The sequence below is a fragment of the Apodemus sylvaticus genome, chromosome 3 (genome assembly GCF_947179515.1).
Source record: "Apodemus sylvaticus chromosome 3, mApoSyl1.1, whole genome shotgun sequence".
In the NCBI taxonomy this organism is placed as follows: Eukaryota; Metazoa; Chordata; class Mammalia; order Rodentia; family Muridae; genus Apodemus; species Apodemus sylvaticus.
The window spans coordinates 56013367-56081216 of record NC_067474.1 but is presented as its reverse complement, the minus strand read 5'-3'; the positions used below and the strand labels follow the sequence as shown (position 1 = coordinate 56081216).

The following is a 67850-nucleotide window of genomic DNA, read 5'->3' as shown; positions in this document are numbered from 1 at the left end:
TGTGGTAGTAACACCGCAGCTAATAGTGGAAGGGGGGGACGTTGGACTTCACAAAACTTTTAAATTTTGCGCACTCCTATCAGGAAACCCACACAGAATGAGAGGATGCATTTGCACATTGTGTGTCTAAATTAAGGCCTATTGTCAGGGACATGTAAAGAACTCCTAATCATTAGCTGGGTGATTACGTGCTGAAAGGAGGTGAGATGTGTGGGGCCTGAGGGGCAGTGAGGAAGCAACCGTGCTCTGGGGACAGTGGCTGGAAGGACCAGGGAGAGATGAAGAGCAGTGTAGCTAGGAGCTAGAGACGCTCACAGTAATCACAGTAATACCATCTGATCCAACTCACAGGAAAAGGAGGGGGAGCGAGGGAAGCGAAAGTCTCAGACTGCATAAATAGGCAGCAAGCCAGTCGCAGCCCACACACAGACCCCAACTTGCGGCTGTCCATCTCACCTACAGCTCTGGTCTCATCCTCAACCCAACCACAACCATGGCGCAGATGCTGGCTCTGAGCCTCCTTAGCCTGGTCCTGGCTCTCTGCATCCCCTGGACCCAAGGTACCAAGAAGGGCGAGGCTTTAGCTAGGGAAGGGGGCCATAGAGACATCTTATAAGCTGCCGCTGGGTCTGTGCACCTACCTTGCAGGCAGTGATGGAGGGGGTCAGGACTGCTGCCTTAAGTACAGCCAGAAGAAGATTCCCTACAGTATTGTCCGAGGCTACAGGAAGCAAGAACCAAGCTTAGGCTGCCCCATCCCAGCAATCCTGTGAGTGTACCCGCCCGCCCTCCCGAAGGGCTGGGTACAGGCTGGTGGTTAAGTTGGGGATGTGTGGTGGGCCAGACTAAGAAAGCTTGCTGCCCTCCAACCCTCAGGTTCTTGCCCCGGAAGCAGTCTCAGCCTGAGCTATGCGCAAACCCTGCGGAAGGCTGGGTGCAGAAGCTGATGCGACGTCTGGACCAGCCTCCAGCCCCGGGGAAACAAGGCACAGGGTGCAGGAAGAACCGAGGAACCTCTAAGTCTGGAAAGAAAGGAAAGGGCTCCAAGGGCTGCAAGGGGTGAGGCCACCGAAGGGATGGGAGGGGAGCACAGTGGTGTCTCCCTCCACCTGCCTCTCACACTTCTCTTCTGCCCTCCTAGGACTGAACAGACACAGAATCCACGAGGGTAGCCCAGTGAGCCGCCTGGAGCCCGGGAGGTCCTCCACGAATTCAAGCCCAGTGCTTCACGGTCCAACAGGCAAAGAGGGAGCTAGAAAACAAAGACTCGGGGGACCCAGCGCAGCCACCTCGTGCTGGCCCTGTCACACCCCTGCCCTGCTTCAACCATCACATCTGCACGGCCATCCCTTTCTTCCATGGCGGAGCTGCCTTCCCTGGGATAGACCTAGAGAGTCAGAAGAAGGAGACAGCAGGACTGTCCCCTCTAGGAGGTCACTCAGGTCCCCAGACCTGAGCCTGCTCTCCATGGCACCCTCCCCTCGTCCTTGCACCTATGATTTATACCTAACTGAATAAAATGCTCGTCCAGCCTCAACCCGAATTCCTCAGTTCCTGGTGTGTGTGTGTGTATGTGTGTGTGTGTGCGTGTGCGTGTGTGAGTGTATGTGTATAGGTGTGTGTGTATATGTGTGTGTGTGTATATATATATGTGTGTGTGTGTGTGTGTGTGTGTGCATGTGTGTGTATATGTGTGCATCTGTGTATGTGCATGTATGTGTGTATATGTGTATGTATGTGTGTATGTGTGTATGTGCATGTATGTATGTGTGTGTATATGTGTGCATGTGTGTATGTGTGCATGTGTGTGCATGTGTATGTTGTATTCACATTTGAATGGGGACATGGAAAGGTCAGAGGAAGATACCAGGAGTCTTTCTCTATAGCTCCCAACTTTTTTTAAGACACCCCCTCATTTGAAGCTGGGGTCCACACTGCGATCAGCCGGGCAGCCAGCTGATGGATGCCCCTGTCTCCACCCTGTCATCCTGGGGTTGTGGGAACATGCAGCTGTGCTTGACATGGGTGTTTGGGGATTTGAACCCAGGTCCTTTTGATTTCACAGCAAGTGCTCTTATCCCCTGAGTCCTCCCCTCTAGTTTCTTCTTCTTAGAGAGGAGACCCTCCTATCCCCAGGCAGAGGCTAAGCAAAACCACTGATGAGCCATGACGCTGTGGGAAGGCAGGGGGCAGAGCCTGGAGGATGAGTGAGCCACGAGGGACACACGGCCTTCCCAGAGCCCAAGCTGGCCGCAGCCTTTCCTGCTTACATAGTCATCCCAGCATCTGCATGGCCCTCACTCCGCATGGGGCCGATGAGGACAAGGGGCCCTGCTAGTCTTTGTGCAATCAGGGGTGACCTTAGCCTACAAACTCAGATGCGAACAGCATATTACAAAATGCCATACATTATAAAGTGTCTCTCTGGGCCGGGCGGTGGTGACGCACGCCTGTAATCCCGGCACTCTGGGAGGCAGAAGCAGGCGGACTTCTGAGTTCGAGGCCAGCCTGGTCTACAGAGTGAGTTCCAGGACAGCCAGGGCTATGCAGAGAAACCCTGTCTCGAAAAAACCAAATCCAAAAAACTGAACAAAATAAATAAATAAAGTGTCTCTTTAATTTGTGTGATTCCTACTCCAAGGCCCTATACCAGAATGCTAGCAAAAAACTTGAGATTCTCACTCCTAAGGGAATCCCCCTCTCAGGCTGTACAGAGTTCCTGGACCACTGAGCCCAGGTGAGACCTCCCACCTGCACCCATCAACCCCACAGCCAGCCCATCTTGGGACGCAGCCAAGGAAACTCTGACCCCTGTGGCCCCCACGGGTCATGCCTCTTCAGATATGTGCCAAATTTGAGAGGTGGGAATTCTGACGGTAGAGCCACTGAACTTTGACCTTAGTGCCTCCCCAGACCCCTAAAGCTATATGCCTGTCACTTTCCTAGCTACCAGTGATTAGAGCCCGGTGTCCACAGTGGCTGGACCTACAGGACTTTCACCTCTGCAGTCTGGAGAAGCCCCTCCCTGGCCCGGCCTTCCAGGTTACTCCCTCTTCCCCAGGGTTACTTTAGAGTCAGACATTTACAAAAGGCAAAGGGGCCTTTCATATCTGGAACCCTTTATTCCCAGTCCTGCCCGAACTCAAGTCTGCTCTAAAGCAAGAGGAAAATCAGGCAGAAGCAACACCTCTCCGGGCCTGTTGGTCCAGTACTGTAATCCTACTTGGAAGGCTGAGACAGGAGGATGACACAGCCTGCCTGGCTGCAAGAGAAGTTCAAGGTTAGCCTAAAAAAGACAGCCCAACTTTTTAAAAGAATTCTTTTAAGTAAAAACCATGGCTGGGGATATAGCTGAGTTGTAGAATGCACATTTATAACGCGAGAAACCCTGGACTTCATATCCAGTAGCAAAGGAAAAAAAAGGAGGCGAGAAGAGGAGAAGTTCACTGACTGACTCGCCGTGGCTATGTGACTGGTGCCTGCCTCAAGCCCTGCTCTCCATTACCACACAATCCTTTTTATTCTTTTTTTCTTCAGGGAACAAGAGATCACTTTGTCTATTTCTTTAACAATTTTGTCCAGTTCTTCCTTATTCTCATAAAACATTTCTTTAATCACATAAACACACTCACAGCTTTTTAAAAAAGTGTAATGTTTGTTTTTTTCCTACAAAAAAGTGCCAGCATCTTGCTCTAAACAGTGTCATTCCCCCCACGACTTTTAACTCTTCAGACATTTCTTCTGGAGTCTACCTCACACGTGCAAATCCCTGTCACTATTGGTCAATGCACACTGAGTGTCATCAATAGATGTCTTGATATAAAAAACAAAGATTGAGCTCTCTTGCCACCTCCCCTGCCACCACCGCCTTCTGCGTGTAACGCCCACCATCCCTGAATCACACCTCGCTGTTTATATTCCTGCATTGTGCAGACGTCATTGTGCAGACGTCCGTTCACTGAGGAACAAGGAGTGGCGTGTACAGACTTCCTACCCCTCCTCCACCACTCAGTCTCCCCACTTTCATTACATCTTTTTAAGCTGTTTGGGGGACTGAACTCAGACCACGGACTTGCTAGCCAAGTGCTCTACGGCAATACCCTTCTAACCCCACTTCTGGCTTTTTGTTTTTCTTTTACTTATGATTTAAATTTGAGGCTGGAGAAATGACTAAAGGTTGAGAGCACTGATTGCTCTTCCAGAGGTCCTGAGTTCAATTCCCAGCAACCACATGGTTCAGTTCTCATGACCATCTATAATGTGATCTGATGCCCTCTTCTGGTGTGTGCAACAGTGTGTGTACTCATTAAAAAAAAAAAACATTTAAATTTGTTTTCATTTTAGTGTGTGCATTTGTGTACACACATGCAGTGCCCAAGGAGGCCAAAGGGGGACATTAGATCCCTGAGCTGAAATTACAGGCAGCCGAGTGCTTCTTACAGCCCTCCTCTGGCCTCTATGAGCCACCTGTACATGTGGGCCATAACTCACACAGACACACAGACACACGGACACACAGACACACAGAAACACAGACACACAGACACACAGACACACAGATACACACAGACACAAATGTATATATTAAAAAAAATCTTTTTTTTTTTTTTTTGAGACAGAGTGTTTCACGGTATAGCCCTGGCTGTCCTGGAACTCACTCTGTAGACCAGGCTGGCCTTGAACTCAGAAATCCAACTTCCTCTGCCTCCCAAGTGCTAGGATTAAAGGCGTGCGCCACCTCTGCTAGGCATAAATCTTTTAAAGATAAGTGTTACAGGATATTTGAACCTGTTTCTAGTTAGGGTGTGGCTCAGCCTTTAGCACACACCTTTAATCCCTCTGGCTGGAATACAGACACACCCTTAGTACACACTTTCAATCCCAAACAATGTACGTAAAGTTAGACTGTAGAAGGAAGCACCCATGTTTGAAAGTGATGTCTAATTGAGGGACAAAGTGGTGAATCTGAGAAAGCTCTCACAGAACCGGATATGCCCAACTCTCACAAGAAGAGAGAGGAAAGGGAAGCTATTAAGGGAGAGACAGACAGGAAGGAGAGAGTGCTGTGCAGGATACTGTAGGGTTCGTGGAGAGCAGTGCAGCAGAGCAGAGAGGGGAGCATCACAGAGGGAGGAGGAGGCAGGTTTACCGGAGAGTTTCACAGAGACAGACTGAAGAGAGAACAAACTAGACACAGGTGAGGACAGAGGAGCAAGAGAAGGAGAAGGAGCCAGAAGATTAGAACAGACGGCTAGAGTTAGTGTGAGGCCAGAGTACTTCAAGAGAGGTTGAGAGAGAAGCTAGACTGCATCCGTCAGCGTGGAGAGGAGTTTGAACCAGAACAGCAGAGTTGACCAGTCAGTTAGAGTTCAGAAAGAACTAGGAAGGGGTGAGCTTACTCAGCAGTAAGTCTAGAGGCTGAAAACCTTTAAGGCCTAGGTTAGCAGAGGGAGGCAATAGCCTCAGAGGACAGTTATTACCAGGAGAATAAAAGTTACTTTTACAGACAACACTAAACTTCTGGTTAGAAAAGGAAACACTTCAGCAAAGACCTGCTCACAAACCATGAAAGGAAATTATAAATCTAAAGGATTTCTCATGGCTTCTTCCTGTATACAACAATACTATTACTTCACTGAATATTATGCCAGTGGGCAACAGAAAACAAAAAAGGAAAACAATCTCTAAATTTACAGAATTGCTCTCTAAACATGAGGACATTGTAATCTCTTGGAATCTTGTGTTTTCTTTATAGCTCTGAAGTACTAAAGTACTTTATTTGTTGGTTTATTTATTTATTGTGTGTATACACACACACACACACACACACACATGCACTTGAGTATGAATTCCATGACATATATGTATGTCAAACCCAGGTCATCAACATTGACAGTAAAAACCTATCCCTAATGATCCATCCTGCTGGCCCATTTGTTGCTGTAAATTTTCTCTGAGTTTTTCCTATAACACAGGCCAGGGTTAAACTCACCACAAAGCCTCTGCTGACCTTGAGTTCGCTCCCACCCCACTGTTACAGTCTTCTGGGTGTTAGGATTATAGGTATGAGCCACCATACTTAGCTTTAGAAAACATCTAATGCTTTTTGTATTTTGTATTTTTTTTTAAATTCATATGTGTGTGTGTGTGTGTGCGCGCGCACGCGCGTGCCCGTGCGTGTGCACATGCAGGTGCAGGTGTATGAGCTTCAGCGCACACAGAGAGGGCAGAAACGGGACATCAAGTGTTCATTTTTTGTTTGGTTTTTTTAATCAATCTCCACCTATTCCTTTGAGGTAAGGTTTCTCCCTGTACCTGGCACTCATGTTTTCTTGACCAGGCTGGAAGCCAGCCCAACAATTTCCTGTCTCCCTTTCCCCTGGAGCTGGGTTCACAGATAGACATGAGCTTTGTTACCTGGGTACTAGGATATAGTGGCCCCAGAACTGAAACGCCCCAGAACTCTGTTGATACTGTTAATTTTTGCTTTAGATACATTGGTTGTAATAATAGCGTAACGACATAAATCAATTCAATATTAAGAGACTAAGCAGACACACCTCTTTTGAACCTTCCTTTGTGTCTTGACACTCCCTGCCAAGGGCGAGAGGAGGGACACACCACTGGCTCCGCCACCAGGGGGCAGCAGCATCGCCGCGGTCCACTAAAGACACCCTGGCTTGCGTGCTGCATCTTTGTGGAACTAACTTATTTTTATTATTTAAAGTGTATCGTGTTAGAAAAGATATTTATCATTGATATGTTCCCATTTAAGAATAGAACGAATTTCTTTTCCGCTCGTCGAGTTCAAGTCTTTCATCAGGCACAGAGCGGCATTTCGTCTCTCCGGAAACCCCTGGGGAATATAGAAACTTTTGCTTCCAGTGGGTTCGGCTGCTGCAAAGTAGTTTAGGACGCTGGAGGTGATGTGAACATCCTTCAGCCTTCAAGTCAAAATTAGTCATTTCCAGCCGTCAAAATTTGGTACCAGGGATTGGGGTACATCAGGGTGTTTGGGTTGGGATCATGGAGGTAAACACCTTCTATTTGCCGCCACCCTCTCTCCTAGTTGAAAACCGGTAGACCTCAAAGGCCTGGATGGGGGAATCTGGCACTAGGACTTTTGAGACAGGAGCCCACGCTGGGATGCAAGTCCCACCCCCTGCCTCATCCTCATCCAGTCCCTGGCGTTCAGAGAGCCCTTAGCGAGGAGCTGGGAGGCAACAGACGACTTTGGAGACTTAGCGATTCTGCGCAGCCTCCGAGCTAATCCGCCTGGACCTAGGTGTCTAAAGTCATCCTTTCCAGGCTCGGCGCGCCCCCTGCAGGCCTGGAGTAGAGACACTGGTTACATGAGTCCACGTAAACCACCCCACGCACATGCTAAGTAACATGCATGTCACAACTCCAGGACACGCACTCATTCAAACATCCAGCCTGGGTCCCCTCCCGTTCACTCCCTTGCATCCCTAGCTCCACAACAAACTTTATTGACTTCCCAGACTCAGGTAAGAGAGGAGAGTTCCTTATCCCAAATGCAAAGGCCCCCTCTTCCAATCCTCCCTGCTCTGGAACAAGGGTTTGGTCAGACTAGGATGCATGCAGACGAGGCATGCTCCTTGGTGAGTAGGGTCCCAGGCTGAGCTAAACCTCGCTGAGGTGTCCTAACCTGGGACAACTTTCCCAGGTCTTATCCTGCACCAGGAGCCTCCCAAAGGCAACTTGGCTTAGTCCGGTCTTCACACTGGGGAGACGGAGAACCAGTGACTGCTCAGTCCACCAGCATGGGTGCTTCTGCTGGCCATGAAGGAAGGGCTGGGGAATTCCTAGAGCGCTGCCATATTGGACGAAGGCTGAAGAAGCCGGGTTCTCTGGCCACAGGGAAACATGGCAGCAAGGAGACAAGTACCTCAGCAGTGCGGCGCACAGGCAAGCAGGCATATAACAAAAGCTTTCCCCAAGATCCTCCTCAGACCAATGGAGAAGCTGTCCTGCCCGCAGTTAGAGTGGATCTTTTCGGTTCAATAAGTCTAACCAAGAAAACCCTCATCGGTGTACATAGAGGCTTATCTCAAAGGAGAATCCACATCCAGTCAAGATGAACCATCACAGTGCCTGTGTCCTTTCTCACATAATAGTGGGCAGTTTCTTCCCACTCCCACTTGCCCCCTCCCCTTCCCTGATTCCTTTCCAATTGTATGTGTGCATTTGCACATGCGTATCTGGGTGTGTGTAACTTGTGCATGTGTGTGTGGAAGTCAGAGGTCAATAGTGGCTATCTTACACTAGACACCTTATATTACTTTAAATGTGTGTGTGTGTGTGTGTGTGTGTGTGTGTGTGTGTGCTCAAGAAAGGGGGAGGGGAGAAAGAGGGAGGAGGGAGATAGGGAGAGAGAGAGTCAGAGAGACAGAGTATGTATGTACTCAGGGAAGCTAGAAGAGGCTGTCAGATACCCTCGATCTGGAGTTGCAGACAGTTGTGAGCCAACTAATCTAAGGACCGGACTCCCGTCCTCTACAACAGCAGCAAACATTCATAATGACTGAGCCACCATCTTATTTTCTGAAACAGGGTCTCCCACTAACCCTGCACTTCACTGACTAAGTTAGACTGGCTAGCCGGCAAGCTCAAAGGATTCCCCTGTCTCTGCCTTCCCAGTGCTGGGGCTCCAGCGCTGTACCACCGTACCTGGCTTTTGTGTGGGTGCTGGGCATGCAAACATGTGTCTTCATGCTTGCACAGCAAGCACTCTCCCAACTGAATCATCTCCCTGGCTCCCCCTACCCCTGGCCTTTTAACTCTGGCAAGCCTCAAGACTTGGATCTTGGGACCTCTTCTTCCTACACGCCCTCTCCTGGTGATCTCATTGTCTCAAGTACCACCGTATGTGTCCAAATATGTATCTTCAGATAACATCTTCCCCCTGAACTCCAGATGCGTGCCAACTACCTACTTAACATTTCCATTTCTGTATCCAGGGTGCCGCTTCAATATAACCAATCAGCACTGAGCTCCAGGTTCCCCACAAACCCTTGTCTTTGCAACCCTCAAACCACGATCTCTTCTTGCCTCTGTTCTCTGAGGACTGGCGCCCTCTGCTGAGCCCCAGTCCCCTGGTTCTACATTCTTTCCAGAACGGAGCACGTCTCAGCAACTCCAAACACCACCTGTGTCCCCTGAATTACTACAATAGCCTTTAGCCACGACTCCCTGCTTCACATGACTTTGGTTTGGTCTGCATTTAACAGCTATACGGAATCTTTTAAACATTAAGTTAGATCATGTCAGGGCTCTGCCAGTCCCAAGAGCTCCTCAAGTCACTCGGTGAAGCAGAAACTGACAATGGCTGACAGCCATGCACTGTCGTTTCTTATTGTCTGTCTCCTGTGCTCTGCTCTTTTGGCCTCTAAGCTACACACTCTTGCTTCGTGGCCTTTGAATCTCTTGTTTTCTCTACCAAGAACATTTCTCCCAAACCTCTGTGTGGCTCGTTCCTTCTTCTTTTTCTTTCTCCCTTCCTTTCTTTGTGTCAACTCTGTTTTCATATCATTAAAGGCCCCTCTGACTGCCTGATTTAAAATAACACACACCGTGCACCCCCTACCACTTTTGCCTCTGGGAACATGGGGGCGGGGTCTCACCATGCATCCCTGGCTGCCCTGGAACTAGGTACTCCTGGCTCTTCTTACCGGGATTAGAGTGCTGGGGTTAAAGGCATGTGACACCATGCCCAGCCTCTTGCCTTCTTTTTTTTTTTTTAATAATTATTTTTATTTGAACGTCTGTATATATGTATGTGTGGGTGCATGCATGTGAAGTTACCTAGGGAAGCCAGAAGAGGGAGTCAGATCCCCTGGAGCTGGAGCTATAGGCAGTTGTATGCCCCCTGATTGTGTGTGTAGGGACCAGACCTCTGGTCCTCTGGGAGAACAGCAGGTGCTCTTAACTACTGGGCCATCCCTCCTGTCACCCGCTCCTGACTTCTCTGTTTTTCTTTGTGGCAGTTGTTGCCATCTGACTATAGATTTTGTTGTTTGCTTATCCTCTGTCTCCACCACTGGAATAGAAACTCTGCAGCATCAGGAAGGTTTCGCCTTGCTTGCTGCTGTTTCCCACTGTGAATGTGATGCTATGTGAATGCGATACAGAAGCCCTGTATACTATTTCTCCATTGCTGCATTCTTTCCTGCCAATTCTTGGGATCATTCCTGACAGGCCCTCAAGGCAGATGGTAATGACATAACTGAAAGTCCACCTCTACTTTGCACTACACTATTGTGTGACTAGGACCTTGGCAAGAGGCAAAGGCATACTCAAAAAGGCTTAGTAAAAAAGACTTATAGCTGCACCTTTTACAGAGGCCAGAACAGACAGCCACTGCACATAAGTTAGCATAGTTAAAAACTTTGGGTCTTCTCTGCTAGACAAAGTAGACACTACAGATGTACTGCCTGAAAGTGTTGCTGTTTGAAAGGATTTCACGCCTTCACCATCCTGAAGGCCACACCTACAGCTGTAGGCAGCCGCTTCCTTCAGGTGCCTGTATATCTTAGAGGCCCACCTGAAAATGAAGACCATTCATTTCTCCCTATTTTTTCAGCTCTGGAGAATGTCTCCATGCAGCTTGTGATCAGAGAAAGAAGCAAAACCTATCAAGCTAAAGGCTAAGCCACCTGCCTGTGCTTTCCCCCTTGACATCTGAAACAGCTAAGGTCTGTTCTCTTGCATGTGCAGGTCATGTGCACATCCAGCTAGGGGTGGTACTGTAGTGTAGATGACACCCTTAGGTCACATTGTCACTGGGGAACTATAGTCTGAGTTTCCTACCAGGGTCCTGAAGTAAAGAGCTGTTAGGTTTGACTTGATTTGTTTGGGTTTTGTTGGGTTTGTTTTTTGTTTTTTGTTTTTTGTTTTTTGCTTGTTTGTTTGTTTGTTTGCTTTATTTAAGTGTGTGATTGTGAGAGAGAGAGAGAGAGAGAGAGAGAGAGAGAGAGTATGTGCAGGTGCTTCAGAGGCCAGAAGAGGGCATCAGCTCCCCTAGAGCTTAGGTTACGGGTAGTTGTGAGCCTCCCTATGTGTTTACAGGGAACTGAACCCAGGTCCACTGCAACAGTAGCATGCACTCTTGACCAGGAAGCAATCTCTCCAGCCCCATTCAGGCTGCTGCCTCTGAAATCCATGAAACCAAGGACTGAGACAGCAGGGCTTTAGGTGTTAGTGAGAAGAACTGGACAAAGTCATATCTCTGGCCCTGGGAAGAGATGTGACATCCTGAGCTGACTAAAAGATTGTCAGTGGAAAACTATCCAAACAAAGCTCTAGAAACCCTAAATCTTTTAAGATGGCAAGAGGCTTTCTGGAAAAGAACAAGCAGGTCTTTCAGTCGTGTCCCTTAGGAAAGCTGGTTTATTATAGAGACCTTAGAAAGTAGTACAAAACCTGCCTACAACATAGATAGGAGCAACGGTCTCTGGCGACTACTCTACTTGGTAATAACCTCTGCTCATCAGCTATTCTCTGTGTCTCCTGGAATGTCCTTCAAGAGAGAGTGCACAGACGGGGAGAAGGGGAGGTTTCAACCTGAAATCCTGGTGTCAGGTCCCATCCTGTGTGTGTGTCACTGGTGATGTTTGGAGTCCTCTCTCTCCATGTAGAGAGATTATCTGTGTACTCATATATGCGAGCAACCAATCCCAGGATTGGTACCCACTTTGAGGATCTACTTCTGCAGTCTCTTCTGGTAAAGTTTACAGTATCCCTAGAGATTCTGACCGAAAATGGGTGGCACACTGTAAGGATATAGGAAAGTCAAATATTTCCCACTCTCCACTCACTACTCAGGGCTGGATGACCTCTGATTACCATATATGGAAGCTCTTCCTACCCCAGGCTGTTGGCTCTAGTGCTGGGTAGGTCTTGCAGCTGCAAACTGACAAAAGGGTCATGGGAACTCCTGCAAATGCAGACCATTGGTCAGAAGCACAAGCCACAACCAACCCGTGCCTGTAACGGGCATCTGAACCTAGAAGCAATCTTTGAGAACTGAGCCCTATAGCTGTAGAGAGGCCACAGGTGGTGGTGTCAGGGGCAGCAGGAGGCCACAGCTCAACACAGCCCCTTGTGGCCTGAAGAGTTCCCTTCCCCCACAGGAGCATCCACTCAGGCAAAACTGACATCTGAGTGTGTTGCAAGGAATTCCAGGGTGGCCAAGTGACACAAAATTGGAGTTTAGCAAAATTGGAGCTTAGCAAGTACTTAGGCAAAGGACAGAAATGGAAAAAGCAGGGGGTCTTTACATGGGGTACAGGTTTTCTCACCTAGGTTGAGCATAACTCCAGAGACTAGAGTCCCTGGCATTCAATAGCCTCCAAAGCTTCTAGATCGTTTGTCTCAAGAACTGAAGAAGAGGCTTCATGGGAAACAAATGGTGAGATTTTAGAAGGGAGGGTTGTCATAGAAGAGAGCTTAAGGGGAAGAAAGCAAGAGGCACTCCCATGCAGCAGAGGGTCCCCACTGAGGGCCTTTGTCTGAAGGGTAATAAGACTGTACTGAGTTGAGGCACAGGGAAGCGAGTTGATTGGTCCAGCTGGTCTACCTGTAGACTAACTGATGCCCCTTTACATCCCCAGGCTGGACTGGAGTTTTGGAAACAGCGTCAAAGCTAAGGAAATCTCTGATCATGAATAGAATCCAGGCGGCTACACCCATTAGGTCACTATGTAAGGAAAAGAAGGAGAATAGAAACCAGAGCACACACAGCAGCTAAACCTCTCTGTCATCTCTGGCCCCAGGCTAAGACAGAACTAAGGACATTTATTTCTGCCTGTGGCCAAGACAGAACTGGTTGTGGAGACATGAAGCAGAAATTACTCATTTTCCAGGTCTCCTGACAAGCTCCTTCCTCATCTGACCATCAGAGTAACAATAGCAAAGAACAGAACACGTCCCAAGGAACTTGAAAGTCACTCTTAGGTGTCTCTCCAATACGTGTGTACATGAGCATGCATGCGTACGCGCGCGCTTGTGTGTGTGTGTGTGTGTGTGTGTGTGAGTGTGTGTGTGTGTGTGTGTGTGTGTGAGTGTGTGTGTGTGTGTGTGTGTGTGTTCCTATGTGTTCATGCGTGGTCCTGATCACATTCTTTAAAAAAAAGATGTAATTTACAACAACATTCAAAGATTAAGCAAAGCTTAAAATTTAAGTAAGATTGTATGTACGAATTTATTTTCTCAAAGAACTTCACTGTGTAAATGCAAATGCCAGGTGATTCTATCAGGTGTACTTTAGGTGTTTAGACTTGGGGGTGAGAGACTAGAATTCAGGGTTACAAACGTTGTGACCAAGTTCATTTGTTGCCTTGACCCTCTCTTGTGCCGTCATCAGGGCAACACTCTCTCTGCAGGCAATCTCTGCTTTACCGGTTGTGCTGGTTCCTTCACTCAGCCAGCAGGCAGGCGAGCTGGACTGTGGGGCAAAGGGCTCCTTTCCCTGCTTTACATCCCTCAGTTTTCTCTCTTTCCACCCTGCCTCTCAGATGGCTGGATTAATTTCCTAGAACAACTCATAAAACTTAGGAAAACACATCTACTGTCTGTGATAAAGGATGGTACAAAGAGGTCATAGCTACTGTTGTGACGCTGTGAAGGGACACCATGACCAAGGCAACTCTTATAAAAGAAAGCACTCAGTTGAGGGCTTGATTAACGTCTCAGAGGTTTAATCCATCATCGTCTCGGTGGGGACCACGGCTGCATGCAGGCAGGCACAGGAGCAGTAGTCGGGAGCCACATCCTGACCCATAAGCAGAGAGAAACTGTGACATCAGGCCTGTCGGGCTTTTGGACCCTCAAAGCCCACTCCCAGGGACACACCTCCTCCAACAAGGCCACGCCTCCCAATCATTCTCAAGTAGTGCCACTCCCTGTTGCCTAAGCATTCAAAAGTATGAGTGAATGGGGAGGTCATTGTTATTCAACCCACCACAAAGGGCTTCAGCGGGAGGCTTGGGAAAGACCTTCACAGGTGTGTGAGGAGGAGCAGGGAGCTTCTGCTCCCTCTCCAGGAAGCCCACTGCCTCAGCTATCCAGAAACCTAATTTAGTCCTTTTGAAGTTTCACTATGTGGCCATAATTGAGGATAGGTTTACCAACTCACCCTGCCTCTGGTCTCTCTTGGGTGAAGGGGGCCTCCCAGACCTTTTATCCCTTCTCAGCAGCATAAAAGACTCATTACTACAGTTCAAGGATTTTAGTAACTATTTGCTGGTGGGAAGGGTGGACCAGAAAGAACAATTTTTAAAACTCTCTTGCTATTATTTATTTGTGTGTGTGTCTGCAGAGGTCAGAGAGGGTGAGATTCTCTGGAGCTGGAGTTACGGGTTGTCACCATGTGGGTGCTGAGAATCAAAATCAGGTCCTCTTCAAGAACAATACATGCTCTTAACCACCGAGTCATCTGTCCAGTGCCAAGTTTATATTTCAAAAGATGGTTCACAAAGCTACAAGTGATTTGCATACTGAGTTCAAGGCCAGCCTGGTCTACACTACATAGAGAAACTCTGCCTTAAAAAAAAAAAAAAGTAAACACAATAAAAGGAATTTTAATCAAACTTCCATTTGAGAAGTAGTGAAATCCGGATTTAAAAGTTTCAGTGGACTAATGCAGCACCCTTGGGTCTGACTGTGGTGGGAATCATTACTTCCCAGGCCACACAGCAGGTGGGTGGTGCTGATTCCCACCTCTTCTGTGTGCTACATACTCTGTACTGTGTGCTATGCCCAGTAGGTGGTTGGCGCAGCAGGGCAGGTGGGTAGTACTAGCTGTGCGGTAGTGTTCTCTGGGCCTCGTCCACTGTATGTGTAAAACAAGGATCACAATACAGCAAGCATGTGTCAGACAATGCCTGGGACCTATATGTAAGGTATGGCTGGCAGAGGGATGGATCCGGAGCTCAGAATACTATTGTGATTATTATTAACGGATGAAAACTGGTAAGTGTGAGAACTGTAGGGCCGGTTTAGTGGGTAAAAACACTCACTGTCAATCCTGGTGTCTTAGTTAGGGTTTCTCTGCTGTGAGCAGACACCATGACCAAGGCAACTCTTATAAGGATGGTATTTACTTGGGGCTGGCTTACAGGTTCAGAGGTTCAGTCCATTATCATCACGGTGGGAGCATCCAGCCATACATGGGCCTGGAGAAGCTGAGAGTTCCACGTCTTGTTCTGAAGGCTGCTAGCAGAAGACTAGCTTCTAGGCAGGTGGGACGAGGGTATTAAAGCCCATGCCCACAGTGGCACACCTACTAACAAGGCCACACCTCCTAATAGTGCCACTCCCTAGGACAAGCAAATACAAACCATCTCATCTGATGACTTGAGTTTGATCCCCAGGATCTCTACCATGGTAGGAGAGAACCAACGCCCTCAGAGTTAACCTCTGACCTCCACTCCTGTGCTGTGACACGTGGCCACCCCCTCCCGGGCACACGCCAGTGGCTTGAGAGATGGCTCTGACAGCGAAGGGCCTGGTACGAAGCATGAGGGTCTGGATTTGGATCCCCAGAAGCCACCTTAAAAAGTAGGCACAGGGTGGCACACACCTGAAATCTCTGTGCTTGGGGAAGCAGAGACAAAGGGGAGCACAATGCAGACAGCTGGTCACAGCTGGTCACAGCTGGTCACAGCTGGTCACAGCTGGTGTTGGGAAGCCAATGAGCTCCAGGTTCACTAAGAGACCCTGTCTCCAGAACTAAGGTGTAAAGTCACACGAGAGGCCCCTGATATCAGCCTGTGGCCTCTGCATGGTGTGCACACGAACATGGATGTTTCGTCCAACACACACTACACAGGACCCCAAGTGTGGGTACACGGGGCCGGGTGGGCACCCCATATATTAGCTGTTCTTTTGCAGTCTTCTGGTCTTTCTCACAAGTATGGGAAATTGCTTATTCCTTCCCGATATGTCAATTCCTTGAAATGTAGGGATTTGTCTCAGAAGGAGCTGGCCAGCCCCCCTGCTTAGAAATCCCCTCTGCGTTCCCAGGACTGAGAGAAGGGAAAGATGGAGGGGCTGTTCCAGCCCGTGCTCCCTCCAGATGTTCCCCTGACCTAGGCATTGGATCTGAGAAACTGTACAATGCCTGCGGACCCAGGGAGCTGATTCGCAGGGAGCTGAGTTGTGGGCTGGGGGGCCTGGGCTCTCTCCTTAGGAACCTTCCCTTCCAGCTCGGCCTGTTCCGAGAGAGGGACTGGCCCCCAGATGCTGTGTTGGAAGGCACTGAGATGACAAGGAAAGGCTCTCACACTTGCTCTGACGGCACCATGGAGATGACTTCAAAACTGGCCTCATCAGAAGGAAGAAAGTCGTGAGGATGTAGAGAAGCCCTCTCAGCTCTAACTCTAGCCTTGCTAATGCCACCATCCAGAGGACAGCGCAAGCCCTCCCTGGAACTGACCGGATACACAATTTTTTCCCAGACTGATGCAGACTGCTGTTCTCAGAGCTAAAGCCAAAGAAAGCAGAGGATGGGGTGAGGGGAACTCTGAGTGGGGGGAAGAAGGAAGCCAAGGTCATGTTTTGCCATAAAAAATGGGGGGCAGAGGGGGGTAAAGGGGAAGACCCAGAACGGGCCATCGAGGGGAATTTTGGAATAGAAAGTGAAAGCTCAAGACATAAATTGGGGCTGGTGGCAGCCTCACTCACACAGGCTCACCCGGGCACACACAGGCTCACTTGCCCGGTCCCTGAACCCCTTCACACCACACTCACATTCCCATCACTCACTCCCCTGTGAACCCGTCCGAGCCCCGGCCTCTTACCTCTTGCGCGCACCGTCTCTCGGTCTCACTCACTCTCTGTGGCCTGCCTCAGATCACCTCCATGGCACCCCGTGTGACCCCCCTACTGGCCTTCAGCCTGCTGGTTCTCTGGACCGTCCCAGGTAAGGCTTGGGAGATGACTAAGGTGGGGGTCACAGTGACCTGTGGACAGCGTCTAGATCCTGGACTGTTACAACGGTCATGAAAGACCCTGCCAGTTCAGAGTCAGAGGATCCAGGGGCTCCCTATGCCTTCTGTGTGTGCCCGTCAATATGAGTGTGCCTGTATCCCCGAATTCCAATGTGGCTCAGCTCTGGCATGTCCTGGAACTTAGAGCTGTTCCCCCTCTGTGGGGGTCCATGTCCTCATACCTCAGCTTCCAGGCAGCAGGAGGAAGGCACTGTATATCTTCCTTGGGGGACCTAAGGCTATAATTAAGTGGGTGGAATGTTTGCCTCGCCTGTGTGAAAACCTGGTTTCAATCACACCACTGGGGTTATGGGGGTGAGAGCTTTGCTGTGTGTTTGCTTCTGTCTGAGAGAACAAGACATACTGAAGGCACGCTTAGTAACTTGTTCCCCTTTTGGGGGTTGCTTTTTTAGGAGCCTTGGTTTGGTTTGGCTTAGTTTGGTTTTTGAGAAAGGGTCTGTCCATGTTGCCCAGGCTAGCCTCAATCTCCTGGGCTCATGTGATCTTAGGTCTCAGCTTCTTAGGTCTTAGCAGTCATCTTCTGTAGTGCTTGGTAAGCCTGAAGGAGCCTCAGCCAAGGCAAGCCTCCCCTGTCAGGCAAGCCCCCCCTGTCAGGCAAGCCTCCCCTGTCAGGCAAGCCTGCCCTATCAGGCAAGCCTCCCCTGTCAGGCAAGCCTGCCCTGTCCCATCATGCTACCATTAACTCTCCATTTGCTGAAACACTGTAAAAACTGAGAAAACCTGGGGAAGGACGTATGACCAGAGCAGCACTGGGGTACATAGAAAAATGGTTATTTCCTGAACGGCTTAGAAGACGTCAATATGTTCAGCAGCAGATAGCCACAGTAGTACAGAACGCTGAACATCCGGTCCAGCAATCACACACACCGAGACGCTGTTAAAGCCACTCAGGGCTGTGGCCTCCCTTCCTCATGGTCTCCGTGTCTCCTCTCCTTTCTATCTCAGCCCCCGCTCTGGGCGGGGCTAACGATGCAGAAGACTGCTGCCTGTCTGTGACCCAGCGCCCCATCCCTGGGAACATCGTGAAAGCCTTCCGCTACCTTCTTATCCGAGATGGCTGCAGGGTGCCTGCTGTTGTGTGAGTTGCTTGTGGGAAGAATGTCTGGCCCATCCCCCATGAGCCCTTGCTGATAATACCATGGCTTTAACCCTGGACTCACGGCTGAGCCCACTTTTCATGGACGCCCATGAAACAGGCCCCTATACATAGTCTCCACGCCTCTGCTCCTTACTCTAGAACCTTCTAGGAAACTGGGTTCCAGGGCGTTTATTCTCTCTGACCTCTGACTACAGGTTCACCACACTAAGGGGCTACCAGCTCTGTGCACCCCCAGACCAGCCCTGGGTGGAACGCATCATCCGAAGACTGAAGGCAAGCCTGCCCCTTCCTCCTCAGCCCTGCCTCCACCCTCCAAATCCCCGAGATTCCAGCCCGTGACCCTGCCTCTTCTCCCTCCTCTTAGAACAAAGGCAAAAGGACCAGATGGAGCCCTGTGTCTTGAGTATAGAGATGTGAATCACTCTGGCCCTGGAAACCAAGGACAAGAAGAGAGGACCAGGCCTCCTGATGCTCTGCCCCAGACCTAACCCAGCCAAGTCTGTGCCTAGAGAGTGGATGTGAATGTGAGTGTGGACAAGAGAGTTTGTGTGGCTAGGGCACGGCCTCTCCGTGGCTAGACTGCAGTGCTTCCAATAAAGTCGCTTGGTACCGTGGATCTGTCTGTCGGCTGTCTGTTCTCTCTCGCCCCGGGAGGACAGAAATAGGAAAGGAGGAGGTGGAACGGCAGTATCTATTTCCACCCTGAGTTCTGAGCCGTCTGTTCCCCAGCCTCCACCTAACACCCGATGCTCCCAGAGCCAGCCCCACGGTGAAGGACCTGGCCCAGGCCTTCCTGTGCCCCTCACACTCTTCAGTCACACAAAGCTTGCATCGGTTTGCAGAGTTCACAAGAAGCCTCACTTTTTTTTTTTTTAAATATTTATTTATTTATTATATGTAAGTACACTGTAGGTGTCAGATCTCTTTATGGATGGTTGTGAGCCACCATGTGGAGGCTGGGATTCGAACTCATGACCTTTGGAAGAAGAGTCAGTGCTCCTACCCGCTGAGCCATCTCTCCAGCCCCGAAGCCTCACTTTTCTGTCTTCACCACCTAGTCAGACGTTTATGTATCCCGGTGTCTCAAGGACTAAGAATGGGGATAAGAAGGTGGTTGGAAGGCATGGCTCCACTCTCTGGGAGAAGTTCTCAACTCCCCCCCATCCTCCCAACCCATCCTCATCCCCAAGGTGCTCCCTCTAACACTCTTCCCCATCCTCTGCTCTACTGGCTTCCTTGCCGGGTCTGGATGTTTCCTCCTCCAGGAAGTCATCCCTGACTCACAGTGAGTTAGGTAGCTTTGCTTCCTCCTAGATTCTCACAGCTCTGCACATTTTCCTCTCCTACATACCACCCATATAAAGCACACACTCACACATACACACACACACATGTGCGCACAGGCACACAAGCATTCACTGCAGTAACCTATTTTTGCTAGTTTGTCCTTCTCCCTGGACAACAGTCATATCTATGTTGGTTTCTAGCAGATCAGATCACCTGGCACAAGATAGGGAGTCAATAAATATTTGCTTAGAGAATGAACAGATGTGTGAGAAGGGGACAAACAGCTGTGGGGACAGCACCATCTTCTAGTTCATCCATCCTAAATCCATTCTAGACCAATTTTTTTAATCTCAGACAGTCTGAGCAGGGTTCAGCCCCATCAGAACAATCCTAGCACCAGACCTAATAAGTTACAGATGGGGAACCAGGGAAGGAAGACAGGCCCACAGGGCGGAAGAAAGAACAGTCAGGGAGGTTTGCACGATTCATCATGGAAATGCCTTCAGTACGCACGGGCTCTGGGACTACAGGCAACACTAAGTCTTAGGGAATGAGTCTCCTGGGTCTGGAGGACAAAGCCCTGTGGCTCTGTGCTTGGGAAGCTTCCTGGCTGTGACCTCCAAGGGCCTGTGCAATGGGAGTGGTGAGTCTGAGTTGCTAAAGTCAGATAAAAGATCAGATTCTCTTTCCCTAGCCTGGGAAGAGAAGCCATCATTACATCCGATATACACCAGCCAATAACCAAGCCAGACCTGTGTGGGCAAGCCCTTAAAAGGAGGATGGGGGGGATTGTGCTCCCCCACCCCTCTCCAGGTCTCAGGCCTTCCTGTCTTTGCAGGTGTTCAAACATCCAGGTGTCTGAGTGCTCGAGTGTCAGTGGGAGAGGTGGCAGGAGGGAGTTACAATGGGGTGAAGAGGGGGGGCAAAGAGCCTAGAGCCTTGGGAAGCGTGGTGGCCTCTTCATCTTCTCCCACAGACAGGTGTTCAAAACCTCAAGTATCTCAAGTCACAAAGGATGGGACGGATAGGGATAGTTTCCCAGAACAGTTGCTATGGCTAGAAAATTGTTTCTAGTGCTTGTGGGAAATTACCCACCCATTCATGCATCCACACATGCACTTACCAGCTGACCTCCATCCATCCACCACCCCCATACCCACTTCCCCAGTACCAATCCATTAATCCCTCTGTAAAGTCACCCAGCCATGAATAACTCTGCCTCCCACAGACGAAAGATTAAGACATCTTAATGTAGATGGGAGATGTTGCCTCAGATCGTGCTCAGGTCGCAGGGGAGCCAAGAAGAAGTCAGCTTGCTTTCGAAGCAGACATAAATCTTCCTTCTGGTGAAGAGGCAAGGATGGCAGCCCTGCCCAAGGTGCTACCAGACAGGGGTCCTGGGACATTTTCTCCATGGCAAGTCTTGGTCCCAGTGTCTGGACCTGTGTCACAACCCAGTTTCCACCCTATCACTGTGTGACTCTGGACAAGTCATTCTCCTTCAACATTCTCTAGCCCAGGGTTTCTGTGCCATGTGTCTGATAGCAGAAAAGGGGCAACTTTTGAGTCCTTCCAAAGATGTACCTCCTGCATCTTCAGATCTCAGACTCAGCCTCCCGCTTCTAAAGGCTCAGCAACCCAGGGGCCATACTCTGGAAACAAAGGAGAGGCTAATGCTAAGGAAGAAAGAAAATCTAGGTGCCAATGGCACACCTTACATCATGCAGTCTCCTGCTTAACTAGGAAAGCCTAGGAAATTAGAAATGTAGGGAGTAGACACCTATTAGAAACCACCCGCCTCTACCATTAGCTTCCATCTTACTGTCTTCTGTTTCCTACACCCAAGCTGTAAGGACTTCCCCTTAGCACTGGGTCTTACTCTCTTACCTCTCTACAACAGGGTGGAGAGGCATACCTCCCCCTCCCAGACATTCTCAGCACACTGGGTCCATCTGTCCCCAGTCTCTCTAGAACTCGTTGACAAGGATTACATCTCCATTTATCCCAAGTTCTGTTTGCCTGTCTCTGACAATGGCAAAAATGCTAGTTCTCTGACAGGCATCTTGACATCCTAGCTCCCCTAACAGGCTAGGAGGCGTCTTGCATACCTCTCCATGGCCCCTTCCTCCCTGGGAAGGTCACACAGCACCTACTACAGGCTCAAGGCATGGCATTGGGTTGATATCTACTGCTCTAAAAGACTCATGGTCCCTGAAGGCCCATGGTCTCTGAAGCTAATATCTCCCCGCTATGGCTGCTCAGGGAGTTCCAGCCTTTTCAGATGGGGGGAGGGACTGGGCCTTATCCATCTCCATTGCTCTGCACGGCTGATATGGAATTAGCCCCAACATGCAATTAAGAAAAAAACAAACAAATTGAGAATAGTCCTTTCCCAATGCATGTGAACATGTGTACGCAGGCGCGCGCGCGCACGCGCGCGCACGCGCACACGCGCACACACACACACACACAGAGAGAGAGAGAGAGAGAGAGAGAGAGGGAGAGAGAGAGAGAGGGAGAGAACAACACACAGGACATAGAGCACACATCCATTTCTCAAGGGAACTGGGGCTACTTCTGTTGTGGAATTGAGTGTTTGGCTAGAGTTAGCTCCATAAGGTTTTGATAATCTGATTTCAAATTCTCGGCAAGCCCCCACCCCATGCCACCCCCTTCTACCCTCCGGGAAATTTAGAATCAGCAGAAAATCTTGGAAATGGTCTCATAAAAGAGCAAGTTTTCCAACTGGGGAGTTTCCTCCAAAAACAGATACCAACCTTCTTAGATGCCCTCTTCCCTAGACCTAGTCTATGCGGATGAATGAGACTCTGTAGTAACAGTTAATTCTCTATGGGAGCTTTCTAGGTGCTGGGCACTGCTGTGTCACACCATAGGTGGGAAAGTGAGGCACAGAAGGGAGGTAAAGCTGCTCAAGCTAGACAGCGAGGAAAATGTCAGAGCCAGGGTTCCAGTGGGCCGTGTGGTTCCACTCCAACACATACTGCCTTCTTTCTTTCGGTAATTGGCCCATTCCTGAAACAAAACAAAAAACAGCAGGACGGGGCCACATCTGAAGGCATGACCACTGCTTCCACATGGTGAGCATGTAGCAGCCCAGACCTTCACTGTGTTATATCATTGAGCCCTCAAATAACCCGTGAGGTAGGTATCAATCCTGCCATTTTACATATAACGAAACTGTGGAACAGAGAAGGGGCGTGGCCTCTCAAGCCCACAAAAGCAGGAAGCAGCAAGCCGAGGCTGAAGCCCACGTGGGCCTGTTCAGACGTACTTGAACGGAGGGCCAGAGGGCTGTGACTGATGTCTAGTTAGGGTGGAAAGATCTGGCGTTGCTAGGAGGACCTGACATGGGGAAAAGAAGAAGACGTCTGGAAGGCCCAGGCAGTGCTTGAACTCAGACTAGAAATGGCCCCTGGAGGGCAGCCAGCCTCTTGACACTCTCCAGCAAAGGGCAGTGAGATTCCAGAGCTTCAAGGAGGAAATCTACCCAGGCTCCCTGACGTCAGCGCAATGGAATGCGGGACTAGAATGCAGTGCGTGCCCTCTCCTTACTCCCAAGGCCAGGACCTGGTGAGACTAAAGGGAGAGAAAAATGGAAGGCAGAGGACTGGGAGTTCAGCGTGTGTGGATTCTAGAAGGGGCGGCAGCCCACTGGTGGGACAGGGGACTGAGCGCCTCTGTGCTAACCTGCCAGGACCCGGTCTAAAGGACAAAGCATTTGTCCATGTCAGTAGACCAGTAATATCTCCTGGATGACATGGTCCTGCAGGAACCATTTCTATTTCCTGAAGGGTTTCCAGGAGGCAGAGGGAGGATGCAGGAACTGCCTCTGAGGACCAGGGAGACCTTATCCCATTTCTGTGCCTAGGATCTTGGACTCTTTCCTTTGGCCCCAGTGGGAAGAAAACCTGAGCCTCCCTGGCCTCCAACCTGGTAGCCAAATCTTAGAGTTCTAGGTCAGTTAGATCCCCAGGGCTTTGGATCTCAGACTCTCCAAACCTGGAAGCCTCAGCCTGTTTCCATCAACCCCGTCACTATAATCTCATGCTCATCAAGCAGTTCTCAATCTCATGCCCATTCAAGGCTCCACCCCAAAAGAAAGTCAGTCTCTCTTGTCATGATCCCAACACTGTAAAGATCTCAGCAATGTAAGAATACCCACCCTTGACAAGAAGTCCCAGCTCCTATTGTATCCTCATCTGTGACAGCACCACCATCAACCTGAGTTCTCGTCATTGTCACCAGGCCACCATTTCCCTCAGGAACACACAAGCTGGACAAGGAAGGACAGAAACTCTGTTCCCCTCCAGGACCTACATACATGATGCCTCCCAGTGTGGCAGTGTTGTGGGTCATAGCATGACTCTCTGTGTTAAGTAGGGTCTCCAGGAGTTTCAAAGCTGTCATCATAGAGGGTCCCACCAAACCTCTTTTCATTAAAATACTGCTTTGCCTCTGTCTGCAACCCACCATATTTACTCATGCCAAGCTCGGTTCTGAGAACTTGCTGACAACTCAATAATATACTAGATAAATATGGTCTCAGCTTCATGGAGAGCCAGCCCCCTGCTTTTAGAAAGCAAATGAATATACCATTAGGACTCTTACATGCAGGCCACTGATGCTCACAGAAATGGGGTTGGGGAGGCCCTGGGAAGATGCAGAAACTAGCAAGATGAGGAGTGCAGGAGGGCCACTCTCCAGTCATGCAATACGGCTACAACAAATACAGACAGTTCTCTGGGACAGCATGGTGCCTTGACCCTTCTCCAGTCATAGTTTTAGACAAAAGGTAGAGTCACAGGGGTGACCATAGATGCCCACTCACAGCCCATTTGTCTTATTCTTGATCTATATCCAAAGAACTAAAATGCAGTGAATTCTCTGCCCTGTGGAAGGTGCTTCCAGGACTATGCACATGGGCCTGGACCAGGTCCAGAGGGTGGCCAAGAGGAAGCTATAGGTAAGGAATGGGGAGCTGGTACTTAAGTATGGGGCTGGAATGTTTGCCCTCAGGATTATGAGGCCCTTTAACAGAACAGGATAGGAATTTGAGTAGGAAGAGGAAAGGAACAAGCTCTTGTGGGAACTGGCCCTTCCCTTCTCCTCTCAATGGCTTGAGTATGGGTTCCTATGAAACCATAGAAATGTAATCCCCTAACAGATGAGAAAGCAGAAACAACCAAGCAACAGTGTTGAGGTAAGGTCCTTGTGGAGTAACCAAGGCTATCAAAGCAGGACATTCCTCAGACATCAAAAGGGTGAAGTCTGTGGGCAATGAGACTGGGGAATGTCTCAATAGTCACAATGCAACATGGGTACACATCCCTATCTTCCCTATCCCTTGTCTTAAAATTTTAACATAGTATCACCTTTGCCTGTACAACCCCAAAACTACCTTCCCCAAGACAGACAACTTGAAACCTTAGCAACTAGCACATCTGTTAAGCTCAGGTTATCACTAAAACACACACACATACACACACACACACCATAGACAAGGCAGGTTAAATAATAGAAATTTATTTTTTTTACAATACTAGAGTGAAAATCCAATATTGGGGTACTAATACAGTCAGCCTCTGATGAAGGCTCTTTTTCTTGGCACCTTTTTCATTTGTGTGTGTGTGTGTAGGAGAGAGAGAAAATGAGGGTGGGGATTTGGCTCAGTGGTAGAGCACTTGCCTAGGAAGAGCAAGCCCTGGGTTCGGTCCTCAGCTCTGAAAAAAACAGACAAAGTAACAAGAGAGAAAATATATTTTTTTAAAGACTTAATTATTTATTTTATGTAAGTACACTGTAGCTGTCCTTAGACACTCCAGAAGAGGAAGTCAGATCGCATTACAGATGGTTGTGAGCCACCATGTGGATGCTGGGATTTGAACTCAGGACCTTCAGAAGAGTAGTCAGTGCTCTTATCCTCTGAGCCATCTCTCCAGACCCCAAGAGAATATTTTCTTATAGGGCCACATTCCCATTGTATTAAAGCTCCCAATTTTATGATTTTATTTAACTCGTTTTTGTCTTTGAGACAGGATCACCCCAAACTCGCCATACTGCTGAGGATGACCTTGAACTCGTAACCTATTTTCACCTCTTGAATGGAAGTGCTTAAAATCCTGTCTTTAGATGTGGTTGCACTGTGAGTAAGACTCCACCATATGAATTCGGGTGGGTGCGATTTGGTTTACAACAACACCCAGCTCCAAGATCTCACGGTGGCATTCCTTCCTCCTCTTGCTTTCTTGCGATCTTATCTGTCTAGTCTGCTCACCACCCTGCCTCTGATTGGCAGGATAGATTGAGTTACGCTATACTCACAAGTGACTCCAAAATCTGAGCACTTTGACACAACAAAATACTGTTCCCACACAAACACGGAGTCGCTCTGGGTCCAAGCACTCAGCGCATCTGTGCTCCATGTGGCGGCGCAGCGTTCCAAGCTGCTTTGATCTCTCTGCGCACACACATCACACACACACACACACATCTCAACACTCGTTCCCACGATCAGTCAAGAAAGGCGAAGAAGCTGACAAGGGTCTTAAATGTTTTTGATCGAAAGTGACATGTGCCACTTCTGTTCATGTTTGTTTTAGCAGAAGCAGGTCACATGACTTCATGAGCAGAACTCCTAGGAAAAGAACTAAATCCGAATCTTGGGGAGGGGGTTGGAATGACTGTGCCCACCATAATAAGCTACAATCAAGGATGGAACAAAGGAGGGAGACAGGGAAGGGGAGGCCAGCAAGCACAGGAGGGAAAAACTCAACACAAAAGCTACAGTCAGTGAAGATGAGGGGAGCACACCTTTAATCCCAGCATGCCTGAGGAAGGGGCGGGCAGAGATCTGAGAATTCAGGCCCAGACCGATCTACATAGTGTGTTCCAGGCCAGCCAGAACTATATACGGAGGCCCTGTCTCTCTAAAAAGAAAAGCTATCTATAGTCATGAGTGCATAGCTGGTCCTAGGGTTTAGTTGGTCTTTGTTATACTTTTCTTCTGTTAACCTTTTATTGTGTAGCAACTGGCACAGGCACTTCAAGCACTTCTGAGTTCAAGGGCCAAGACAGGGGCACTGCCACCAATTTCTCCATTACCATTAGAATAAAGAGACCAGGAGGGGAGCTTATAAAATGAGCTGGGCCTAGGAGGCCAGAGGCAGGTGATCCACGGGAAGGAGGGAGGATTTGATTTTAAGTACTATGAAAGACTTTAGCCAAGGAGTAACATGATCACATTTAAAGTTTTAAAAGATCCTTTTGGAGGCCTGGAAAATGGATAATATAGAAGAAGTGAAGAAGTCAGAGTCATGGCCCGGAGGAGCTGATCCTGTCCTAGTCCAGGAGGAAGCCGTTGGAAAGTGTAGGGTTCTAGGCGTACGCATGAAACAGAGCGGCAAACTGAGCGGAGAGGGGCTCTTTATGAAGTATAAAGGAAAAGGAAAACCCAGGACGCCAGCAGGCTTCAGGCCGGAGTCACTGGAGGGAAGGCGGTGGCATTCTCAGAGATGGGTGGCTGGGGGAGGAGGGGGGGCTGAAGGGGGGGAGTGTTGCGAATCTAGACGTTGGTTTTGGAATTAGACTTCCGTCAGAATGCCGAGAAGAAAACCCAAATAGGCAGTTGGCTCCACAACCTGGAAGGCAGAACTGGATCTCTATTCCCCCGCGCCACACTCCTCCCCTCCCCCACCCATCTGTTTCTCCCTCTGCAGTTGGTTGAAGTCGCAGCTTTCTTACTCTTGTCTCCGGGGTCTGCGCAGCCTCTCCAGCCCCTGTACTGAGCGCGTCCCTGCTTCCACCGGCCCCCACCCGCCCCCACTCCACCCCTCCTTCGCAGGGCAGTTGCCGCACTGAAAACCACTGCTCCCTTAAAAGCTCAGTAGTCCAGGCCCTTGTTTTTTAGCCTAGCATCCAGGGCTGCACACTGGCGTTGGACCAGCCATCCCTGGCTTCACCCTCAGGAATGTGACCTGGAATAGCCCCTCAGCCCCATCTCCCGCGGCCTCTCCCCACCGCCCCTCCCGCTACTTACCCACGTTGGGGTAATTACAATTCCTTTGTCTCTCTGAGTCTTTTCACTCATTTTCAACGTTCCCTCCATCATGTGCTCCTCCTGCCTCTCACTAGTCCTCCAGAACACCTTACTAGCTGCACGGGTCATTTCTGCTTCAGTCCCAGGGGCCCCAGTTTCCTGAATTTTTCCCAAAGGAGCTCAGTCTAAGCCCAAGCACCTCGGGGCTCTGGGTAGCTTAGATACTGAGTGCTGAAGGAGGAAGAAATTAAGGAACAAACTCTGGCCATGACACTACTTCAGGTTCCAAAGGGATGGAGACAGGGAAGGGGGGCCGTGCTGTTGCTCAAGACCCCTCTACCAACACCCCTGCCTAGTGTCCCAGCACCCCTGGAACCCTAACAACGGTCCACCCACTCAGGGCCTGCAGGGACAAGCTCTGCCCCTGGGTCGGCTCCAAGACCCTCTGGACATGATGAGATTTGGAGAAGCGTGGGAAGTGAAACGGACCCCTCCCCAGGGCCGGGGACTTTCAGAAGCTGAGTCACTTTCTTCCCTGCTCAGTTCTTTCTGGAATATTACACCCCGGTCCTGCCAGAGCCAGTGCTCCCCGGGGCCAGGAGCTTCACACCGTGTTTAGACCATTCACTGGACTCCCTCTGCAGGCCTCAAAGTTGAGATCTTAAGCCAGCCCTGTGTCCTCCTTTTCCTAGGTGTAGAACGTCCCCTGCAGGTCCCGGGAAGCTGAGTTCCACAAGAGAACAAACTGAAAAAGAACATCCTCAGACTTCATCTCAAGAGACACAAGCTGGGAATGGAAAAACAAATACCAGATTTTCTCACTCGACTATGAAAACTGTAATCGTGTAGAAATACAGAATGGGCACGGGTCTATAATACTAGCACTTAGGAGCCGAGGCAGGAGAATTGTAACTTCGAGGCTACCCTGGGCTACATAATGAGTTACAGACCAGCCTGGCTACAGAGTGAGACATTTATCTAAAAACAAAACACACACACACACAATTCTTGGGCTGAAGAAATGGCTCAGAGGTTACGAGCACTGGCTGTTCTTCCAGAGGTCCTGAGTTCAATTCCCAGCAACCACATGGTGGCTTCTGACCATCTATAATGAGATCTGGTGCCCTCTTCTGGCTTCATACATACATACACACAGACAGCACACTGTATACATAATAAATAAATCTTTAAAAAAATATATATCCTTGCAGTTCTGGTCACTAGGGGTGAGGAAAGGAGAATGGGAGGAAATGAAGGTTATTCAGGGACCTAGAAGGGGGCTAGGAAGAGAGCAGAGAACGGAAGACAGCCTCACAGGGAAGTAGGGGTGGACATGATCAAGGCACAGCATCTACTGTGTGAAAGATTAATTATTGTGAACTCTATCACATTCATTTGAGTTGTAGTAAGCGAAACATAGAAAAGAAGATCCCAGTGAGGTGGTGTGTGCCTGTAATCTCCATGCTTAGGAGAGTAAGGCCAGAAGTTTCTAAGTCAGGAGAGTTAGAATTGTAAGGAACTGCTCAGAACTACATAGTGAGATTCAGGTTAGCAAAACCCTAAGCAAGGAGAGAGAGAGGGAGGGCAGACAGACAGACAGACAAAGTCCCACACAATTATACAAGTGTTGACACCTTCAAAGGACCCTAATATGTTCCCTACATATGTAGGTACATATTTACAATATATATATATATATATATATATATATATATATATATATATGTGTGTGTGTGTGTGTGTGTGTGTGTGTGTGTGTGTGTGTTTATGTGTATGTATATACTGTATATATGCACATAAACATATATGTATTCATTCAAGGAAATGCCAGAGGTGTATAAATGTCTAGTCACAATACAGTCTTACACAGACATGTACAACAATTGCACACACAACCACACAAGGACAATTCTCTTTTCCTAAGAGGAATATCTGGAGAAATATTTTGAGAATCCACTTGGACAGCACAGGGATAAGCTGACTTACTAAATCGCAGTCTACTGGAGCCTGTGGGCTGGAAAACCTTTTGTGTTGTTCGGTACTCACTTGGTTTTCGGTTTGGCACAGTGCCGATAAGAATCTAAATAGATGCCTCGGAGGTTAAAAACACTCACTCCTCTTGCACAGGACCCTGGTTTGTGTCCCAGCATCTACATGGTGGCTCACAACCATCTGTAACTCCAGTTCTTGGGGGTCTGATACTCTTTTTCTGTCCCTCCCCCATGGGTATGGCATGCGTGTGGTACACCTATATACCCGAAGCAAAACACTTAAAAAATAAATCCTTGGGAGACAGAGGCAGGCAGATTTCTGAGTTCGAAGCCAGCCTGGTCTACAGAGTGAGTGCCAGAACAGCTAGGGCTATACAGAGAAACCCTGTCTTAAAAATTAACAACAACAACAACAATAATAATAATTAATTAATTAATTAATTAATTAATCCTTTCTGAAAAAAATGGATTGGGTAGAGGGACTTTTTGCTCTGTGTACTGGCTAGTTTTGTGTGTCAATTTGACACAGGCTGGAGTTATCACAGAGAAAAGGGCTTCAGTTGGAGAAATGCCTCCATGAGATCCAACTGTGGGGCATTTTCTCAATTAGTGATCAAGGCGGGAGGGCCCCTTGTGGGTGGTGCCATCCCTGGGCTGGAATCTTGGGTTCTATAAGAGAGCAGGCTGAGCAAGCCAGGGGAAGCAAGTCAGTAAGCAGCATTCCTCCATGGCCTCTGCATCAGCTCCTGCTTCCTGACCTGCTTGAGTTTCTGCCCTGACTTCCTTTGATGATGAACAGAAGTGTGGAAGTGTAAGCTCAATAAACCCTTTCCTCCTCAACTTGCTTCTTGGTCATGATGTTTGTGCAGGAATAGAAACCCTGACTAAGACACTCTGGTTATTGTTGTCTTTATTGTTTGGTTGGTTTTTGAGACAGGCCGTCACATAGGCCAGACAAACCTGGAACTCTCTATGTATTTGAGAATGAAACTGAGCTCCTGCATCTCCTGCTTCTCCGACTCTCGAGTACAGACAGGGTACTACAAGCTGCCATGCCTGACTTGTGTGGTGGTGGGAAGCAAAACCAGGACTTCATGCACACTAGGCAAGCACTGGAGTGGCAAAATTTAAAAAGACAGACATGAGCCTAAGGCCTGAAAATGGACAGCTCCGAGCACTCAGGAAGCAGAGTCAGGAGGAGCAAACGGTCGTCCCCAGCGCTGGAGAGCTGGCTCTGTGGTTAAGAGCACGTACTGCTTTGCAAAGGATCTGAGTTCAATTTTAGCATCCAGGTCAAGTGACTCATGACTGCCTATGACTGCACCTCCCGGGGATCTGATATAGTATCTGGGCCACAAACACACACACACACACACAAATTTTTTAAAAATAAATCTTAGAAAGGAACAAGATAGCCTTCAACCCTGGTTGAATCCAGGTGAGCCAGGCAAACACAGGAACTAATTTAGTAAGCTAGGACTCAGTTTGCATTATTCACGGCCCTCCCCCTTGCAATGATGCACTTGGCAGCTTAGTTCCCTTACCTGCGCACTGGACACGTGTCGCCCTCTCCAAACAATGCACTTAGCAACTGCAGAACACCCTCAGAGCTCCACCGGCACACCTCCCTCTCTGAACAACAGATGTCTCAGCTCCTGGTAACAATCAAATTTAGACGATTTCTATTCATTCAACTGTATCGCCCATGTATCCAATTTAAAGGCAGAAGGGCTGATCTAGTCTGAATCAGTCTGGGGAGTATGTAGAATAAGTCAAACCTTGTCTTCAAGTAAACTCTAAGGGAGAATGCCCTATTTACCGTCTTCTTCCCGTGTGCAATGGGATGTGCACGTGATTAAAGTCGGGGCATTATGGAAAGGGTCATGTATACAAGGAAAGTGATTATGTAGCCTAAACTCTCAGTAACAACAGAAAACCACTGCACTGTACCACTTGTGACCAAATTCCTCCTTCTTAACCCCATATAAAGAAGTCACAAGGAAGAACTGGACCCTTCACAAGCACTAAGCTACGCAATCTAACAATCCCACTCTTGCCTACTCGTGGGACCCTTTTCCTCCTACTGGGTTGCCTCGTCCTGCCTTGATGGGATGTCCTGCCAGTCTTACTGTAGCTTGTGATGCCTTGTTTGGTGGATGTCTCTGGGAGGTCTCTGCTCTTTCCTGAGGAGAGACAGAGCAGGGTGAATCTGGGGGATGAGGGGAGAGACTGGATGAAGGGAGGGAGGAGGAGTGTGTCCAGGATGAGATGTACGAGACAAAACACCTGGGGCCCCGCGGATCTTCTCTCACGTGGCTGGCCACCCTCTTACACATGTTGCATGTGGCCTACTGCTTTGTTCTGAATACTTGCTACTTGTACAAATCTGGCTGAGTGCCCACTTTCAAGTCTTTGAATAATGAAGCCAAGGACCTGGAAGGACCCGACCCAGACCCTGACCAGCAGTAATATAAGGATTCCAATGTTCTCACCTCCATATCCTATGCCACTCCTCACTTAATGCCTTCTGTGTGGGTTCTTATTCTTATCGTAGGGTGTCCTTATCATTTACTGATCTTCTGGTAGCAGCAAACATGGCCACTAGACACCTGAGGTCTAAGGGGTTGTTTTAGAGCTATTTTTATTATTATTTCTTCATTTTATTTATTATGTGTAAGTACACTGTAGCTGTCTTCAGATACCCCACCAGAGGGTAACAGATCTCATTACAGACGGTTGTGAGCCACCATGTGGTTGCTGGGATTTGAACTCAGGACTGTCAGAAGAGCAGTCAGTGCTCTTAACCACAAAGCCATCTCTCCAGCCCTTTATTATTTCTAATTGTGTGTACAGGACGTTATGGACACGTGTTCTGATGCCCTCAGAGGTAGAGGCATCACTTAGAGCTGGAGTTGTGAGCCCCATCAGACATGGATGCTGAGAACCAAACTCAGGTCCTCTGCAAGAGCAGGACACCACAGCCATCTCTTTAGCTCCACTATTTTTTTATTTCTCATTATTTTTGAGCCTTCCATACAGGTATACATTAAATATGATCATCTCTAACCCCATTCCTTCTTCCAACTCCCCCATATCCTTCCAACACATCTCCCTCCCAACTTTCTTCTCTCTCTCTCTCTCTCTCTCTCTCTCTCTCTCTCTCTCTCTCTCTCTCTCTGATAACCCACTAGGTCCAGTTAGTGCTGCCCATATGTAATGGGTGTGGGGCCATCTATTGGACCATGAGAAACTGACCCGTAGCCACATCTTCTAAAAAAAATGATCCCTGTCCCATGCCCCCGCCCTCACAGCCATCAACTGCCAACAGCTCCTCAGTAAGGGGTGGGCCTAGAGATCATCTATCTGTGTCACCCATCCGGGACAGAGTTTGGCTAGCTGATCTTGTGGAGGTCGTATGTAGGTAACCATAGCTTCTGTGCATTCATGAGTAGACTAAACATGTCATTCATGGTCAAAAAACTGCAGGTCACAGCATTCCTCCCCCTCCTCCAGTTCTTACGTGCTTTCAACCCATCATCTACCATGATCCCTGAGCCATAGCAGGGAGAAAAGGGTTGATACAGGCGTCCTGCGTATAACTCAACAGCCAGTCTCTATATTTCCAGTCTAGATTCTCACAGCCTAAATTCTAATTGGTCTAGCATCCAAACATCAAATCTCATGAGAAGCTCTGGTGAATTGTGCTTGTATTAAATACTCAGGCTTTTAATCTATCACAGTGTTCAAGGATTCGCATATAAGATCACAGCAGTGTGGTTGATAGCCCCACCACCACCACCATAGAAAGTGGCAAACTCTTGTAATGTGCACTGGAGAGACGGAGGCATACAGAGTGCCTACCATAAGTCCAAAGCCAGCCTGGAATACACAGCAAAACCTTGTCTCAAAAACAGTAAGTCAGAACCAGGCAAAGTGGCACAGGCCTTTAATCCTAGCACCTGGAAGGCAAAGGCAGGAAAATCTCTGAGTTCAAAGCCAGCCTGGTCTTTGTAGCAAGTTCCAGGACAGCCAGGGCCACACAGTCAGTCCATGTCTTATAATGATGATGATGATGATGTAATAGTAAAAATAAATAAAAGAGAAAGAAGAGTGGCCTGTTTGAACAGAAACAGCCTTCAAGAAATCTACTTCATAGAGTTATCATGAGACAACTTAAAATATTTAGAATGGCACCTGGTATTTAAGGATCAACAAATATTAATGTCATAACTGATCACCTTCAGAAAGGTGAAAGAAATAATAGAAGAGGAAAGAATAGGTGACCAGCGAGAAGAGAGTCTGAAAAATGCAGACCGTAGTTAAGTCCATCAGATTACATATCCCAATGTTGAGAAATAAACAGCCTAGTATCCCACAATAGGCCTAGCACCCCACAGGAAGCCTAGCACCCCACAGGAGGCCTAGCACCCCACAGGAGACCTAGCACTCCACAGGATGCCTAGCACCCCACAGTAGGCCTAGCACCCCACAGGAGGCCTAGCACCCCACAGGAGGCCTAGCACCCCACAGGAGACCTAGCACCCCACAGGAGGCCTAGCACCCCACAGGAGGCCTAGCACCCCGCAGTAGGCCTAGCACCCCGCAGTAGGCCTAGCACCCCACAGGAGGCCTAGCACCCCACAGGAGGCCTAGCACCCCACAGGAGGCCTAGTACCCCGCAGTAGGCCTAGCACCCCACAGGAGGCCTAGCACCCCACAGGAGGCCTAGCACCCCACAGGAGGCCTAGTACCCCACAGGAGGCCTAGCACCCCACAGGAGGCCTAGTACCGCACAGGAGGCCTAGCACTCCACAGGATGCCTAGCACCCCACAGGAGGCCTAGTACCCCACAGGAGACCTAGCACTCCACAGGATGCCTAGCACCCCACAGTAGGCCTAGCACCCCACAGGAGGCCTAGTACCCCACAGGAGGCCTAGCACCCCACAGGAGGCCTAGCACCCCACAGGAGGCCTAGCACTCCACAGGATGCCTAGCACCCCACAGGAGGCCTAGCACCCCACAGGAGGCCTAGCACCCCGCAGGAGGCCTAGCACCCCGCAGTAGGCCTAGCATCTCACAGTAGGCCTAGCATCCCACAGGAGGCCTAGCACCCCACAGGAGGCCTAGTACCCCACAGGAGGCCTAGCACCCCACAGGAGGCCTAGCACCCTGCAGTAGGCCTAGCATCTCAAAGTAGGCCTAGTATCCCACAGTGGGCCTAGCATCTCACAGTAGGCCTAGTGTCCCACAGTAGGCCTAGCATCCCGCAGAAATCTTCCTAAGAGACTCCTGCTCTGAACTTTCTCTAGTCTTGCCCTCACATGCCCTTGGATTGTCCCACAGGAGGCCTACCATCCCACCATAGGCCTAGTGTCCCATAGGCCTTCCATCTCACAGTAGTCTTCCTAAGAGACTTCCCCTTAAGTTTTCTCCAGTCTTGTTCTCTACATGCCCTTGGATTGTCCCACAGTAGGCCTAGTGTCCCACAGTAGTCTTCCTAAGAGAGTCCCACTCTGAGCTTTCTCCAGTCTTGTCTTCCACATGCCCTTGGATTGATGTGATCCTCACTCCCCCTCTCACTTGTCCCCAAGCACAGCCACAGGACATGCTAGGAGTGAGACATCTTGAGACAGCAGACCAGGAACAGTCACCTCCAGAAACAGGAAAGTCGTCCATGCTGTGGCATGCCAAATCCATCACCTCAGTATAAATTCAGAGTGGCTTCCCTTCTTGGGCCACTCAAGTGCATATAAGTGTAGTACAGGCAAGACAGCTTATGTCCTGGGCAAGGGCAGCCTTGGGGACCTGGCTCACAGCAAACCCAGGCTTCCACTGTCCCTTTCTATTTCTAGCACTAAATCGACGTATGGAATTTTTGTACAATTTTCTCAGTAGTCTCGGACAAGTTGCATCCTGGACCTGCTTCCCAGGTCTTCCCAGGTCCCTACTTCCCTCACTTCCTGTGAACTATCCAACATCTCACCTCAAAAATCCCTCAGCCCTCAAGAGAGGGAGAGCCAAAGGTGCTTGGGACTGTTTTCATCTCTGTATTCCTGGGAGCTTCGCAACATAGAACAATGGAAGCATTACAGGAGAAGGGCGGGATAGCCAGGCCAGGAGGGCAAAATCTTGGCAACCAGAAATGCAAGACATAGGGGTGAGATCTGACTTTTAAAGAGCTTCTTCTGGCTTTGCTAATCCATCGGGGTGGAGCTCAGAGGACGGCTATGGGGGCCCTGCAGTGAGCCTGGGCAGTGGAGCTCAGAGGACGGCTATGGGGGCCCTGCAGTGAGCCTGGGCAGTGGAGCTCAGAGGACGGCTATGGGGACCCTGCAGTGAGCCTGGGCAGACCTTGGGGGGGGGGGATCTGAGAAGTGACTTCCTCTAGCCTTACCCCACCCCTGTGATGGTGCCCCCAGAATATGAGGGGCTGTATCTTCCCTCCTCCTCCATCCCTCACAGATTTCAGAACCATAGGGAAGAGGCAGGTGTGTGGCTTAGTTTCTTTTCTGTTGCTGTCATAAAGCACTGACAAAAGTGACTTAAGGGAGAGAGGGTTTATTTTAGCTCACTGCTCAAGGCTGTCTGTCTGTCACGGCAGGAAAGTGAGGGCAGCTGGACATCACTCTACCTTTGAGAATGACAATTTTTTTAAGAAATTATTTTTAATTTTGAGGATGTCTGAGCACATGAGGGCTACGGCCCTTCGAGGCCAGAGGCATCAGCTCCTCCTGGAGCTAGAGTTACAGGCAGTCAGGAGCCGCCTATTCTGACCCCTCTACCAGAGCTAAGCCAGCTTCCTCTCCATACCTCTTATCCAAACTCCTGACTGCTGTGATTGTCAGAAATGAAACCAAGCCAAGAACTAATGTTGCTACTAGGAAGTTTAAAAGGGACCCTCCCCCAAAAAACCAGGAAGACAGTGGGGAATCCACCCCATGAAAAATATTGTCACCAGCTCATGCTGCTTTCATTTCCAACAGCTGCACCCCAAAGTTAGCCAAAGTCTTCATATATTAAGGGGAGGGTCTTCAACAACTATTCCACTCTAGATGTCCGTTACCAGAAGGGTTCCCAAGACACTGATGAACTAGCTAAAAATCTGATATAAAGCATTTCCTAGACACTCAATAGTAATTGGGTGTAAAAAAAAAAATTAAATGATTTGGCCAAGGCCACTAAGAAATATTTCCATACCATAGCCTGCTCTAGGCTGTGTTCTCGCTGGTGGCCTATTCCTTCTGGTCTAAGGTCATTCAAGAACTGGGCAAGGAAGAAAACAATTGACAAGGTAAAAGTCAGGAAAGGTGGGGGCGGGGAGGGGGGGGAAGAGAGGCACTGTGAGGAGACTCCCAAAAGCACGTTCACTGCTGTCTCGAGACAAGGTCACAGTCTACCAACCTGTGTAACTCTAAAATCTGACTTCATCCCAGAAAAGAGGGTCCTGCGTGTCTGGCATCTGAATAAACAACGACTATGCCCCTCAAGCAACAAAAAATACAATACCACTTCTTAACGTAACATTTTGACCCCACCTCCTCTGACGAAAACCTGGTTCCTCCCCTTCCGGGTGATACTCAAGCCCCACCCAAAGAGTGCGAAGGTATCCCTGTGATGTAATTGTTAACGGTCCGTTTCCGGGGCGGAGCCAGGGAGGGCGGGGAGTTTAGGCTGTGCCGACCCCTGGGCCCCCCTTCAGGTGACTCCAGTCCCTCAAAATCTCCATCCAGGGCCTAAATGTCCCAGCTCCCCAGCCGCTAGACCTCTCTCCTTGGTGTCTCCACGTTCCGGTCCCTAGATAAATGTCCTTCTAACGCTTTAACTCCTAGTGATTCCCATATTATCCATCCCATCCGGTCCCGAGGTGACAATTGGCTTCCGGCGGGGGGTGGGGTGGGGTGGCGGCCACCTGACGCAGTGTACCTGAGGACTATTCAGGCTCGTCCTGGGAAGGATGGAGAAGGGGACTTGCGACTGGGAATAAGTGTTCCTATCATGCTGCTCCCCAGGAACCGTTCGGAGCCCGGGACATGTCGCGATTGAGGAGATACGAGGTGGCGCTGGAGGCGGAGGAGGAGTGAGTGGAGGCGGGAGATGCGGAGGAGGGCTGTGAGGCCGGGGATGGGGGAAGGTGAACGTCCCGGGGCGGGCGGAGCGGGCCCTCGAGGGGCGTGGGCCGCTGCTGTCCTGCCCTTGGGGGCGGGGCTTTCTCGAGGGCTAGGTTCCAGAGGTGGGGTCTGTGGGTCAGCCCCGCCCCTCCCGGTCCCGCTCTGCCTTGTCTTTGCAGGATCTACTGGGGCTGCTTCTACTTTTTTCCTTGGCTGCGAATGTGGCGCAGGGAGCGGAGGTGAGGGGGGCTGCGATCTCGTGGGGGCATGAACGAGGTTCAGTGTCGGTGGACGGATGTGGGGGAGCCCAGACGCCCCTGCCCCGCCTCATGTCATTGTCGGGTCGCCCTACAGCTCGGCGCACCCCCGGGAGCAGAAGCTGGAGCCTCTGCGGGGCCTAATGAGCTGTTTGTCGAGCGGCCTGAGGCCTGCTCCCCAGCGCTCGGGTCGTGGTCTCCTCTGTCGCACCCCCACCGCTGCTGCACAGACAGCCGGTGCATTAAAGATTTAAAGTCACGCCCACTGCTTTCCTGACTTTACCGCCGCAGCCGCCATTGGTGCTGGGAATCCCACTCCACACCTGCTGTTTCTTAACCCACAGGGCACCCTCCCTGGTAGGAAGCCCTTGAAGGTCTAGGCCTCCATTGCTCCTAAGGGTCTGGCTTTCACTTACTATCAGTTACTGGTTCCCTGCCACGCCCTCCCCCAAAGCACCCACACTGAGTAGGGCCACATCTTTCTCCCACTTATCAGTGTTCCCACAACTTCAGCTGTTAACACCTTCCTCTAGCTGTAACTTTACCAGATGTCTGAAGAATCTTCTTTCCCTGGGAGTGGATTTGAAACATTTTAGCCAAAGTTGAAGAGTCTGCTGTCTGTGAGAGGAAGGACCAGTAGTTCCTAGAAGCTAGCTCCCAGGAGAGTGACAAAGGTTGAGGGTCCAAGGTCCTTCCTATAGTTAAAACCCCAAACTGGCTCCCCCAGTCTGATCCCAATTTTTTATTTGTTTTTGTATTTAACTTTTTTATTATGTGTGTGTTCGTGTGTGTGCCCAACACAATGCATGTGCATGTGGAGGTCAAAGGTCAGCTTGTGAGGGTGGGTTCCCTGGGTGGAACTCAGGGTCTCAGACTTGGCACCATGGCCATCCTGCCAACCGCATCACAGTTTCAAACGTCCTTGGCATCAGCAAGAACTAGCAGTTTGCTAAGAATCCTGCTCCCCCCATGTTTCCCTGGTCCATTCAAATCACGCCGGAACCAGGTAACCCTGACAGTGGCTGAGAGTCAGACTGTCCTCTGTGCCCCCACATAGAAACCGACTCCCACTCCAGAGCAGGCACCTGAGGATCACGTTATGGAGACAGCCTGGATCCTGGCTGAGCCCAAAGCTGACTTTTAGCTTGGCACTGCCCCTGCTGTAGCACACCGTGCTGGGAAAGAACACTTGGCCTCCAGATCTTTGGAGAAGCCAAAATGAGAAGGGTAGAGAGCCAGGAAAATGTTTCTGCCTTCCAAAGATCTCTGAACTGACACATCACAAATGGCAAGCAACCAGCAGAGAGGGAGCGAATAGACAGGATGACGGAATGGGGTGAGCAGGGCGGGCAAGGTGCATCTTCTTAGAATGTCTTACTTGGTAGAACACCCAAGCCCTAGGACAAAGGTGTAGACTGGGAGTAAGACAGATGCCCTGAAGCTTCTGGTATCAAAAATTCAGGATGAGTGGCCTCTGTTTTGAGGGTTACCTTCAAGTGTGCAAACTTTTAGCCATTCCCTAACAATGTCTGCGTCAAAGATCCCCTTCAAATGCTTTGAGTAGCTCTGGGTCCGAATCTTTCCAGACTGTCATAAGACCTCTGGAAAATGTCCAGAAGGGGCCTGTGGGTCTTACCCTGGTCAGGAAGAAGCTATAGGTTTTCAGTATAGCTATAGTTGGAGAAGCTGCTCAGAGGAAGTCCTATCCCAAGATCTCCGCAACACCGAGGATGACTGCAAGGATGACGCCGAGGATGACGGCCCCGGAGCAGGACATTCAGTATCCAGATAAGGGATGGATTCTTGGTGATATGACTCAGTTTATATTTTAAATCCAGAGCAGAACTTGAGAATTGAAAACCCCAGATTAGGAGACTAGGCCATTAGCCCAATAAACATACCCACACCCTAGGTGGTTTACAACTTTCCAGAATTCATTGACTCAAAATGAGTAGGAATTTTACATACAGATCCAGTTAGACCCCAAGACCTCACTGCAATACATTTGGATTTCCGCCATCATCCCACTGAACTGTATTAATACACACACTCTGGTGGAGGGAAGTGGAGGACGGGGGCAGGTGTTTTGAGTTTGGGAAAAATGGGTATTTCTGAATCTGGGTCGGAAGGGTATGTTCCTTCAAGCCCAGAATGGAAAGAATGGATAGAATTTGAATCAAAAGAGACGACCTAACTTTGTTCTTGAGTCCGATGTCTCCAACAAGCCAGAGACTAAGTCTGGAACCCGCCGGGCTCCCGCTGACGAGCTGGCACCCGTGGAACAAGGCTAAGCAGAAGGAAGAAGGTGAGATTTGGGAGAGGGGCTTGGTCGCCTTGGAGCTGTGTTCATTTGTTTGTTGAGGCAGGATCTCACTGTATAGACCAGGCTAGTCTCAAACTGTGATCACAGAGATTGATTTGCCTCTGCCCGCCGAGTACCAGGGATAAGACGTGCCACCGTACAACCACCCACTACTTCCACCTGTTTTGTTTTTTTGTTTTTGTTTTTTTATTTTTTTGTTTTTTGATTTGGTTTTTTCGAGACAGGGTTTCTCTATATATCCCTGGCTGTCCTGGAACTCACTCTGTAGACCAGGCTGGCCTCGAACTCAGAAATCGGCCTGCCTCTGCCTCCCAGAGTGCTGGGATTACAGGCGTGCACCACCACCGCCCGGCTAACTTCCACCTGTTTTAACACCAGCAACCTGGCACCAAGAACTTTTCTCTTTGTCATCTACCTCAGTTTCCCTCCTTCATTGTAAACGTCTCCCTATTAGCCAAGAAAAGTCTGTTTTAGGGTCCCAGGCCCATCAATTTCTCATGATTAAAAATATGCAGGGCAGGCCAGGGAGTAGGGAGAAGAAGATGAAGGCAGGTCAGTGCTGGACTGCCTTCTGTTCCCGCCCACTCACAAACCTCCATCCGAAGTGCGTATGGACTAATATGGTTTAGCAAGATGATTGTGGAAGTGCAAATTTATTACAGTGGGCTTTTGGGTATAACTGGATGTGTGTAATTTTTGTCTGTGAGTATACGTTCATGGGCGTGACTTTATGAGGTTCCATGACCAACGTATGACTATGAATGTGTGGCTATGGGTGTGAGTGTAAATGACTATCAGGAGATGCCACAGTGGGTCACGGCTGTCCTGAGCTTCTGTAACGTCACCCCCCCCCCACACACACACACACATCACTCGCTAGCTCCCTTCCATCCTCTCTGTTCAGGGTGTAGAAGCCCATGGGGATAGGATCTGGATAGAGTCACTGACAACAGGCCAAGAGTTAGAGCTCAGCATCACAAGATAAGCAAGGCATCAGCACCTGGGTCTGACTCACCTCGCGCCCGAGGCCAAGCACAGCTAGATAAAAGCTAGGAGAGCAGAGGAGAAGAAAGGAAGGAAGGAAGGGAGAAACCTCTAGGCTGAGCAGCATGGAGGGGCTGTCGCCCATCGGCAGCCTCCCGCTGATAATGTTGCTTCTGAGCCCAGCTCCTGAAGCAGGTAAGTTCTCAGAGGGTGTAGAATGCGGAGTGTGTGGACCAGAAGGAACAGGCCCAGAAAGTCGGACCTCTAGCTATCTAATTCGAGTCCAGACCTTTCTGAAGTGCCGCCCTGTTGCTCTTCAGCCTTACCGCTGCCCTCCACCACAAGCTGCTGTACTCAGCTCTATCGACAGCCACTCCCAAACCGGCTGCTGAGGAGGATCGTCCGCGTGGAGCTGCAGGAGGCTGACGGGGACTGTCACCTTCAGGCTGTTGTGTGAGCTCTGCCTCCAACCTTGACACTTCTAACTCTGCCCTCTTCCAAACCCCGATGTTCATCCCAACCCTAGCCCCATTAGTAATTCTAATACCTATTCGGATTTTCAACTAGCTTTTGCCCCTAACCCCCAGCCCTGCCTAAGCTCGTCCCCCCCACCCCCACCCCCACCCCCACCCCCAGATATGAGGCTAGCTTTGGACTTTCCCTTTCCAGGCTTCACCTGGCTCGGCGCAGTGTCTGTGTTCACCCCCAGAACCGCAGCCTGGCTCGGTGGTTAGAGCGCCAAGGGAAAAGGCTTCAGGGGACTGTACCCAGTTTAAATCTGATACTACAAAAGAAAATGTACTCGAGCCCCCAACAGCAAAACTAATAAAGCAACATTTAGACGATAATCTCCAAAAACTTCTCTCTCTTTTATTTCAATTCTTCACACTCTCCAGAAGGGCTAAGCCCAAGACCACACACTCTCCAATCATCTGTACACACACAGACAGAGAACTTCTGTTCCCCGTCTCACATACACACGGTCACAGAAGCACAGACTTCTGTACACATTCCTCAGGTGCACTTCCACCTCAAGGATGACATCAGGTCCAGAGAGCATTCAGCCGGCAGCAAGTTAGGAGTATAGGTGTCCAAGAAAAGGGCTGCACACTTCCAGCTGAGACCTCCATCCACAGGGATCCACTGCCCTGCCTCTTTCTCCTGTCGCTTTAACCACCCAAGTCTGACAGGGATTACGGATGAAATCAGCTGAAGTTCTCTGGGGTCCTCTGCAGGTTTGGAATTCCTAAAGGAACAGGGAGACTATCAAGAGACAGGAGGACTGGATCCAGACATCCTGAGACTAAACGGGGGACATTTCCAAGCCAAACACTCTAAGGTGAAACAGAGGAGCACGTTTTTTGAGGGAACCCTAACACCCTAAAGATAAGGAAGTAGACATAGCTCTGGGCCACAGGTAGGGGTGGCAAGATGCACGTGCCAAGCAAGGGAGCCTAATGACCTGGGTTCAGTCCCCGGAACCCATCCATGTAAAGGTAGAAAGACTCCAAACACATGCTATGACACGTGTGCTTCCATACACATACCATACACATGCACAACACACAACAGTAATAAGTTTTAATTTTTCATATCAAGGAGAGGTGCAAGACATTTAAGTGGGACTGGTGGGGGTGATATCAGTTCTGACACCTTGGAAATGAAAGGAGCTACCTGTAATTCCCAATACTCTAAGGGAAGAGACCCATTTCTGAGAATAGGCACTCAGGAATGAAAGGTCTATCTGCTCTCCCCCTAGCCTAGATATAAAAGGAGACCCAACTCCAGTGATTCCTGGGACCCATAAAATTAACAGGACATCTGGTTCTTAAGTCAGACACTCAAGCACTTAGATGACCAGGTGCTACTCACCTGGAAGCTTTTCCACCGGAATCATTGGCGCCAAGAACCCAGGTTTTTGAGGTCCTTCCTTCCCACTCCGTCTCAGCCTCAGCCTGAAGCAAAAAAAGGGCAGCTGTCTCCCTAGTACCAGGCCCCCCCTGGAGGATTTATTAGCAGAGGATGAGGAATCATGACAGAGGACAGTCGGGTGGGGAGAAGTGGTTCCAAAATCCGGCAGCTTCAGCAGAGGGTGGGAATGCATGTGGTCCCTGAGCATCAAAGCAGCTGGTGGCAGTACAGCTAAGGAACCAGTGGTACTCTCTTACCAGAGCCCTAGCGCCAGGGCTCCAACAGCCAGGCCAAGGAAAGAGAAGATTCCCAGAGATGCTAACACAGCCACTTGTTCCAAGGGGTCCCTGTGATCTGAAGGAAAAGGCCACATGTCACTGGGAGAGCAATGTTAGCTATTCTTTTCCTTCCTCCCTCAAGACAGGGTTTCTCTGTGTAGCCCTGGCTGTCCTAGAACTCACTCTGTAGACCAGGCTGGCCTGGAACTCAGAAATCCGCCTGCCTCTGCCTCCCAGAGTGCTGGGATTACAGGCTTGCGCCACCACTGCCCAGCTAACATTAGCTATTCTTTTAAAAAAAAAAAAAAAGATTTATTATATGTAAGTACACTGTAGCTGTCTTCAGACACCCCAGAAGAGGGGGTGTCAGATCTCACTACGGATAGTTGTGAGCCACCATGTGGTTTCTGGGATTTGAACTCAGGGCCTTCAGAAGAACAGTCAGTGCTCTTAACCACTGAGCCATCTCTCCAGCCCAATGTTAGCTATTCTTGATGCTGCCTCCTGTCTAGGGCTTTCATCCTTCACACGCTTGGTCAATCCATCAAACTTACCAAGTGGCCTTGGGTCTGGCTGCAAGGAAGGCCTTGGAGGAGTGGGGCTGTCCTCCTGAGCCACTGCCTCTAGCTGCTGCTCATGTCCCTGGATCCCATCAGGTATCTCATCCTGCGGGGGACCTGAAGAAAGATAAAGCCGAGAGGTGCGCACAGAAGCTTCTGCCTTTCCAAGGCAGGGGCAGGGCTAGAACCTAAGTCTGAGGTAGGGGCCCAGGAGGCAGTTTCAAAGGGTGTGGCCAGCTTCTGGGGATCTGGCTTGTAGACTTGCAGACATAGGGTCTATATGTGCAGAGCTGGAGACAGGGACTAAGGTCAGAAGAAGGCTGCAGGCCAGCAAGGCTATCGAATAGGACAGCAGTGCTGAAGGCCCCTAGCAAGGGGTGTGTACAACTGTCTAGTGGATGGGGGCTGTGGGGAGGCCCCACCCTTGTCTTTGTCTCTCACCAGTGCTAGGAGTACCCCAGGCCTCTGGGCTCCAGGCACTCCAGGTGCCAGCATCCAGAAAGTCCCTGGCACTGACTCGGACCGCATGGGGCAGCCCAGCCACAGCATCTGTGATCACCTCCTCCAAGCCAATGGGCTCCACCTGGAGGGAAAGACGGCTCCTCAGGGTGTGGTCGCAGCGGTAAGTAGAGAACCTGCCCAGCCGCAGCCAGCAGAGCAGCCCTCCCCAGTGCTGCCATCCCTATCCGATCTGCCAGCGAGGGTCTAGGCCCCATGTCGGGTGGCTGATGGGATGAATCTAGGTCTGGAATTTGTAGAGGAAGCATGTAGAGGTTACTTAGAGGGCCTGTGATGTCAGTCAGTCTGTGTTCAAAACTTAAGTGACTCGCTGAATGAACTGTGGGCCTCTATGCCTCAGTTTCCTCATTTGTAAAACAGGGGTGACGATACCTAACCGAGATAACATGTCAAATGTATCAAAGTACCCAGTGGGCAGACAGCTCTAAATGCAGATTATGAACTAAAGGGGCAGCTTCCCAGGACAGATGCAAATCGATCTTTGACATTTCTAGATGTGGAGATAAACTATTTTCACCTAGACACAGGAGTATGTCTATGAGGAGGGTCCTCTGGGCAAAAGGTATCCCCTTTCCTAGAAGTTATTCTCTCCTCTCTCTCTCTCTCTCTCTCTCTCTCTCTCTCTCTGGGGGAGAATGGGGGTGGGGTGTAGTAGTTGTATATGTGTGTGTATGTATAGTATGTGTGTGTATGTATAGTATGTGTGTGGTGGGGTGTGTGTGTGTATGTGTGTATTTGTGTGTATGTGATATCTCTGTGTGTGTATATATATATGTGATGTGTGTATGTGTGTGTGTGTGTGGTGTGTGTATGTGATGGTAGTGGTGGTGATATATGTGTGTGTGTGTGTGTGTGTGTATGGTGTTATGTGTGTGTATATGTGATGTTTGTGTGTGGTGTATATGTGGTGGTAGTGGTGGTAGGGTGTGTGTGTGTGTGTGTGTGTGTGTGTGGTGTGTATGTGGTGGTGGTGGTGAGTGTATATGTGGTGTGTGTGTGTGTGTGTGTGTGTGTGTTTGTGTGGTGTATATGTGGTGGTGGTGGTAGGGTGTATATGTGTGTGTGTGTGTGTGTGTGGCGGTGTGTGTGTGTGGTGGGTGGGTGTGTACAGTGGGGTATGCCACATGTATACATGTGGTGGTCAGAGGAGGAACTCAGGAGTAAGTCTTTCTGCCTTCTGCACTGTTAGAAACACATTCTTTGTTACCCTCAGCTGCACAGCAGCCTGGCTAGCCCATGACTTCTAGGTGTTCTCCTGTCTCTACCTCCCCTCTTGCTACTCAGGTTATAATCTATGCTGTCTCGCCTGACTTTATGTGGATTCTGAGGATTCAAACTCAGGTCCCTGTGCTTATACAGTGATCATTTATACACTGAGACATTTTCCCAATCCCTAGAAGTGATTTAAAAAAAAGCCATTTCTGTCTTCCACAGACAGGCTTAAATTATAGTTAGTTACCCAGGACAGGAGTCCTACCAGCTACAACTCCAGCACCCAGCTCAACACCTTGGGAACACTTATCTAGAGGGGGAATCAGGTCTTCTGAGAGCTGCCAGTGCCTAGAAGCGATGCAGAATATTTGAGTTCTCAAACCCAGAGACAGCACCGGAAGATCAAAACTGAGGCACACTGCAGACCTCACCGTGGACCAGGCTGGATGCTGCGCTGGACGGTACTGCAGCCGGAACTTGAGCAGGAAGTGGGGTTGGCGATGCCAGGAGGCAGGGTATGTCCAGCTGGCACGCAGGCGTCTCGGGTAGCCAGGTACCGATTCCACCCGCAGTCCTTGGGGGGGATCAGGACGCACTAGGGGTAGCCAGACACGGGTTCAGGGTAAGTGGTGGGTACTCTTCCCTTCCCAGTGTGTGTGTAAAATGCTTTAGTCAGATATGTCCCAGGAAGAAGAGAAAATGTCAAATGTGCTCACTCATTGAGCCTCAGGACCTGTCTGTCATTATAGTAAGATAAGCAACAATAGGAAACCAGAATTTTGATAACTTTGAGTGATAAGCAGATTTTTCTTTCCATCCACAGAAGATTCACTGGCCCAAATTCCAACCTAAGTTTACTGCCTTCTCCCCTGCCACACTCAGATCAAGTAAAACAAAAACAAACAAAAACAAAAACAAAAAAAGGGGGTGAGGGGGCAAGCCTTTCCCCTAGGCAGGGAGAGCATGAGATGGAGCTGCTGAAGTGCAGAAGCAGGAGTGAGCTAGGCAGCGGGAAGGATGAGTGGGTAATGACGGGAGCCTCTAGGGTACGCACTGAAACCATCTGTGGTGACTCAGTCTTTATGAAAAGGAGAGGAGCAGTGGGAAGCGGGGCAAGGGGACTGTAAGTGTGGGGGGGGTCTCTGTGCTGTGGGTCTGGGGTACTCACAGATGCTCTGCAGTCTCACATCCAGTAGGCATGTGCTGGCCCCCAGTGGGTTCACCTCCGTCACATTGATCCGGTATTCACTCCAGAACTCTGCCCCATGCACCACACATCGGGAAGCCTCCAGAGGGTCCTGTGGACATGGCCAAGGCCCGGTGGATGGACTTTCCCTAGAAGGGAGGATGGCGGCTTGGATTTTGGAAATAGGTCACAAGTTAGAGTCCCCAGTCTCTCCATGTCCTACCTCTGACTCTCAGCTCCTGGGAGAGTCTTCTTCCTGGTATAAATAAATAAATAAGTAAATAAATAAATAAATAAATAAATGAAATTTTAAAAAGGTTACCATCTGAGATCAATAGGACAAAGGGCCCCTATTTTCCCTGAGAACTTGTCAGAACCTCCCTCCCTGCCTCCCATACCCATACCATGCCAGCAACCCCAATTCCACAGGCACATATACCAGACACACCCACACATACCTGTAGGAAGTAAGGTAGCGGGTGGGCAAACCGCTGACCTTGCCTGGACTCCAAGTACAGGAGAAGTTTTCATAGTCTACTGCTTGGCAGGAAACCTCGGGACGCACTGGGGGAACTGGAGACAGAGGGCGTAGCTGGAGACCGAGACATCCCTAGCTCCATCCTATCCCAGAGGGCTTACTCGGGTCCCAGGTCCCCTTGGGACTCCCATGGCCCCTCACAGCCACCTTCCCTAACTCACAGCCCAGCTTCAGGGTCACCATGCCCCCCAAAACACCATCCAGGGTCCGGCAGACGTAAGTGCCTTCGTCGTGGCTGTCCGCCTGGGCCAAGACCAGTCTGTGTCCTAGTCCAGAGTCAGGTCCCTGGAGCAGCCTTGAGTCGCCGTCCCGAAACCAAGACACTGGAGTCCTGGAGGAGAGATGAGAGGAAGCAGAGAGACCAGGTTGGGCTGTGCAACTCTTCTCTGAGAGCATCTAAGCACACCTGCAATCAAACCACGATTCCGTGCCCGGTGTGGTGGGGCCTAAGAATCATCTCGGACCAAAGCAGGAAGTTCATGAGTCTGGGGCAAGTTGGAGCTATGTAGTGAGTTCCAGGCCATTCCCAGGCACCAACATAGATACATAAATAGGGCTGGAGAGATGGCTCAGCGGTTAAGAGTGCTGACTGCTCTTCTGAAGATTGTAAGTTCAAATCCCAGCAACCACATGGTGGCTCACAACCATCCATAATGAGATGCGATGCACTCTTCTGGAGTGTCTGAAGACAGCTACAGTGTACTTACATATAATAAATAAACAAATCTTTAAAAAAAATACATAAAATAAAAACAAGAAGGAAAGGAGACTAAACCCAAGCCCGAATTCCCTTCACACAGTCCCTTGGGGTCCACTGTTGCCTTCTTTTCCTTTATCATTCCAACTTCCTTCTGCATAGTCCACATTCTCTTCTTTCTGTTCCTTAGTTCTGAGGCCATCCCCATTCTGGGGTGTGTACACAAGCCGCTGCCTCCGTCAGGAGTGTGTCTAACCTGGGCATTGCTGCTCCTTTCTGACCAAGTCTTTTTTTGTTGTTTTTTTGTTTTTTGGATTTGTTTTTTTCCAGACAGGTTTTCTCTGTATAGCCCTGGCTGTCCTGGAACTCACTCTGTAGACCAGGCTGGCCTCAACTCAGAAATCTGCCTGCCTCTGCCTCCCAGAGTGCTGGGATTACAGGCGTGCGCCACCACCACCCGGCTACTGACCAAGTCTCTTATATGCTTGCCGCCTGCCTTCCCCACTAAGATGAAAGCTCTCGGAGACACGCATCTTGATGTGTCTGAGAGCCTACGACAGACCCGGCACTTAGCTGGGTACTTAAACATCCTGGCCAGTTGACTGACTGATGATTATTTTTTTGGTACTAAGTACCAAACCCAAGGCTTTGCACATGCCGGGCACCAAGCTACACCCCCAACACTGGCTGCACTTTCTATTGAATACATACATCTGGAGGGTTAGGACACACGAGCGAGGATTACGGCCAGAAGAAGCGAGTTTAGGAGGGAACGCAAGATCTGGGCAGGGTCAAGAAAGGGTTATGAGTGTGGGATCAACAGACAGGGGTCAAACACTTACCCAGCATCCACTCCAGGGCAGCACAGCATCACGGGCCTGCCAGGCTGCCCATACTGGACCCCTGTAAAAGGCAGATTTTACTTCTTTGACAAGAGGAGTAGACTACCAAGTCCTGGGTGGGGTCACTGTGTCAAAGCACGAGGTTATACTTGGGAGGCAGAGAGGCATTTGCTTACCTGGAGGACCCCAAGCTTGGGGGCAGGGGGAGGAGGAAGACACCAGGGCTGTAGCGACGGCCACCAGGACCCTGGTCAGCCCTGAGCAGCTGCTGCTCATCTGTGGAGAAAGAGGACACTTAGGACTCACCCACCCATGAGCCCTAAAGCCCCGCTTATCCTCTCTAAAGCTGGGCCTTCCTTAACGAAAACTGAAGTATCAAGAGAGATGAAGCGATTGGAAATGGCTGAGGAATCTAACCTGAACTCCCCTTTCTTACCATATACCCAGTGCTGTATTTGTCCTTGTGTATGTGTCCACACACAACACACACACACACACACACACACACACACACACACACACACACACGTTCGTCCCAGGCCTGGGCTCAGGGCCCAGAACAAAAGCCAGAGGCAACAGACTGTGCTAGCATTCACCCCCCCACCCCCACCCCCGCAACACAACACACCATCCTTGGCGCCCACCCCTGGCACCAAAGATTGGCACTGCCTCAGCCACTCCCATTAACCCATACGCTTCAGCTGCTGGGAATCCTGGCATTTACCCCCAACCTGACCAAAGCTAATTACTGCCTCTGGCCAACATACAGCAAACCTCATCACCGTTAGATAGGGAGCTGGCATGATGGGCCCCCAAATGCACCCCATAATCCCAACATGAGGCCCAGCCCCGCTCTGGCTGCCAAGCCTCTGGCCCAGGCCTGGCTTCTTGCTCTCGTACTTGGGCCACTCAGATGGGCCTGGCTTGAAATCTCGTTGGTCTCAAGCCTGTGAGGCTGGATGGAGCTAGGGTGCAGGCCGGGGCTGCAGAATTAAGCGGATCCAGATGCCCTGGCTCCTGCCTGAGGCTGGGAGCAGGCGAGGAGCCAGCAGATGGAGATGGAGACAGGGTGGCTGAGAAGGGAGGGGAACTGGGAGCCCGCAGCAGCAGCAAGAGCCTGAGGTGGGGGCCACAGCACCAAGTGCGGGAAAGACGTGTTCAGGAGAAAGGCAATGGAGCTGGGGGCCAGTGTGCAAGAGGTCTGGGCTTGGTGCAGCAGGGACTCAGGGCTGAGAAATGGACATATAGGGAGGACTCGGTGCTGGGGGGTCAGGCTGGGGGTCAGAGGAGCGGCAGCAGATTGAAGGTGGTAAGAGAGGGGCAGATGGCAAGCCCTCAGCCAAAGCACCACAAGACTCCAGTGTAGGGCAGAATGAGGCCTTCACAAATCTGTGTCCTCTGACTGTCTTATTGCCCCCCATCCCGTCCCAGCCCCACTTACCCTGGTTAGTCCCACCCTACCTTGATAATCACAGTGACTGAGTGCCCATGGCCTCCAGACTTCCTTCTGCAGTCTAAGAACTGCCTCTCCTCGCTCTAGCCACCTAGTCCGTGGGACCCCAGAACCATCCCCTCCTTCCCAGACTGAGCCCCGCCCCCTCTGGGCCTTAAGAGCTGAGCAGGCCCCCTCCTCCAGCTCTTCCTCTTCCCTCTCTCATTCCCTCCCACCCTAGGGCCTGGGAAGGAAAGAGGCCTCCCCCCTCAGACTGGAAAGGAAGCCAGAGACACAGCCAGGACCAGCAAGGAGGAGAGAAGGTTAGCTTCTGCTTATGTCCCTGTCCCTGTCGCTAGAAGATTTCCTTTGTTTTCACAGAGCTCCCAAAGCCCTATTTGCTCAGGGACCCACTAGGTAGTTAACTAGCCCAAAGATATTCACTTGAACACATGTGGTCATAATAAAAGGAATTAACACACAGACACACTCCTTCCTGTTCTTTCCACTCTCCAGCAATGTTTCCTTGGGGCACAGCTGGCTGTGTTTCCAGGGGAAAACAGGCTTCACGCTGGAGAATATAAGGAAAGGCCAGAAACCAGTTCCCCCCCCCCTCCCACCCCCTTCTCTGGAGGTTTCAGCCATTTCCATTTTCCCCTCCACGGGTCGGGCCTCAGCACCAGGAAATGCCTTTGATCCCTTGATGCCAGATATACAAGACGCAGTTACCCTCAGATTCACGTTCTCAGATAGAGTCACACACAGACACACACGCAGACACATTTAAACAGCTTAGCCGACTAGAGGTCCTACTGACACAGAGACACATGCTTTATGTATGTGGGGGGGGGGGGGTTACCCTATAATCCCTAAAGGCAACTCCTCACCATGAGGAGCTCACAGGAACTCTTAATAAAGATAGATCAGCGTCATATCAAGGCTACAAGTCCTTGTGTGGTCAGAAACAAAGAGTAGGCAGGAAACTCAGACAGAGGGAACATGAGACACCTGAGGGTTGTGGGGTGGGGGAGGGGGTGGGAGGAGTGAAAAGATATAAAAATCTCTCCAGGAAGGTAATCATGGGGACATAGAAAGAAATGTAAAGAAACAGAACCAGGCATGAAAACAGAAACACTAAAAGATCAGGGACTTAGGGATGTGGCTGATTGGTAGAGCTTGCCTAACATGCTCAAAGCCCTAGGTTTGATGCCCAGGGGCATACAAAAGCAGATGTGCCACTTCTGCAATCCCAGGAATCCAGAGGCTTAGGATACATGTGGCCCAGTGATGGGACTTAGTGTCTCAGCCCTGGAGACAGAGCCCAGGCCCTGGCTCACACCTGACAAGTGCTCTGTCACTGAACATTCTCAGCCCCCATCAGCTCCAGAACAGAGGAAGAAGGAAAGCCATGTGCCTTGGGGGGTGGGGTGGATTGCTGCTGGCTGGGTAGAAAAGTTAGTCTGCCTCGACAACTTTAGTAGTTCCCAAATAGACGAACACAGCTTCACTCCCACACAGTCTAGGTGAGGACACAGGACACATCACGGTCACAAGTCTCACTCTTGCTCTACAACTGAAGTCACACATTAGTACACACACATACACACACACACACACACACACACACACACACGCGCGCGCGCGCGCGCCACCCTGGCAGACAAAATCTAGACCCCCACAGAAGCTTCCCAAAACACATTCCCTGGTGTGGTCACAGCCCTTCTCCCAAACAAACATCTAAAGAAAAAACTGCCCACTGGCAGACACGGTCCCCCAGTTGCTGTACCAGCAGCAGACCCAGCTGGAATCACACTCTCAAACACAGTCGCTGACAGACACACCAGATGACACCAGTTACAGAGCCTCACACACACTGACATCGCCACTCACACAGACACACTCATAGCCCATCAGTCACTCGCTGCCTTTCAGATCACACACCACCCTGCCCCGCCCCCTCTTGGCAGGACTTGGGAGTCAACACCCGGGTCCCAGCAGCAGGGCCTCACCTTCTGCGGCAGCCGCCGCCAGCGCCCTCCGCCCTCACCCTCTGCCCCGGCCTCTGCTCCCTCCAGGGCTGAGCTACGGCAGTGGGGGCGGCTCCTTCCAGCGCCAATAGAACGAGAGAGGTGAAGCAGGGTGGGGGCTTTCGGCCCATTGGAGCCTCCAACTGCCAATCACTTCCACCTCCTCTGGACACTTCCTGTCCCGTCTGGAACTTGAAGGAGGGTGCCAGAGTTAAATTCCGAGGACAAAACCTGAAACTGCATTCCTCAGACCTCTCCTGAAGGCCCGTTCCCATGGACAGCAGGCCTGAAAGTGCCCAGGCCCTTCCTCTCCATGTTGTCCACACAGCCTCAGGTTCCCTGCTGAACCTCTGGGCAGCTGTCTGTATTCGATGAAGGTGCCCCTGACTCCAGATAAGATAGGGAGCCAGGGGGTTGGTCAAGTTCTCTTTTCAAACAGTCGGGTCGGGTCCCGTGCCAGTGAAATCAGACTCTCTTCTGGTTGCCTCTAGATTTCTGTGCTGTTTTTAAAACTTCCCAGGCGTTTCCAATCCTTACAGACAAGGTTAGGGTGTGTTTATAGGTGCCCTAAGACTTAACCACCTACCCAGCAAACAAGGGAAGTGCCTACTTTGTCAGATTTTCCAGCCCCAGGCAACATTCCCAACCCCAGGCCCCACCCCCCTTCTAAGCTTCCAAGGTCTCAAGAAGAATGATCCCAGGTTGGAGGGCAAGGGGAGAAAGGCAGGGTTTTCTAGGTCAGGCCCAGTCACTTGTCCAGGCTTAGTGTGACTTCTCGACCCTAAGAACGGATGAAAGACATTCTAGCCATCCCCACGGCTGTCACAGCTCTTACACTGCGTGGTATCTGGTCTCAAAGATCAAATGCCCCGTAGTTCGTCCTCTCTCACAAGGAAAAGCGGATCCAGAGAGGAGGTTGACTCAAGATCATTCCAGGCCCTGGGGCTATCTCTGGCTGTCTTCACACGCTAGGCACTGTTTTCGGCTCCATGTCATTCTTGAAGCATAGGTGCAGTACTGAAGCGACATCTGCTGCACGTGGAAATGGAGGAAGCCAAGAACAGAAAGCCACACGCACGCTCCCCAACCCGCCCCTTTAGCCCCTGTGGTCTGTAGCAGCGTCTAACTGTGGCCACTCGCAAAACCAGGGTTTTGGCCAGCAGCCCAGTGTCTGGGGTGACCATGGGACTAGGATTCTGCTCACCCTCTCCCCACCAGACTCTGAGGCTCAGGCTTAGTGAGCTGACACCAGGCTCAGTGACAAACACGGCTCTGGCCTTCTGGAAGACACTGCCAAGCTAAGAACACAAGATTTTAAACTAGTCTCCTAAATTAGCATGCTGTTTATATCACACAAGTGAAGAGGATTGGAAACAATACTGAAACTGTTTGGAGAGCAGAAGTAGAACTTCTTCTCTAAGCTGGGCAGTGGTGGCGCACGCCTGTAATCCCAGCACTCTGGAAGGCAGAGGCAGGCAGATTTCTGAGTTCGAGGTCAGCCTGGTCTACAGAGTGAGTTTCAGGACAGCCAGGGCTATACAGAAAAACCCTGTCTCAAAAAAACAAAAACAAACAAAAAAATTCTTCTCTATACTTAGGGCTGAATACGGGGCCTTACACATGTCAGACACACACACACTCTATCATTGACCTGTTTTTCCGGTCCTTTGTACCAGATGGTCTCACCAAGCTACCCAGGCTAGCCTTCAATTTTCAATCCTCCTGCCTCAGCATCCTGGGTAGCCAGGATTACAGGCCTGTAACACGAGCTCCATCTTGGCTTTGGTTTCAGAGACTAGGTCTTGCTAAGTAACCTACACTGGCCTCAAATTCACCACCCTCATCCAGCCACCAATGTGGTGGAATTACAGGCATGCACCGTCATGTCTGGCTTGGTGAAGGGGATTCTTACACCAGATTTTTGAAACTCTGTAGGCAAGAGTGTTTGGAGTCACACATAGCCTTTACCAAAACTCCAGAATGGAAGAGTCCACACTCCTCTGGTGTCAGAAAACATGGTTAAAGCGAGAGACGCAGTTTTATTGATGTCACATCTGCCCGACTCCAGGTCCCTGGTCTGTCAGGTACAAAGACTCAAGGCCCTGCGGTGGTCACAGTCAAGCGATGGCTGCTGTTTCCTTGTCTTTCTGCACCAGGCTATAGTGTACTTCAGGAAGTGCCCTTAATCTTTCAGCAGCCTATAAGAAGACAAAAATCAATCAGGGAGTGTAAGGGTCACCTGGAATTGTACGAAGGAGGAGTTTTAGGCCCAGGAAATTCCAAAGAGGGCTTATGGGATGGCGAGATTGGTTCGGGCTGACTGGAGTCACCAGCGGGTGAAGTTGAGCACTGGCCCAGTTCTAGGAAGGCAGAGACTTTTTATGAGGCTCTTCAGGGTTGTGACTATGGAGATCCCGTGAGGAAATCAGGTGAAAGGACGTGAGCCCTGACCTGTTCAGGAGTGAGGTCACGCTGGGCCTGGGCAAGCATTTCATAGCCAACCATGAACTTCCGGACAGTAGCAGACCGCAGGAGAGGGGGGTAGTAGTGAGCGTGCAGCTGCCAGTGGTCACAGGTGGCTCCCGTCTGTAATCCTGTGGGAGCCCCTGACAAGAAGAAGACTGAGATGACCCGGGAGGCCCTTTGTCAGCCGTCAGCCTAGCCTCTCCCCTAAGCTAGGCCAGGTCCCTGGATGTCACATCTCCCAGCGTCTCCCACCAGGGAGCTCAAGCATTAGGGAACAGTCAGTAACAGCGTCACCAAATCTCGCTTCTCTCAGTCCCAGTATCCCCGCTCTGGACAATTGTTTTAAGGGTAGCAAGTGCTGTAAGGCCTTGTAGTTAATACTTATCTAATCCTTATATAATCCTTAGGGATTATAGTTCCCTAAGCCAGAATCTAGGAGCCCAGAAATACTGTCGGGGCTACCCCAACACCAAAAGCCTTACCATGCCAACCCATGGAGTAGGGAAAGCTTGTCTCAAACAGGTTGTCATACTTGGTCAAGAGCTTCTTCATGACAGACGCTAGATCTGGAATCAGAGCCTGATTTTCACCCCTGGGGAATAGAAGCTGGCCCCATCACAGCTATGCTATCCAGCACCTGGTTCCACGTCCTACCCGGGAGGGAGACTCACCATCACGCTCAGCGGGGGTCAGCTCAGGCAGCCGCAGCACGTGCCGCCGGGGCAGCAATAGTGTCTGGAAAGGCCACACTGCCCAGAAGGGGACCAGAACTATCCAGTGCTCACTGGTCAGGACCAGACGTTCCTGGACACACAGAAGGAAGCATGTCCTTTGTGACAGAGGGGGTGGGGAAGGGCGCACGGCAGGAAAGTAGAAGAGTCTGCGTCTCTCCACGTGTACTAGCACCTACTGTAAGCCACCATTATAGTCCTTTAGGTGGCTGCTGATGTCCTATCCCCCCAAAGCATGGTGATGATGAAAGGACTAGAGACTCCCTGGGGACACAGGACCCGGCTCTGTCCCACCTTCCTGAGGAGCTCTTGGTGACCATATTCCAATAATAAAGGCTTGCCATGCTGGCTCTGATATGTCCGCTGGGACCACTCTTCACGCTGGGCAATATCTGGCAGGAAACTGCTAGCCCAAACCTGTCAAGGGACAAGCACAAAGGAGAACGGGCGAGACCATTATCTCTAAACCTCCGAACTGCCAAGGTGTTTCTTTTGCCCTATCCCTTAATCCAGTAGTCCGGTCCACAGTGCCGGTGGACTCAGCCAAGAAAGCCATTACAGCCTGCCGCATGCATACTTGCCTGGCAGTGGGGATGGGGGTTAGAACAGCCCATCATGGCTCCTTTGTTTTCAAAGATCTATTGGGTAAAAGGAGAGAGAGTCAATAGTCACACAGATGTCAAGTCAACCCCTAAGCCTCATACCCTGTGAAAGCAGTCATGCTACTCCCCAAAACCAAAGTCACACCCCCCCCTTCACAGACCTGGACCCAAGGGTACTGGGCACCCAGCTCCTCTGTGACTGAGGCCCACGCATCGATGACAGCTCGGATCTCAGGGACAGACATGAGTGGCAGCGTCACATCCGACCAGGGGTGGAAGCACATGACCTTACTAGGTGATGCGGGAAGAAGGACACGGAGAGTGGGATTGGGTGTTCAGGGCAGGGCCCAAGCCCAGCTCTTAGTCTTCAGCCCTGGGCTGGAGGGTCTAAGAGGGGGAAGCCATGGTTACCAAACTCCTCTGGCGGCCTCGGCTCGGAAGAGAGGATGGTCACTGGGTCCTGGAATAAAGGAGTATTACTCTCTGCAGCACAGGTTCCTCCGGTCAGACGCAGTCTCCCTTCTCCCCAACAGTGGTTAAATTGAGGGTACCTGGATCCGGAGCATCAGGCTGCAGAGCTGGGAAGTCATTGTCGAATAGAAAGGTGCCGTCATAGGGGGGATTCACCTACTGACAAGAACAGGCTAGAAATACTACCACCTGTCGCAATTCAAGGGCTACACAGGCTGCGACCCAGGGCGAGAAGGCCCATTCAAAGGATCAAAATTGCTGGCCGGGAAATGACCCAAAGGGAGGCGCACTACTCCCCCTGGTGGGAGAAGGGCAGTAATAAGGGAGAACTATTTCCTCCTCTTCCACTTGGTGGCGGTGTATTCGGGCTTACCTCCCCATTAGCTCGCGTGGCCCCGGGACACAGAGGGTTGAGTGGGTCGTGGCGGGGCACCGTCTTCAGAAGCTGGGGCTCCACTTGTCCTTGCCAGGGCCGCTTCATGCGATGGGCTGACACTAACACCCACTCATCCTGGAGCGGGTTGTAGCGAATGTGCTGGTGTTCTGGGTACAAGTCAGTTCAAGGATCAGTCAGCAAAACTCCCCTGTCTCCCTCTTCCCCGAATGGCTCTAATGCCCTAGCAGACCCACGTTCAGGGACGCTCAGTCGGTTTCTAGAAGCTAAAGGCTGGCGGAGGGGAGTGAAAGGGTTAAAGTGCCACACGGCCTGCAAGCCCTTCCTTCCCTGGCCCGCCACCCTGGCCTCGGGTCGGAGTGCAGACCTTGACTCTTGGGACTAGAACTTCCTACGGAAAGGGAAGGCTCGGCTCCGCACCGCAGCGGGTCCAGGCCGCCCAGTAATTACCGCTCGCCCGGAAGGTCGCTGCCATGGCGTCCGCCTCTGAAGTCGGCCGGCGCTGCTCAGGATCGGCTTCGCTGTGCGACATGAGGCCACTCGAACCGACTAAGGTCAGTCAAGAAGGTACAGAGGGTAAGCGCACCATTCCATTTTTCCCTTCCCCGCCCACCCTGGATGATTGGCTAGTCGCCAACACGTGACGAGGGACAGCCTGGCACTCGAGGGCGGGGCTCGGGGCGCCACACACCTCCCCGGCTTGTTTTGATGATTCTCCGGCGCACCGCATTGGAGCCACTTTTCTGGAGAGCATCTGTGAAAAACTCGTTGCTGTATTCATTTGTCCGGCCACGGATTCAGCAAATATGTACTGGAGGGGAAGCAAAATTTTCATACGCGTACATAATAACTTTTGGTCACAGTCACCCTCCTTTGTTACTATCTCCTTCCCACCCGCTGAAACCTTTCTTCCCAGTAAGCCCCGCTACTTTCGTGTCCATTTTAGGGTTGCTGGCATGAGCTATTTATTGGAGCATGGGCGACATCAGCTTCGCCACTCAAGGACATTCGTACCAGCAACCTTTAACTGCCAATAGTCCCTCCGAAGGGGCGGAGCCTCCTGAGTTCGCCTCCCCACCCCCAACCGCACTCCTCACCCCCCACCCCCCACCCCTTCCTGTATGACACCTTGATGGGTCCATTCTCATGTTTTGTGCAGGTAACCATGGGTGCAGTGAGTTCATGTGTGCAATGGCCCTGTCGTGTTCAGAAGACATCGTTTTTTTTCTGACCATCTTAACCTTCTGTCAGGCACCTTGGTTCTCTGTGTGGAGCATAGAGACGCCCTGTGCAAAGACCAGCAGCATCCGGACTCATAATGATCACCTGCAGCTGTGGTTAAGATGCAGGTTGTGGAGGGGGTGGGGCACGGGGTTTGATCAAACTATAGATGAAGTCTGCAGCCTGGCCCTTCAGGAATTGCCTGGAGGTGTGAGTACTTCACTGTAGCTACGCCTCTATCCTCGGGGGCAGAGATGAGCTTAGATAAAACAAAAACTGAGTAAGTATAGGATGTGGTGGTACACACCTGTAATCCCAGTACTCCAGAGACAGAGACTTAGAAGTTCAAGTTCAGCCTGCACAGTTCTACATTGCAAGACCCAATCTATATAAAAAGTAAACCAAACTGGGCAGTGGTGGTACAAGCCTTTAATCCCAGCACTTGGGAGGCAGAGGCAGGCGGATTTCTGAGTTTGAGGTCAGCCTGGTCTACAGAGTGAGTTCCAGGACAGCCAGGGCTATACAGAAAAAGCCTGTCTCAAAAAATAAGTAAATAAATAAATAAATAATAAGGAAGTAAACCAAAAGACAGTAATATGTGTGTATGCGCGCGCGCGCGCACACACACACCACACACACACACCAGGCACAGTGGTGTGTTTGCCTATAGTTTCATCTTTTCTAGAAGCTGAAGCTGAAGATTATTTGAGTCCACAAGTTCTAGACCATCCTGGACAACATAGTGAAGCCAATCTCAAAACCAAGCAAAAAGCCATCAGTGAAAGGCAGAGACAGGAGTCCCTATGAGCAGCCTGACTACCTAGAGCTTTCTAGCTGTTGAGGTTTGTCTGTTGCTTTGTATTATGATGCTAAATGCTGGCTGCCGGGGCTGGAGTGATGGCTCAGCAGTTAAGAGCACCAAGTGCTCTTCCAGAAGTCCTGAGTTCAATTCCCAGCCACTACCTGGTGGCTCACAACCATCTGTAATGGGATCTGATGCCCTCTACTGGTGTGTCTGAAGAGAGCAATGGCGGTGTGCGTGGGTCGTTCTGGCGGAGGGAGACCCAGCTAGGTGGGGTGCATCCATCTGTGGACCCTGTTTTGGTGCAGACCCATGTACCCAGCTGGGCCGGTGGAGTCCTTGATCTGGTCCAGTAGCTGGAATTGCTGTGAGGCCTGTTCCATTACTCCAGCATGGTGGGTTTCGGTAAGAAGAGACAAGACAGCCCATGATTTTAAAGCTTTATTATAGAAGAGTAGGGGGAAAGGAAAAAGATAGAAAAGTAAAGAGGGAAAGAAGAGATAGAGAGGTTAGAGCCAGCCAAGGTCACATGGAGAGAGAATGGAGAGGGGGGGGAGTGGGAGGGAGTGGGGGGAGAGGCAAGAGACAGGAAAAGAGGACAAGAGAGAAGGGCAAGAGAGAGCAAGGAGCGGTCACACAGCCCCTTTTATACTGAGCCACACTACCTGGCTGTAGCCAGGTGACTGTGGGGGTGGAGTCCAGCCAGAACGCTAGGGGCCCGGGGCGTGGCTGATGACCACAGTGACTGTTGGCCACAGTGTGACTGATGGCCACAGAGTTATGTCCAACTGTGGTGTACTCAAATGCATAAAATAAATAAATCTTTTAAATATTGGCTCCCAAGGGCTGGTTGCCCCGTGGGCAAGGAAATTCTCAAGTATCCCAAGTGCTGCTATGTAACCTTGCCCCTCCCCTTATCCCTGATTGGTTAATAGAGATGCCTAGAGCCTAGACCTGGGCAGAAGAGAAGTAGGCAGGGCTTTAGTTCCCCGGCTTGGGGTTATGTGGCAGAAACCATGGGGGAGAGAGAGGAAGACACTGCGGTCAGGGATTGTGAGAACTGACCATGAGGGCAGGCCCGTTGGAATAAGAGTGGCCCAATGGAACATAGCAAGTCACATCTCAGAGTTTAGACAAAATAGCCATAGAGGGTTGACATCTGCCCAGCTCTAGTGCTGTCTTAGGCTTATTACAAATAGAAAGGTTTAGTGATTTTTTTTTTTTAACCTGTGTAGCAGGAACAGCAGAGCTGCCTCTATGTAAATGCTGCAGGCCACACAGCCACAAAAGCATCTCCTGCAGGAGGACCTAATTGAGGACTGCCTGGGAGACCATGGATTGCTGGACAATACCAGCCAATCAGGAACTGCTGTTTAGAAGAGATGCTTTCTTGGGTCCAGGGGGCGTGGGTGGAGGGGATTAAAGGAGCTTGCAGCAGTTCAGATGAGCTGCAGCGGCTCCCACCTGCTCCTGAGGCTGTTGTTTCTGTTGCCTCTGTACCACCTCACCTCCAAGCTCCATGGGCAGGTCGGGTTGGAAGGCACGCAGACCAGGGCACAGGAAACATCTGTCACCCAGCGTGGTGACTGGGTGACTTCATCATCCTCATTTTGTGGCTGCTTGCGAACCTCCTTTTCTGGGGGCTCGGAGTTTTCTTTGTTGTGTTTTGTTTTGGTTTGTTTTTTGTTTTGTTATGTTTTTAGGTTTTTGTTTTTTTTTGTTTTGTTTTTTTTGGGGGGGGGGGGGTTTGCCAAGACAGGGTTTCTCTGTATAGCCCTAGCTGTCCTAGAACTCACTCTGTAGACCAGGCTGGCCTCCAACTCAGGAATCCGCCTGTCTCTGCTTCCCAAGCGCTTTGAATTAAAGGCATGTGCCTCCACTGCCTGGCTGGGGCCTTGTTTTTTGCCTGTTGCTGCAAGGACTGTGTTAGTGGTTTGACCTGATCTGCTCTTCTCTTCACTGTGCCCCCTTTGATGCTTCTTCCGTGGGTTGGCCCCTCAGTGTTTTATGGTGTGGGTCCCATGAAGGTGGTCCCTCCAATCTGGGAGTTGGAGGCCAAAAGGCCATCAAAATGACTACCTGACCTGTCCATCGGCAGGATTTGGATGGAAATCAGGAATCTTTTCATCTGTTGTAGTCAATGTTCCCGCAACCTTTGGGGAAGAGCTATTCTAGAAGACTTGGGTGCCATCCTTACAACAGATAATAGCACCTTGATGACGTTATGCAACATGACCCACTAGACAACACAGGTCACAAAGTCAGGGATCACCCCCAATTCTATTGGCCACAGCCCACCCAGTGCCAACTGACAACAAGGTACCTGACCCTATACCATTGGCCTGGCTGTCTGAAGCCAATATCTGGGTGGCCCAGTGACCCATTTTCGAACCTAAGCTTTCTGCTTAAAAGGAACCGGTGTTGAAACAATTAGCTTTGGGTCATTTGGAACCCTTGACCAGCAGACATAATAAATCCATTGTTGTCATTAAAAAGAAGTCAAGGAACTATAGGCTTCTACAAGATCTGAAAGCCATTAATGAACATATGGCAAAAATGGGGACCACTCAAGTGAGACTGCCTCATCCTAGTGCTACCCTACCCAATACCATGTGATGATCCTAGATATTAAGGATTGCCTTTTCCAGATCCCGCTGGATCCCCAGGATAGATGCTGTTTTGCCTTCACAGTATGGGAACCTAATATGAGTAGACCAGCTCATAAGTGGACAGTCCTGCCTCAGGGCATGAGAAACAACCCGACCCTTTGTCAGCTATATGTGGCTGAGGCCATACAGGGAGTCCTGGGGATGTCCTTGCAGTCCATTACATGGGATGGTGTGCTTGCACACCCGGGGACTCCTTGCAGTCCATTACATGGGATGGTGTGCTTGCACACCCAGGGACTCCTTGCAGTCCATTACATGGGATGGTGTGCTTGCACACCCGGGGACTCCTTGCAGTCCATTACATGGGATGGTGTGCTTGCACACCTGGGGACTCCTTGCAGTCCATTACATGGAATGGTGTGCTTGCACACCCAAGCCTGACTCATCTTGAAAGGATATCCTCTTGAGTGTGACTTAACTTGGAAAAGCTCAACTTGAAGGTTGCTTCTGAAAAGATTCAGAGAGTTCCCCCATATGCCTTCCCGGGCTTTTCTATTTCTGACTAGATCAAGCCCCTGGCCTTCTCCATTGTGACAAAAGTCTCCCACTCCCTCGTGGAACTACAATTGTGTGGAATTGTTAACTGGCTCAAACCTTTTCTCTCTTGGGTTGGGAGGGCCTAGCAGCCCATCCACCAGGGTTAAACTAGCATCTAACAACCTACTGCAGAAAGTCATGGTGCTCCTTTATGTATCAACTCTGGAAAGGCATGATCCATGGAAACCCCTCCTGGCCATATTTCTGTGGTCCCTCGAGGGGGTCCCAGGAGTGTTATGGTAGAATGGGCCCCTCATGTGGTTGCACCAGGCCCGCTCTGATCTACTTAAGGTTACCTCAGAGTTTGAGATTGCCTTCCACCTTGTTCTTAAGGCTTAGCAAAGAGAACTTATGTCAGGGAACCAGCCAAAATAATTCTACTATTCTCCTTACGATAGTCTCAACCATTATGGGCAGATTTCATCAGTTTTCAAGAAATGGTGGTGGGGTTCACAGACTCATTGGATGGCAGCACACAAGCGTCTTACTGCTTTGTCCCAGCTGCCAATTACAGTTAAACCCTATAGCATATCTAGCTCTACCCCTTCTCAAGGCAGCTACAGCCTTTTCTGATGCTAATAACGCTAGCCAGGCAGTGGTGGTGCACGCCTTTAATCCCAGCATTTGGGAGGCAGAGGCAGGTGGATTTCTGAGTTTGAGGCCAGCCTGGTCTACAGAATGAGTTCCAGGACAGCCAGGGCTATACAGAGAAACCCTGTCTCGAAACACCAAAAAAAAAAAAAAAAAAAAAAAAAAAAAGTTAGTTATGGAATTCTTATCCAAAGACCTGGGGAAAGAGACACAACTCACATTCTCAGTGCAACTGGGAGAATTGTGTGAGTCCTGAAGATTTGTGACTGTTGCCAACAGGAGCCAGTTAATATTTTCTCAAATAGCCAATATGCAGTACAAGCTCCCTCTACCCTGCACCCTGTCCTTCTCCTATAGTAAAGAAAACAGCCCTATCATGTCTGCATGAGCTCTAGCCAGAAGGCTCTCGAGAATAGGGCACATCCCTGGCTCATCTCATACATGAGATCGCAGTCTAAATTGCCTGGCATGCCAGCGGAAGGAAATGAGAGAACTGGTGCCCTCATTATGGCTGTAGACATGCGATTGCTAGAACAAGCCAGAATGTTACACCAGTAATCTCACCTTTCCCTCAGAATGTACATAAGGTCTTGCCCAGATTGCCTGTCACAATGTAAACATCTTGCAAGGTCCAACGTGTGTACCTCTTGCACCATTGGGTCCCCTAGAGGTCTACTCCCCAATGGCGTCATCCATTACCCAGACTTTGGTAATCTGAGGTATGTACATGTTGTGGTGGGTACTTGGTAGGCCTTTGGATAAGGGGCGGCCATGACAGGTGCAAAGACCTCTCATGCTATTAAGGCCACGAAATCAGCAATGCTGATAATGGGGGTGCCCTGGGCAATCAAGACTGACAATGGACTTGCTCACTCATTGTGATGGCGTGTATCCGCTCGGCTTAGGGAGTGGCACTATTAGAAGGTGTGACCCTGTGGAGTAGGTGTGCCACTGTGGGTGCCTGCAAGCAAGTATTTTCCTAGCAGCCTTCAGATGAAGATGTAGAACTCTCAGCTCCTCCAGCACCACGCCTGCCTGGATGCTGCCATGCTCCCACCTGGATGATAATGGACTGAACCTCTGAACCTGTAAGCCAGCCCCGGTTAAAGGCTGTTCTTTATAAGACTTGCATTGGTCATGGTGTCTGCTCACAGCAGTAACACCCTGACTAAGACACTCATCTCAGCAATTCAGAGCCTTCCTACCATCATGGAGGATCAGTCCCTCCTTTGGGATACCGTATAGGCCAAGCAGTCGTAGAAATAGCAAATCCTCCTTGAAGGGAGCACTTGCTCAGGTCACCTCCCCAGAATCCAGAAGAGACCCACACCTGGCCTTGCTGGAGTCCTGTTCCGTGGGAACTTTCTCGGCTTCGGTGAGAAAGGGTTGAGCCCTGCTTACAAACATTGGACATTTTTGCCAAGGGACACTCCCCTCCCATTGGTTAGAGGGAGAGACCTGGTAACCTCTCAACCACAACTGCCCGCTCCCCTTCTGACAAGGAGCAAGGCCATGCTTGTGTTTTCCCCCAGGATTCAACTGCATCAATATGGATACCCTCGAGAGATGTTCTCGTGGCTACAGACCGGGGAGCGATGAAGGAGGCAGAAGACCAGGATGTGGAGACGTGATGTACATATACTGTGTTCATTAGTTTCCTTCAGCCTGGGAGGCCGACAAGCTCTGAGCTGTGGTGTCCCTGTCTCCATTCTTTTGCCTGTGGCAGTTAATTCCCCACCTACTCTGTTCTTTTCTCTTCCAATGTGAGTTTGGGTTTGCCCTTCATGGCCTTGTCACTACTACATGATTAATTAGAAGGCACCACGGAACCCAGGCGTCGTGGTGCACGCCTGTAATCCCAGCACTTGGGAGGCAGAGGCAGGTGGATTTCTGAGTTCGAGGCCAGCCTGGTCTACAGAGTGAGTTCCAGGACAGCTGGAGCTACACAGAGAAACCCTGTCTCAAAAAACCAAAAAACAAAAAAAAAAAACAAACAATAAAAACCCCCCAAAACAAAAAACAACAACAAAAAAGAAGGCACCACGGAGGAAATTCTCTGCTTTACCACCAATGTCTCCTCAGTCGGCCCTTGTATCCAGCTACATGTATGACCACAGGGTCATACCATTTACTTTCATGGTAATCTAGCCTATGGCACCATGTTAGGCGTGGGACTTCACGTTCCCCTTACTGCTTGCAAATCTCCAAAAGACCCCCAAGCATATCACGGTCCACCCCTGTCTCTCTGTCCAAGGGTCCCTCGAATGCCCACTTTTGTGGGACTTCCTATCCCTTGGGAACGCTGCCAGCCTGCACGAGGTGTAAAATTTCCCAGAGACTACCCAATATTGTCATCTAACCTCACACTTGGTACGTGGAGGTTTACCTCACATGATGCTTTCAATATTACTCCCTATGTTAACAGGGATCTCATTAGATTCCAATATGACCCCATTATGAGCAATTGGGATTTATGTGGCCCCTCTGATTGTCTTGATTAATGCCCCTTAGTCTCTTAAAAGGTGGCCACCTCTTTAATGGAACATATGTCTACATAAACCAGTCGGTGAAAATGTGGACTGGGGCAACCCCCCTCCCCCGTGAATGTGACTATTGGCAGCCAGGTTGGCTGGAAAGCCACACCCAAGTCTGTGTCCAACACCCCCCCCCACTTTTTTTTCTTTCTGGTCACTAATATCTCCATTGTCAGAGACAGCCTTGACTGCTTTAATGAGAAATGTCTCCTGACCACCTGCTGGATGGGGTATTCAACAATGGCTCTCCTGATGAGCCAACCAGCCACTATTTGGATGCCCGTGGTAAATAACGCCCATTTTCATGCCATCACTCTGATGGCCCAGACTCACGTACAACCCCTACACCAGGCCACACCAGGGAAAGCGGGATTTTGGTATTTCAGCTGCCATCATTGCGGCCATCACTGCAGGCATTGCCGGGGTAACAACAGCGGCTGTTGCCTTGACCCAGACAGACAGCCACTATGGCGGAAACTGTCAACGCTGCAGTCTCTACGTCAGCTGAGGCGCTGCAGGCACAGGTGGTACTAAATCAACATCTTTATCAAGCCACCCACATTTTGTTGTTGTTTTGAGACAGGGTTTCTCTGTATAGCCCTGGCTGTCCTAGAACTCACTCTGTAGACCAGGCTGGCCTAGAACTCAGAAATCCACCTGCCTCTGCCTCCCAAGTGCTGGGATTAAAGGCGTGCGCCACCACCGCCCAGCTAGCCACCCACGTTTTACAACAACAGACTGACTTACTGGCAGAAGAGTTGGCCCTTTTAGGGACATGTCTGTATTGGCATACGGCCCCAGGTTTCACTCAATCTGACTAACCCCTTGCCAGTTACATAACACCACTGGAGCCCGACAACAGTTGGCTCGATATCTTAAAGGTACCTGGTCAGACAAACTCCTTAACTATTCTGTGCTGCTAAGGGAGAACATAGCCAACCTCAATGCGACCAAGGTATCTGTGCTCTCCCTAGAGGCCGGGTTCTAGGGGAAAGTATGGGACAATATTAAGAGGCTGTTTGACCCCTCATGGATAGCCTCTTACGCCATGATGAGAGGAATGGTCATACTAATAGTTATGAAGTGTCTTGCACAGCATATCTCCAGGCAGCATTCCATAAATAAGGTGACCCTCCAGGTGCTGATGGCTCCCAAAAGTCCTGACTGCGGTCTCCCTAAGGACGTGATCAAAGCATGGATGGCAGAGATGCGTGAGGCTGTTCCTCGTCTCCCCTATGTGACATGCCTCTGGAGTGATAGCTCTTTGAGGGCTGGTAGTCCTCGACGGGGAAGATCCTGGAAGACAGGACAACCTAAGATAGGCACAGTCCAGTGTACCGGGCATCCTCTGAGGTGGGGTCGACAATGTCGAGGCAATGGCTTCCACTGGGTTGTCAAGATCTAAAAGCAGAAGTGTGGATAGGTAGCATGAACTGCGGGCCTCCTCCATGTAAATGCCGAGGTGGGGGTATGCAGCCACAAAAGCATCTCCTGCAGGAGGACCTAACTGAGGACTCCCTGAGAGACCATGGATTGCTGGTGAAGACAATGACCGCCAATCAGGAACTTCTGTTTAGAAGAGCCACTTTCTTGGGACCAAGGGGGCGAGGATGGAGGGGATTAAGGGAGCTTGCAGCAGTGTTCAGAGAGCTGCTTCAGCGTGTCTCACCTGCGCTCAGAGTTTGTGAAGTTGACTATGTACCACCTCACCTCCAACCCCCAAGAGCAGGTCGGGTCAGGCGGCAAGTAGTCCAGGGCACACGACTAAATAATCCAAGGTGGGAAGAAACCTCCAGTTAATATTAAATATTTACTGCAACACTAGGCAGCTAAAACTTCTTAGGAGAGACCCTGTCTCAAACAAAAAGGGAAAATAAATAAATAAATAAATAAATAAATAAATAAGGTGATCCCTAGACTGTAAGGTCGCCTCTGTCTGGAAGGCATCATATATATTATCTCTTTTTGTGATTTATTTATTTTCTTGTGGTATGTGTGTGTGTGTGTGTGTGAGTGAGTGTTTTTCTAGCATCAATGTCCGTGCGTCCTTGAACTGGACTTACTGATGGTTGTGAGCCATTGTGTGGGTGCTGGGAATTGAACCCAGATCCTCTGCAAGAAAAATAAATGCTCTTAACCACTGAGCCATCTTTCCAGGACCCCCAGAGAAAGTGTGTGTGTGTGTGTTGTTGTTGTTGTTGTTGTTGTTGTTGTTGTTGTGTTTTCTTGTTTTGGAGGGAGCTTTTTTGGCATTGTTGTTTCCTTTCCATTTGAGACAGGGTCATATGTCTCCCAGACTGGCCTTGAACTCTCTGTGTAAAAAGAACAAGTTTAGACCTCTACTCTCCCGGATGGTATTAAAGGTAGTAGGTATCGCCTTTCTAGTTTTGCAGTCTAAGCAGAGCCAGGCACACTGGCAGCTGGGCTACAAAAATTGGGTCATTGGTCATTGATCTCTGCCCTAGAATCCTCAGGCTGAAATCTGAAGAGACCA

At 50.2% G+C, this 67850-nt stretch overlaps 5 protein-coding genes and 1 long non-coding RNA gene across 13 annotated transcripts; 3 read left to right on the top strand and 3 right to left on the bottom strand.

Annotated features, from left to right (window-relative positions):
• Nucleotides 1–413: 413 nt before the first annotated feature.
• Ccl21 (C-C motif chemokine ligand 21) lies at nt 414–1537 on the top strand. Its single transcript, XM_052176306.1, has 4 exons — nt 414–560; nt 649–769; nt 877–1059; nt 1142–1537. The coding sequence occupies exons 1-4, from the start codon at nt 494–496 to the stop codon at nt 1170–1172; spliced, it is 402 nt and encodes a 133-aa protein (XP_052032266.1). The 5' UTR covers nt 414–493; the 3' UTR covers nt 1173–1537.
• Nucleotides 1538–16672: 15135 nt separating this feature from the next.
• Ccl19 (C-C motif chemokine ligand 19) lies at nt 16673–18743 on the top strand. The gene is made up of 4 exons (XM_052176307.1): nt 16673–16942; nt 17976–18108; nt 18324–18402; nt 18494–18743. Exons 1-4 carry the CDS (start codon nt 16882–16884, stop codon nt 18530–18532), a joined length of 312 nt encoding a protein of 103 aa, XP_052032267.1. The 5' UTR covers nt 16673–16881; the 3' UTR covers nt 18533–18743.
• A 6318-nt stretch (nt 18744–25061) lies between these two features.
• Nucleotides 25062–37486, bottom strand: LOC127680689 (uncharacterized). Its single transcript, XR_007977002.1, has 3 exons — nt 37388–37486; nt 31008–31118; nt 25062–25157 (listed from the first exon to the last, which is right to left on the bottom strand). It is a non-coding gene; the product is annotated as an uncharacterized LOC127680689 (long non-coding RNA).
• LOC127680685 (C-C motif chemokine 27) lies at nt 37107–41984 on the top strand. 6 transcript variants are annotated; one of them, XM_052176300.1, is made up of 6 exons: nt 37107–37163; nt 37474–37541; nt 37752–37811; nt 40037–40134; nt 41457–41589; nt 41806–41984. In XM_052176300.1, the coding sequence occupies exons 2-6, from the start codon at nt 37495–37497 to the stop codon at nt 41960–41962; spliced, it is 495 nt and encodes a 164-aa protein (XP_052032260.1). In that variant the 5' UTR covers nt 37107–37163; nt 37474–37494; the 3' UTR covers nt 41963–41984. The 6 variants fall into 6 exon arrangements, with proteins under 6 accessions (XP_052032260.1, XP_052032261.1, XP_052032263.1 ...); XM_052176301.1 differs by lacking the exon at nt 37107–37163 and adding an exon at nt 37172–37328; XM_052176302.1 differs by lacking the exon at nt 37107–37163 and having other exon boundaries at nt 37480–37541; nt 40055–40134.
• A 2-nt stretch (nt 41985–41986) lies between these two features.
• On the bottom strand, nt 41987–54280 carry Il11ra (interleukin 11 receptor subunit alpha). The gene is made up of 14 exons (XM_052176294.1): nt 53174–54280; nt 52321–52529; nt 49056–49155; nt 48880–48940; nt 47502–47671; nt 47261–47375; nt 47026–47058; nt 46785–46951; nt 46048–46211; nt 44327–44468; nt 43880–44002; nt 43305–43401; nt 43009–43091; nt 41987–42382 (listed from the first exon to the last, which is right to left on the bottom strand). Exons 3-14 carry the CDS (start codon nt 49153–49155, stop codon nt 42342–42344), a joined length of 1296 nt encoding a protein of 431 aa, XP_052032254.1. The 5' UTR covers nt 52321–52529; nt 53174–54280; the 3' UTR covers nt 41987–42341.
• A 77-nt stretch (nt 54281–54357) lies between these two features.
• On the bottom strand, nt 54358–57608 carry Galt (galactose-1-phosphate uridylyltransferase). Of its 3 annotated transcripts, XM_052176295.1 has the most exons (11): nt 57453–57608; nt 56982–57151; nt 56689–56764; nt 56549–56597; nt 56299–56428; nt 56117–56173; nt 55830–55952; nt 55476–55608; nt 55287–55370; nt 54790–54944; nt 54358–54536 (listed from the first exon to the last, which is right to left on the bottom strand). In XM_052176295.1, exons 1-11 carry the CDS (start codon nt 57532–57534, stop codon nt 54456–54458), a joined length of 1140 nt encoding a protein of 379 aa, XP_052032255.1. In that variant the 5' UTR covers nt 57535–57608; the 3' UTR covers nt 54358–54455. The 3 variants fall into 3 exon arrangements, with proteins under 3 accessions (XP_052032255.1, XP_052032256.1, XP_052032258.1); XM_052176296.1 differs by lacking the exon at nt 57453–57608 and having other exon boundaries at nt 56689–56767; nt 56982–57076; XM_052176298.1 differs by lacking the exon at nt 57453–57608 and having other exon boundaries at nt 56689–56715; nt 56982–57065.
• Between the last annotated feature and the right edge of the window lie 10242 nt (nt 57609–67850).

What these genes read in the sequence shown, in the direction of transcription:
- Ccl21 (XM_052176306.1), top strand. Translation starts at nt 494, where the DNA reads ATGGCGCAGATGCTGGCTCTGAGCCTCCTTAGCCTGGTCCTGGCTCTC. An exon ending in CTGCATCCCCTGGACCCAAG is followed by an intron (nt 561 to 648) that starts GTACCAAGAAGG and finishes CCTACCTTGCAG; the next exon opens with GCAGTGATGGAGGGGGTCAG. An exon ending in GGCTCCAAGGGCTGCAAGGG is followed by an intron (nt 1,060 to 1,141) that starts GTGAGGCCACCG and finishes CTGCCCTCCTAG; the next exon opens with GACTGAACAGACACAGAATC.
- Ccl19 (XM_052176307.1), top strand. Translation starts at nt 16,882, where the DNA reads ATGGCACCCCGTGTGACCCCCCTACTGGCCTTCAGCCTGCTGGTTCTC. An exon ending in GGTTCTCTGGACCGTCCCAG is followed by an intron (nt 16,943 to 17,975) that starts GTAAGGCTTGGG and finishes TTTCTATCTCAG; the next exon opens with CCCCCGCTCTGGGCGGGGCT. An exon ending in TGCAGGGTGCCTGCTGTTGT is followed by an intron (nt 18,109 to 18,323) that starts GTGAGTTGCTTG and finishes CTCTGACTACAG; the next exon opens with GTTCACCACACTAAGGGGCT.
- LOC127680685 (XM_052176300.1), top strand. Translation starts at nt 37,495, where the DNA reads ATGTCGCGATTGAGGAGATACGAGGTGGCGCTGGAGGCGGAGGAGGA. An exon ending in ATGTGGCGCAGGGAGCGGAG is followed by an intron (nt 37,812 to 40,036) that starts GTGAGGGGGGCT and finishes TTTGTTCTTGAG; the next exon opens with TCCGATGTCTCCAACAAGCC. An exon ending in GGCTAAGCAGAAGGAAGAAG is followed by an intron (nt 40,135 to 41,456) that starts GTGAGATTTGGG and finishes GTTGCTCTTCAG; the next exon opens with CCTTACCGCTGCCCTCCACC.
- Il11ra (XM_052176294.1), bottom strand. Translation starts at nt 49,155, where the DNA reads ATGAGCAGCAGCTGCTCAGGGCTGACCAGGGTCCTGGTGGCCGTCGCT. An exon ending in CCAAGCTTGGGGTCCTCCAG is followed by an intron (nt 48,941 to 49,055) that starts GTAAGCAAATGC and finishes TGCCTTTTACAG; the next exon opens with GGGTCCAGTATGGGCAGCCT. An exon ending in GCCCTGGCGCTAGGGCTCTG is followed by an intron (nt 43,092 to 43,304) that starts GTAAGAGAGTAC and finishes TTTTTGCTTCAG; the next exon opens with GCTGAGGCTGAGACGGAGTG.
- Galt (XM_052176295.1), bottom strand. Translation starts at nt 57,534, where the DNA reads ATGTCGCACAGCGAAGCCGATCCTGAGCAGCGCCGGCCGACTTCAGAG. An exon ending in ACCAAGAGCTCCTCAGGAAG is followed by an intron (nt 55,609 to 55,829) that starts GTGGGACAGAGC and finishes CTGTGTGTCCAG; the next exon opens with GAACGTCTGGTCCTGACCAG. An exon ending in CTACTCCATGGGTTGGCATG is followed by an intron (nt 54,945 to 55,286) that starts GTAAGGCTTTTG and finishes TCTTCTTGTCAG; the next exon opens with GGGCTCCCACAGGATTACAG.